Source organism: Haliotis cracherodii, unplaced genomic scaffold (genome assembly GCF_022045235.1).
Source record: "Haliotis cracherodii isolate W230 unplaced genomic scaffold, xgHalCrac1.p SCAF_10, whole genome shotgun sequence".
Classification (NCBI taxonomy): domain Eukaryota; kingdom Metazoa; phylum Mollusca; class Gastropoda; order Lepetellida; family Haliotidae; genus Haliotis; species Haliotis cracherodii.
Window position 1 is genome coordinate 47,850,869 of NW_027266265.1, and position 72,089 is coordinate 47,922,957.

The following is a 72,089-nucleotide window of genomic DNA, read 5'->3' on the forward strand; positions in this document are numbered from 1 at the left end:
TTTGCGTGTTCAAGTAGATCATGAGAACAGACCCAACAGCTGTGTTATAGCCCACATATTTTGAGTCTGTTTATTAACAACTCTCGCAAGCTGTCGATGTCATTGTATCAACCTTGAAAATGGATTGAAATGGACAAGATCGGAAATGAGCACAGAGAAATAGACACGTTAAAATTTTCTTAAAGACACATCATCGATTCTTCAGACTTGTTTCATTTGACGGGGAACTGAAAGTACAGTGAAACATATGCGCTATTGTCAGAATATCAGTGTCGGAAACAGGCATATTGACACCATAGCGAGTGTATAACACTGTATAACAACTGTTGTCAATTTCATGATATTGATCAAAGGTGATATTATGTCATGTTTGTATAACATATAATGCAGGTATGACTGCAGGTGGTGTTGGTAATACGGTACATATTTTATTACCATGGACTTTTAGTAACAGAATTTAGAAATACCTGAATCAATCAATTTTATACTATGATAGTTACGTTTGGAATTCCTGATGTAAATTTGCATTGTGTGGATAATATAAAAGACTCACAAAAGAGTTTTTATTGATCGACACACGCACTTAAATGTATTCAGTTGACCTTTAAACCGGAGTCGCGCGAGAATAAGAGTGTAAAGTACATATAATGTCTCGTGAAAATGAAACGCCCAAATCCTCACTAGGACGCTGTGAACATTTATATACGCGTTGCTTATCAGTGATCATTTCATATAATTTTCACCATTATTCTGCCTTTTACGCCAAATGGTATATGTTTCTGACAGACTGATTATTCTCTGGCGTTGTTGTCTTATACTGTACAGTGAAACCTCGTTAATACGCTAACCCTACATTCCGGACAATGATTGTTGATAACGTACAATTCGGTTTAAAGGGATTTCATTTTATTGACTGGTGAGTCAGTTAAAATATATCGTCACATCAGCAAATGTTTCAGCAATCGGGTGATGTAACAAAACCAAGTGACATTTGCAGCTGAAACTCCTGTTCACGTCAACGAAATTATTAAATATTCCATTAAAATCGACATCGTTGCATCATTAATTCGGATTTGTTGAAATTAAACGAACTTTATGTTATGTTATTGTTTACGATTGCCGAGGTTGGATCAGTAATTTCCACCCCTAAAAAATCCAACAAAACAGTTATACAATTTTCTTTGATTTTTTTTTAAAAGCGTTGGGTGTGTTGCTATTTTGCTTGAGTGTAGTGAGAACGCTAGAACAACAGACAGAACCAGAGTCGGGTTTCATGTTTCAAAGCTTCATGAACTTGTAAATAACAGCTTCACTTCCGGGTTGTGCGTGTTTCACAAATCAGACAGGTGCGTAGAAACACAAACATTGTGCACAAAAATGGATGTCTTTCTCTTTATCATTAATGACTGACGGGTGTCAATAGCGCCTGTTCACCTGTCACTAGCGTGTTGATTCTTCCACGAAAGTTGGACTTTGAAATCACGTGACATTAAACTGCGTGAGGCATTTCTGTAAACTTGTGACTTTTTCTTGACTGATTGCTACTGTTAGTTTTTAAAGACACGTGTCAAGAAGGTTGACTTGAAACGTAGAGAAACATACATCACACGTGCAGTGATGTGATCCCGTGTCAATCTCTGTCTCATTGTTTCTTTCTGTTCATTGTTTGATGGATTGAAATATACATGCCAACACGAAAGATGTCCAATGGGTTCATCCAAGAGGAAAGTGAAATTAACAAGTATAAACATACATCAAACCACGAAACCCTTCAAAAGAATCCTGATTTCTCTAAGGTTTTATGATTGATGCATATGTACACAAGTTCTTCAAACATTGTCAAAACGCTCGAGCCGAGGCGTTGAAATTAACACCCCCTAATCACAAATCAACACGCTAACGTGTTGTTGGCCTTTCAATAAAGAGTCTTTGAAATCCACAACGTCTTAATTGGACCTCACGATTTGATGGCAATGACAGGCGTGCGTATTTCTACAAATGCTAAGAAACGCGAAAAGAGAGGCCACTTATTCCTCCAGGGACTGCAAGAAATCTATATGAAGACAATGACGCCACTTGCAGGTGAAATAAACACTCGACTGTTCTCTGTATCTAATCACCGTCACCTTGACTGACAGGTGCGCGTTGAAATCAGCACTTGTCTATTGCACGTGGAAGGCGCGCCTGATTGAGACGGACACAATGACAATCACAACACAAGTAATAAACAATCTATAACCCAATTTGATCAATTTTCCGGATCACCTGTATCAGGTATAAATTCACTGGAATTTCTCCCATGGGGGACCAAAGACGACTTTGACCCTCAAAGTGCCTCGACATCGATGTAATAATGCTATTGTCAAATCAAGGGTTAATTTACAAGCATCTCGCCCCGGTGATTTCTTAAGAGGAAATAGAACATATGGCCAAGACGCTCACGAAGGGTTTCATTGCTGTGATTATGTAAATAGGATATAATTATACAGCGTCTTACATCCAAATACAGATATTACCCTGTTTCGCGACACGTTATGGCCATGTAAAAGCTGTCGACTTCATTAACTTACTGATTAAGTTGTGTTGTAAGCCTAGTTAACTCATGAATGGATTTGTTAACACGGCCAAGATCTTCTTGCACAATGACCTGGGAGCAGTTTTACCAACGTGGGAAATATCAAAATATTGAGGATGTTTTATCGATACGTGACATTCTTAACGTACGCCAAAAGAAGAAAAATAATTTTATGAGCAGAAATCCAGACTTTGAAAATGGAACTTTTCCCAAAAAACTCAGATTTGCATGTAAGATTGGTGATTGGGATGGAGTTTAGAAATGCAGTTAATGGTATTTTATGAATATGTGATATTCTCTATGTATCAGATATGAAGAAATACGTTTCTGAATAACATGAATATTAAAATTTGAGTCAATAGTCAGTTTAAAAATGAAACATTTGCTTCAAAATCCCTGTAAGATAAAATTCCGTTCATCCGGACACAACGCCTGTCAGATGATTTCTGTTTGAAATGTCGACATATTGTTCTGTACGACATGTTTCGTTTATCCGGGGATTTGTTTAAAGGGGCCATTTCAGTGGGGGTATTAGACTAACATGTAGTCTATGAAATCTTATATTACACAATACTCTTCTCGCCTCTAAAATTAAACAAATAATTTTCTTGATGCTAATTTCATAGGAGCTAACTAGAGATGGCGAGACTTGCTTTTGTATACATATCTAGATTGTGTTTTTTTCATTAAATATATATATTCCACAGTCATAGTGCAGGACTATGGGGATATCACCGCCCGAATTAAAGGGGTTTTACTCTAATAAGTTGAGATCTTGCCCAACTTCCGACGCTAGTGTCAGAGTAAGTTTCACGTATCTTGTTTGTGACTTTTATATTTAACCTGTCAGTTTTGTTTGTTTGTTGTGTAACGTCACGCTCCGGAATACAATCCAATGTAGGACAAGTCCATGTCATGACAAGGGGTGTTAAGTTTGGTATTTGGTATACCTGAGCAAACATCAAAACAGTGAAATTTGATCATATATCTTTCATTGTAAAATGTACGTACTACCCCCTGAACATATCGTCGTCCAACTTACGACGTCATAAAGTTGCGAGGGTACGTTCGAATCTCCAGAAATGACGTCATGATAGAACAATATTTTAGCGTGAAATATTTATTTTCGTTCTTCATTGTTCTTTATTTCTCTCACAGTCCCAACAACATATACTGAATAAAACATTCAACCCCATGCTATTGTAACCCCATTCTTAGCTCTGGCAGCCAATATTCATACCCTTTTCCGCTTTCGGAAATTAAGCACTTTGAGGGTCTTCGTCCGGAATCCTGTCCTAACGGTAAATGTGATGTTAGTGAATGAGATAGGGTCGTTGAGTGAGTGAGTGAGTTGGGTTTAACACCGCTTTAAACAGTATTCCAGATATATCGCGGCGTGTAAGCTGAATGTAGGTGGAAAGCCCGAAGTGGTACAGGTCTCAGACGTTTACCACTTCGGTGAAACTCACGAGCACGGGTATGGTGCTGTATGAGCAGCGGATCGGCTGCGTTGTGCTTACCGAGTTAAACCTAAATAAAGCTTTACTCATTATTTACCACGGAAACATAATCGGGGTGAACCGGGATTCGAACCCAAAGTCATAGGTGTCTGGCGTGCCCAAGGGATGCAACTCTACACAGCGAATTGAGGCGCCTAAGACGACTGGGCCACACGTGCCCCCAGTGCACAACGAAGCACGGACAGTGTATGTTTACTATCGGTCTTTAGCAGTGGAGTACATCAGCAGCAAAATGGTAAGGCCTTAGTAGAAACTAGAATATTAAAAATAACAACAAACAAAACAGCTTGTTAAAACAATTGGTACAACAGGAATAGAAACATAACGTCAACAGATAACTTCTACAATAATAGTAATTGATGAAAATGATGAAATGATGAAAACTATGGACGATCATTCTTTCCAAACAGACATACTGTATTATCATACCATCAACAAAAATACTGATATATCTTCAGCAATATATAGTTTTGGTGAAGCGTTATTTCAACAGTGTGGTAGCATGGTAACCATAGCAATAATAGTACTGTTATGACTTCCACAGTACTAGTGATATAATACTAGTGACATCTTATTCTTCTCTACTAACTATCACCGTAATAGTACTATCGTACCTACAACAGTGATACTACTTATTTGGGACTATGAAACAGGGGCTTGAATACACACCTAGGGCAGCCAGACAACTAAATGACATTTCGCTTTTGCTTACGGTGCGTCTTTTTAAAAAATACAAGAAAAACTTCCCGATGCAATATCTGGTTTCCTTTCAGTGTAAAATGGGCGTCATAATAAACACTTGATACCAGTATGGTTAGCAACGGTTTGAAGGCGTTTCTTTTCCTAGGTTTGTTTTGCCATTCCAGTTGATTAAATACAAACTCTGCCTTATCGTAGCACATACAAGACGTGGCGAGAAAAGGTGTTTGGGTAACAGAGAAGTATGTAAGAGAAACGCTACAACAAGACACAGTAGTAAAAACCGTTACTCGTCATTTTCAAATAGGCCGTGCATAGCTTTCACAGCTTACACTGAAACGTTATATCGTTATGAGAAGACAGTTGTTACTCGACCATAATTACCTCCCTTTGGTAGAAGGGTTCATTACGCAAACATGGAACCAATTTTCCACGTGAAGTGATGTGAATTTTTCAAGGCGATGACAGATCACGTTTTTTCTCGCACGTTCTTCACAAGTTTCACGACCGAGCCTCATTTCCACCTGGCCAATGACAAACAGGTGGTGGTGTAAGCGGCTATCACCGGGTCACGCGAAAAGTAGAACCCTCATACGAAAACGGATCATAAGGAGTTGTATATTTTTGTATGATTTCTCGGACACGGTCCCTTTGAAATCACCCCGTGTTGGTGGCACGATGGCCGTATCTGGGGCGACGGGAAGAAACACAGAGTGATCATGTGACCAATTAGAAAACGAGAAACGGAAGCATCTGATTAGATTTCGACACGTGTCCATCGTTTAAACCTCTTTTGATACTCTTGCCTTTCGTCGAAAGCTTTTTGAGATGTCCCACATTGAGAGGAAAATGGTGTACTATTATGAATGCTTCTACACGCTTCAGATACTTAGTGATGTGCCAGTTGATATCCCCAAAAGTTTGCACAACCTTGCATACGCGGGTCGGGATGGGTGTGTGTGTGTGGGTGGGTGGTCACAGCTCCCTCTTTGAAGCATGTCAAACATTTCTCCATACTACACTATCAGACATTCGCAAAAAAAAAGCATAGGTGATCACGTTAGTCGCCTCTTAGGATCTAACTACCGGTTTAGACTAACATCCTGTCTCTGAAATGAACATATCGTACAGAAAAAAACAGTTGTTAAATTGTCTTTAAAAAAATAATAAAAAGGAGCCCAGAGACTCTCTTCATTTTCAGACAAATCTAGACTTGCCAAACATTATAGACTAGACTTGCATGGACTGTATTTGATATATTTGTATCAGGGTCTGTAAGACAGACTACTCCCGGTCAAACGTCCCGAATAATTCGAACGCTTCCGTGCATGCGTTCAAGATCATGTTCTTTGATGGAAAGTAAATTTTAAAAACACTGTAATAATTCTATTTATATTACAGTACAGATGCTAAATTTTTGAAACAATAAACGTATTATGAAAATACGATGGGTGTGCTTATCCTTGTAACATACAGCAGACCATTGTGACAATGACATATTTTTATAGGCTATGAATCTACATTTCATCCAGACGGATAATTTCGGATTCACAACGATATAAATGCCATAAATATAATCTTGTAAGGCACATTTTATGTATGAACATAAAATATGAAAAATGATACAATGGTATGTATGTCATAGTGACCTTATTCAAGCCACGCTGGCGAATTACTAATGTCGTCGCTAAAACATCACCTCTCTTCAACACCTTGATGGCACGTGCTTAATGAATGGCCATGTCATTCATGATGTTAACGAGAGGGCTTGCATGGCGAAGATTCCTGAAGAATATTTTTTGTACGTTTTCGTAAAAGTGACACAGGGATATTTTGTCCCTGTACTCATGAATTAATACACTATTCACATTTAATAGGATGTTAACGATATTACATTATTCCTGATGGTACATAGAGATGTATACTAAAGATTTCATTTGGGATATTCTCAGTGTCCAGATGGGGATATATCTGACTGGATGTTGGCGTAGGAATAAGATGAGTTTTTGGCAGAGGCTGATGCGTGATAAGCTTCATTTCAAGCAGTAATAAACGAAAGTAAACATGGGAACGTTGCATGCGAAGTTTTAGATTTCCGCAATATGGAAATAGGTAGTGGGTTTTTAAGGAAGAGGGTGTTGAGACACTGAATGGGAAGAAGTTAATCCTTGTTTCAAGCAGGCTTCACTTCTCTCTCTAAACGACGACAAAATGAGTCCTAAGTTCACCCCATCTTCCCGAGGCAAGAGAGTTAACTGACTTCAAAAATCCAGTTTCCACCCTTGTCGAACGAGGCTAGAATTACTGGGCTCGGTCGTTGCGTCACCAGTGGCTATTACTAGTTATGTCCCTTCTAAGCCTCTCCTATGGACCAATCAGATTCCACCTCTCTTATCACTTGCGTTTGCTTCACACAAAATGGTGGCGCCCAGTCAGGACGATCTGATCGATAATCAAGATCTGTATTGTGATAAAACGGGTCTTACATCGCGAAATGCATTAAATCAAGTGAGCACCTTGATTAAAAAAATGAAAAGATTTGGAAAATATTTGCTGAAAAACGAGTTGATGGTGCACATGCTTTGCAAATCCTGCAATCGATCGAAATCTGTACGACAGTTTACGAACCGGATTTCGATTTCGGTGCGCGATTTTGATTGGACTATGCATAGACTCGTTAGTCCAGCCAAAATGTAACTCAATAATACCATCCTAGTTCGGCAAGCGTGGAAACTGGACTTTTATAGTCAGTTAACTCTCTTGCCTCGGGAAGATGAGTTCACCCAAAAATTGAGTCTGAACAATACTTCCCAAGGCCTTATAGGGATGCTGTGCTTGCTCGCACTATTACGATTGTTGGGAGACAACAACGTTTATTAACATTAACTGTTTATTATGAAACGAAGCTTCACATGCGTCAGTTCCATGCCCAAATTGCATCCTATTCGTCCACTACCATCTCCACACAACCAGTCAGATTTATTCCCCACCAAGGCACTCACAATATCCCTGTCAAATATTGAGTAGTATACAGGGAATAGGATCCGGATCTTACGACGGGTTAACTCTTTAACCACTGGGCTACCCCACCACTCTTTCTGGACAACTACTGTTGTAAACGTCCACTTGTAATTTCTCCGTGAAAGTGTTAATCTGTAAACTTGTTAATCCGGAAGATTCTACAAGATACAGTATTGATGGGTTGAATGGAGTTGCGCTGATCCTTAACTAATTTGTTATTATGTAGAACCATTCATAGTGTATTTAAGTCTCATCAATAATATGTACGTATAGCACTGGAAGTTAAGAGTTACGGTACAACATCGTTCCGAAAGGTACATTTACTTCATTAGCCGCCAACACACTACATTATCAGTGTTTTTAGACAAAACACATTAATATGGGCGATCGGTGATGGTGGTGGTGAAATGGGGTTTAACGTCGCGTCCAAGATTATTGCACTTGTCCGGACTGATGCCAATTTATAGTGCTAGCTCACTGAGATACCACGCTGCAGTTTAACATAAATACCCCACTTCGACACAGTATACCGACTCCGAGCCGACCAGTCCTTGTTGCCGAGCGCCAGTAAGGGTAACAACAAGTACCATCTTTTAACGTCTTTTGGTATGACGCGGCCGGAGATCGAACCCCGGACCTTCCGCCCCCCGGGCGGACGCTCTACAACTACACCACGGAGGCGGTCTGGGCGATCGGTGTAGTTAAAGGAGGAAAGCGAAAGGTGGTCCTATGATTTGTACCGACGACCAACGGATCAAGTCAGTGTGAAGGGAGGTATCGCGGCTTAAATCTTTTGGTCACCGTTTGCCGAAGAGTGAGTGTGGGAAACAGTGCTCCATACATTATCGTAGCTGACATCCAATCTATTGATGGGGTGGATCTGGGATTCGAACCCGAGTACCAGCGGTCCATGGGACACCCCACTTAGCCACCTCTTGCTTAGAATTCTCCATGTGTTGGGGCAGTGGGGTAGTAGCCTAGTGGTTAAAGCATTCGCCCACCACGACGAAGACCCGGGTTCGATTCCTCAGATGGGTACAATGTGTAAAGCCCATTTCTGGTGTCCCCCGCCGTGATATGGCTAAAAGCGGCGTAACAAATACTCACTTAATCTCAATGTGAAGTATTGGCAGGTTGAAGTAGTTATTGCAGCAGTTTTTCTTTATTAGTCGTAGGAGTAGTGTTTGAGATGGGATGTGGGGAAAGTAAAGAGTTGGACGGTATGACACTAATGTGGGACTTTCATTAGGTTTTATGGTTGGCCTGTTGGTCACATTTCCAAATTTGACGTATTGGTGACAGAAATGCTATGCCCGATGCAATTCTCTTTTTGACTTGCCTTTGCGTGTGTTTTTGCCTGTGCCACCGGTGGACAGTATAGGCTTCCGTTTCGCGAACACCTGGTGTCGCCACTGTTTCATGGTGATTTATATGCTTATGAATAGTCGGAATCGTACAATCGACTCTGGTTCTAGCAGATATTTCTAATGGTCATTGACATGGGGATAGTAGTTAGTAGCCAGTTGTAGGAACAACAGTCAACAGCCTGTAGTAGGAACAGTAGTTGCTCGTCTGTAGTAGGAACAGTAGTCAGTAGCCTGTTGTAGGAACAGTAGTCAGTAGCCTGTAGTAGGAACAGTAGTCAGTAGCCTGTTGTAGGAACAGTAGTCAGTAGTCTGTAGTAGGAACAATTGTCACTAGCCTGTTGTAGGAACAGTAGTCAGTAGCCTGTAGTAGGAATAATAGTCAGTAGCCTGTAGTAGGAACAATTGTCACTAGCCTGTAGTAGGAACATTAGTCACTAGCCTGTAGTAGGAACAGTAGTCACTAGCCTGGAGTAGGAACAGTAGTCACTAGCCTGTAGTAGGAATAATAGTCACTAGCCTGTAGTAGGAACAGTAGTCACTAGCCTGTAGTAGGAACAGTAGTCACTAGCCTGTATTAGGAACAGTAGTCACTAGCCTGTAGTATAAAGAGTAGTCACTAGCCTGTAGTAGGAACAATAACTTACTGTCACTAGCCTGTAATAGGAACAGTCGTCAGTAGCCTGTAGGAGGAACAATAGTCACTAGCCTGTAGTAGGAACAATAATCAGTAGCCTCTAATAGGAACAGTGGTCACTAGACTGTGGTAGGAACAGTAATCAGTAGCCTGTAGTAGGAACAGTAGTCACTAGCCTGTAATAGGAACAGTAGCCAGTAGCCTGTAGTAGGAATAGTAGTCAGTGGCCTGTGATAGGAACAGTAGTTAGTAGCCTGTTGTAGGAACAGTAGCCAGTAGTAGAAACAATAGTCAGTCGTAGGATCCGTAGTACTCCTATAGTCTATAGTAGACACAAGTGGTAGCTGCACTAGCATCAGTTGTTGTGACCGACCCGTCAACGGCGTCTGTGACTGGGGACAATAACTGTGAACCCAAAGCATAAGGCATTCACTCACAGATCAAAGAACCACGAATTGCTCTGTTCAAACATTATTTGTCCTGTTGAAAAAACCCTCTCACACAAATAAAACCCGTTTCCTAGTCTTGCTACCAGCTGTGTGCATTTGTGTGTGTACATACCTCCTCGTATATCATAAATGCCACAGTCCTGATGCCATGTTTAATTAGTTGTCTTGTAGAGAGCAGTAATTACCTATCTTTATTACCGCATCTATCATATTGTGCCGGAGGGGACCATCACAAATAAAAACATCCCCATTCGTCCCGTCGAGACGGCGTTTACAACCTCGTCCGTCGTGTTGGGGGCAGCGGCGATCTCGCCACCATCCACCGTGCTGTATTCTAGTCAATCTGTGGCACGCTTGTGTCTTAGGCCTAGTTTCACGAAGCAATGTTAGCGTTACGACTGGAGTTAGTCTTTGTTAAAAGTCATCAAAGTATTAATAGCTGGATTCGGTTAAAATGTTTTTGTGTCTAACACTGTTGTAAATCTATGTTAAAGTATAGACACACAACGTCCTTTACACTAAACCCTCTTAACGTTACAAATGTCACAAGACCGTGTTAACAAAACTATCTTAGCTTTACAAACTGTCGTAAGTCGTGTGATTATGATGCCATTTGGTTCCGCCGCTTAGATGCACGAAGTGTACTTGTGTCATAGTGTTTCAGCCTAACGTTTGGTGTTGATGTCAACTACTTTAGCGAAGCCTATGAGCCTAGGTATAACGCTGATAGACACACGATCGACTGACGGGAATGTTTGGGTCGAACCCATGATAGTACCAGCACTAATATCCGCTTCAGTAGACTTACATCTAGTCTCTCTAATGAATATATTTGGCAGAAAACACAGTTGCTAAATGTTAAAAAAGAAATCAATAGACGTTCTTCATTTTCAGCCTGAAACTGCAATTATCTAGACTTGCCAAATATTAAAGACTTGCACAGACATTATTTGATGTATTTGTTCCAGGGTGTGTGTGACAGGCTACCCCTTCAGCAGTTGTAACCGTTGTTGTTATAATAGGTTTTGTAGCACATTGTATGTTCGATCATGCAGAGTATTGTATCTCAGAATTCTAGGATTATAAGTACATTTCGTTGCCAAAGTTTCGTTTCGTCAGCATCTAAGTTTCAATATTCAGTAAATCAGCGGAGAATTTCTCTCGCTAATGCGTGTACTCTGATTGGACCACCATGGCGTTGAATGGGTCCATGGTAGTTATCACAACAAACTGGTGTTATAATAACTGTATATTAGAGGGTGAAGAGATGGTAACATTCTAATGGGAGTTCATCGGTAAATTCTAATCAGTGTGACTTATCATGGAGGTGTTTTGAGCCAGCTGAGCTTACAAAGGCCGTCAAGGCTCTGTCACTGCTAATAATATGACCGTTTTTTGCGCAGACATAACATTTTTGTTGTGTAGTCGATAAATTTCTCAATTACATTCTTGTGGTACAAAATAAAGTATACACATGAAAATTGGATTTGACGAAAAACAACTCTCAAACGTTATTAAAACGTTTCTAGACAGAAAAGGTCGCCGAAACACTGCAAACTTAAGGCAAAAACACAGCTATGTATGTACCCGTATTAAATACATCACCATCGAATAACCATTTCTTGTTGTTTCAATTATAGCTACCAGGGGGCACGGGTTGCCCAGTCGTCTAAGGCGCCGCGATTCGCTGTGCAGAGTTGCGTCCCTTGGTCGCACCAGAAACCTATGATTGTGGGTTCGAATCACGGTTCGCCCCGATTATGTTTCTAGGTTTGTCAGCACCATACCCGTGACTCGTGGGTTACCACCGAAGTGGTAAACGTCTGAGACCTGCATCACTTTGGGCTTTCCTCCGACATTAAGTTGACACGCCGGGATATAACTGGAATACTGTTAAAAGCGGCGTTAAACCCAACTCACTCACTCACTCACTCACTCTACCTACCATACACGGGTGTATACTTTCTTTTGCCCGGGAGCGTAGTGTATGAACACAAGTACACATACATACTGAATACCAGGAATGTGTAGAAGAAGCATCACCTTGTTTCAGATCATTCACAATATGTCGTGAAACTGACTTCTTCATCTATCTGTCTACAAAGTGTCTAGACACTAGTGTCTGTGTCTAGCCATTCATCAAAGCAACAATCTCTGGAAAATTGACGATGAATAAATTAATATTCCTAGAAATGGCCCCACTGCTCTTTTGTCTCCATACACAGCAATTCAAGCTACAAGTAATGTTATTCAATACCGTCTCTTCACAAACGTCAATATTAATTTCATTGATCTATAATTATGTCTGGGGAAAAGGGTACACGCCGTTTATTATTGATCCCGAATATGAAAAATCAGATGGAATGATTTATTACTACATCGAAATAAGGGACTCGGGTGATGTTGTGAGCCTTGTAAACTCCCGATAACACCAGCTCCCAACAGCGTCACATGTCAAATACATTCACCGGATCACCTGACGTCAATCACGGTATAAAGATCCGCGCAACCCGGATCGAATTCACCGAGTACAGTAATTCGCAAATCACCGGTTATTGCCTGTCGGTAGTGGGCCTTTTACAACCTTGCTCTATTTCGCTCTACATTTGTCTCGGGGTTTTAATGTGTTTTTATCGATTTAACAATCAAATTTCAGAGGTAATGAACATATGTAAAAGCGCTCTTACAAATTATCTTTGATTCTGTTTTGATTAAGGCGCGTTGTAGGTCCCATGCTTTTATCGAATAAAAAGGTAATAGGCCTCAATTTCCTCTGCTTTGGTGACAAGCGCTTCTCTAGTGCTATATGTGATTAACGGATGCTGCGCTGAGCTCATTAGTAAAGAGACCTCTTTGCCACAATCGCTTCACGGTCGATACACACAAGAGCGCTAAGTCAGAAGAGTTATTGTCCTTGAATAGAGTTCTTCTGTTGCTTCCTGTTTTCGTGGCAAACCGATAATCGTCGAGATTTTACGATACATTAATTCCACGTATAATAGTGAAACCTGTCCCCAAGAGCTCTTGTGAATCAAGTACCGGCGTTTGAAATACGGGAGAGCTGCGCACTACTTCGCATAAGAAACTTCCGCTCTGTGATTTGTCACGCAGTTCGCTCTTTGTTCACAGAGTGTCTCGGCGCATGTGCGCGCATGTATGGAGAGGGGTAATTCTTACGAAACAAATGTTTCGTTTTCTGTTTCAGTAGCTATTAATTCAATTAAAGTTCTACGAGAGTGATCGCTACGCGAACGGACGTGTTTGCCACAGCTGTAATGGAATATGATGCATTTTACATCATCAATAAACTCTAATGATATTCAGCCATGCTGATCCGGCACGAATACTTGCATGACATGACATGCAGGGAGATTTAGTGACCTCTAAGGTGCAGTACGATTAAATGTACGACTTCGTGGCTTTTGTTTTCTATTTAAAAAAGGCATAAGGGAGATAACTGCTGTTGTGATTCGCAAAGTGTGCAATTTCACCTTGGCGTGTTTCACACGCAAAACTCTTTCTCAGTCACTTATGACCATCTCACCCAGTTGGTAGTATCGCTAGCGTTCTTACTACTGCGGCTCCTGGGGCTGTGACTATTGCTGCTACTGCTACTGCTGCTACTGCCGTTGCTTCCATGACAACCACTTCTGACAAGGCTACTGCTACTGCTGCTGCAGCTAATGCTTCAACTGCTGTTGTTTCTACTTCTGATGTGTCTACTGCTACTGCCACTACTGATGTTGCCTATGTTACTGCTACTTCTGTTGCGTCTTCTGCTACTGTAGCTGCTACTACTACTGTTGCTGCTACTATTGCTACTACCACCGCTGCTTCTATTACTACCGCTTTTGCTTACTTCTATTACAGCAACTTTTGATGTGTCTTCTGCTGCTGCTATTTCTACTGTTGCTGCTACTATTGCTACTACTACCGCTGCTTCTATTACTACCGCTTCTGCTCGCTTCTATTACAGCTACTTCTAATGCGTCTTCTGCTACTTCCGCTGCTACTACTACTGCTGCTACTATTGCTACTACTACCGCTGCTTCTATTACTACATCTTCTCCTTCCTTCTATAACAGCTACTTCTAATGCGTCTTCTGCTACTGCCGCCGCTACTCCTACTGCTGCTGCTACTATTGCTTCTACTACCGCTGCTTCTATTACTACCGCTTCTGCTTGCTTCTATTACAGCTACTTCTGATGCGTCTTCTGCTACTTCCGCTGCTACTTCTACTGCTGCTACGATTGCTACTACTACCGCTGCTTCTATTACTACAGCTTCTGCTTGCTTCTATTACAGCTGACGCCGCGGTGTTTCTCACTCACTCTCGCACTCAGGTATGTAAATAAAAGCGACAAAACCCTTTCCAAGATCATAAGAAATCTCTGCTAAAGACAGAGTCGGTTGTACGTTTCCGAATACATATGCATGTGTTTATGAATCATTCGTTATTCTTTTAACATGAGTTTTAAACACGCATATGATTCACTCATCCCAGTGCAGTACACAGTCAGCTGGCGCGTCTGTTGATAGAATACATGTCATTGTAGGTTTATGAAATAAACAGATTTTCAGGAAATGTGAAATTTACATACATTTTGCAGGCGCCATGCTGTTATTTTAGCCGACAGAGGAGACTTATTGTCTCGATTTTGTTATATTATTTCTATTCAAAGAAAACATCGTGTCATATTTTACATCATCAATGACGCCATCCGCACACTCCCGTTGTACATTATCACCTCGTGTTTTTTGCCATGTTACGACGGCCTGTATTTATGAAGTCAGGGTCAGGCAAAGCAGTGGATGTTAGCATGAGCATCACTAACTGTTTATCCGCCCGATCCACTTTTCAGTTTCCTCTAATCACGGAAAGCACGAGGTAAGGAGGACCTGTTGAGCCACGAGATTCCCACGAAGTTAGCTCTGTAGAACGCGACCGGCTGTGATTTGTGTGTTTAACGATGCTCATTTTATCCAAATATAAGTGACAAAACCCTTTTTTATACTCATAAAATAATTATATAAAAAGATACGAAATTCCTGTTTAACGCAGAGTACATTGTACGATTCCGTCTATATTATGAGATCGTGTTGTATAGTGATGATGCCAGAGTTTGCGAAAACGTGAGCGTATACTGACCACCGGTAGCACTCGTCACAAACACATGCAAGGGAAAGTCAATTGTTCACCTAACAAAAAATCAACAACACGGGAACATATAAGTTAAAACAACAAATTGCATTGGACATCAATTTGGTCACTGATGCGTCAAATTTGGAAATGTCCTCCACATGTCCATCATAAAACATTTTGAAAGCTTAAGCGAGGCAACCCGTAAAGATCCGGATAGAATAGGTCTTCAGCAACCCATACTTGTTGTAAAAGGCAACAATGCTTGTCGTAAAAGGCGACTAACGGGATTGGGTGGTCAGGCTCGCTGACTTGGTTGAAGCATGTCATCGATCCCAATTGCGTGGATCAATGCTCATGATATCAATTGTCTGGTCCAGACTCGATTATTTACAGACCGCCGTCATATAGCTGGAATATTGCTGAGTGCGGCGTCAAACAACAAACGAACCAACCAACCAACTTTACTAAAGCCTTGATTGTTGTTATCCCGATCAACCAGTTATACATTGCAGTCCGCATATTAAACTTCTCAAATTATTACACTGACACAAATGTGAATACGTCCATATGTCTATCCGGGGTAGAATAGGTCTTCAGCAACCCATGCTTGTCGTAAAAGACGACTAACGGGATCGGCTGTTCAGGCTCGCTGACTTGATCGATGCATGTCATCGATCCCAATTGCGTGGATCGATGCTCATGATATTAATCACTGGATTGTCTGGTCCAGACTCAATTATTTATAGATAGCCGCCACATAGCTGGAATATTGCTGAGTGCGGCGTAAAACAACAAACAAACCAACCAAAGTCCATATGTATCATGTGACCGCGAAAAGGATGTGTTAACAAAGTTTCTTAAAAATAAGATAATATAAATTGTTAATGCAAGAGAACAACCACCCTTGACCCTCTGCTGAAACAGAGCCCACTTTGCGTAAAGGGCAAATAGCTGAGGAAATTATATAATTGTATCCCTAAAAATCAGTGGTGACACCAGGTGTTCGCGAAAATGGTAAGCGTGGACTGGCCTATCAGTAGCACCCGCCATTCACACAATTTACATAAAAACGTCAGTATTTATTGCCTGGCGTAACACAGAAACAAGAGGTAACAAACAAGTAATTTCCCTTTATTCCGTTTCAGCCGTCGTCCTTCACTACAGTTGAGTAGGATATATACACGTGTAACCTACAACCGTACATGAAATCTACACATGTACATTGCGGAAGACTAACGACGTGGATACCTCGGTGTTCATCATCAGAGGGGGAAGACGAATGACAGGGCACTTGAGGCCCGTGTACCTAATTCGTCTGATTAGTTTCCTCTCCCCAACTTACACAATGGGAAGACTTGTTATATTGTAGAGTACATACTTGGAGAGAGTGTTTATGTATATACACCTGAAAAACAATAGGTAATAAAATGTGTCAAAAAGGGATGATTTTAGAGGTTTTAATGAAGCGTTTTTCTTATATTAGATCATGAGCAAGTATGCCCCTGATTTTCATAGATGTACATATATATTACAAACATAAGGTCTTTGAAAGGCATTTAGAAGTGATATAAATAAGGAAGAGTATATGGATGTCAACTTCTTTATTATTGGGAACACAACGTTTCAGGGTATATGCTTACTCCTTCATCACGTGAATGAATGTCATGAAGCAGAGAGCATATATATGTACATGTAAAGACAACAAAATTGATAAGAATAAAATAATAATTTTGTTGTCCTTACATGTACATATATATGCTCTCTGCCTCATGACATTCATTGACCTGATGAAGGAGTAAGCATATGTTTATAGTAAGCTGTGCTTATTTATTTTCCTGATGTATATTTATTATATGAAATGTATTTACTAGTTACACTGGAGCCTATTTCCAGTGACCCCTTAACTTGGTTTCAATAAGCCATGGTGTAATTACCATGTTACCCCTGGAACAAGAGAAAAAAAATATCATCTGTTGTGTGACCTATAACGAAAACACTTTTTACATTTTTACGGTAAGTGATAAAATACTATACCTGAAAACGTAATGTCACTATTTCAGTAAAATAACACTTAATGGCATAAGTAATATCATTTTGCCTCATTGACACCATGTTTGTTTTCAGATTAAAGTAAAAGTACACAAGAAAAAAAGGCTTATCTTGTCAAAAAACAATTTTATCTCCTTTCATGAACTGATAAAATTGACACACAACCCCCACCCCCATCCCTGCCTGTGTCCATCATGAAACTTTGCCGGGTGAGTGAGGGTGAGAGGGGGGTAAGAATGAGATGAATTTATTTAGTGACATAATTGCAATCTTAGTGACGTCATTAGTTCACAGTTTAACGTCATTCAACAGAGTGAAAGGTTGAATTTTCAAGGTTTCAGCAGATTTAACACAGATATTATAACTCAAACATTAAATCATATATTTCCAGGCAAATGGTTGCACATTCTTGAGTTCCTCTTGTTTGGGATTATTAATATATTTTCTATGGCATTTAAACTAATATTTCTAAAACAGACAAACATGTATGAAAGAGATTTCAGTCAGAATGGGCACGAGGCGGCAGGTTAATTAACAAACTGACGCCCTGTTATTGCTGTCAGAGCGTCCGCGAATATAAAAATTACACCTAAAAAGGTATATATTATGTCTGTTCATGCTTTAGTTACGCCGGGAGGGAAGGTCGCCAAATAAGGCATGATTCTTTTTACTCACTATTTTAATGAGGTTGTACCTAGCTCCTGACAAGAACGTGTTTTTGACACTGATCCCAAGGTGTTACAACATAATGATGTGCATGAAGATATATTTTGACTAAAGTGTAGGTCAATGAGGGAGGAAAGCCTTAAGTCGGTCGTGACGTCGGCTAACATAGAGTCTATGAAATCTTACATTACATAATACACTTCTCCCCTCTAAAATTAAAACAAATAATTTCCTGATGCTGATTTGTGGAATAGAGCTAGCTAGAGCTGGCGAGATTTGCTTTTGTATATATATCAAGTGGATGAGTGAGTGAGTATGGTTTTACGCCGCTTTTAGCAATATTTCAGCAATATCACGGCGGGGACACCAGAAATAGGCTTCACACATTTCACCCATGTCGGGAATCGAACCCGGGTCTTCGGCGTGACGAGCAAACGCTTTAACCTCTAGGCTACCCGACCGCCCCATATATATCAAGACTGGTTGGGTTTTCATAAAATAAATATATTCCAGTCGTGGTGCAGGACTAGTAGAGGTTCCCACTTTGGTGTATCTCCGACACGGTGTGGTGCAGACAAACCAGAGATCATAATCGGTGCCACTTTTGTGGTTTGAACTCACGACAACGGATCCTGGCAACTAAGGGACACAACTCTTCACAACAAGTCATTATACCATAACATGTTAACCCGTTTCGTGACCACCAGGGGTCAGTACATTAACTTGATTCGTGGGGTTCTTTTACATGAAGTTTCCTTTTGGGTAAATTTTCAGAATATTTCTAACACGGATGCATCCCTCGGATGATCCCAGGAACGTATGATCATTGGTTCGAATCCCGGTTCGCCCCGATTATGTTTCTAGGTTTGTCAGCACCATACCCGTGCTCGTGGGTTTCGCCGAAGTGGTAAACGTCCGAACCCCGCATCACTTCGGGCTTTCCTACATCAAGCTGACACGCCGCGATATAACAGGAATTCTGTTAAAAGCGGCGTTAAACCCAACTCACTCACCCACCAAAATACTGATGCGTTATTTGACGTTTATGAATAATAAAGTGAAATGATGAATTCAAACAAATACTTCTTGGCGTCTGTTGCCGTTTGTGTTTAAAAGGGTCCTCAATAGTTTGCCATGGATATTTTATTACTCTCAGTAAAATCAGAACTTTTACCCCGATGTGTCACACAAGATATATGCGAGAAGATCTGAGAACACCCCCATAAATGATTCCATTCCTTCACTCAAACACTCAAACACCATGTGGGGGCATGGTTGGCCCAGTCGTCTAAGGCGCCGCAATTCGCTATGCAGAGTTGCGTCCCTTGGCACACCAGAAACCTATGATTGTGGGTTCGAATCCCGGTTTGACCTGATTATGTTTCTAGGTTTATCAGTACCATACTCGTGCTCGTGGGTTTCACCGAAGTGGTAAACGTCTGAGACCTGCACCACTTCGGGCTTTCCTCCCACATTAAGCTGACACGCCATGTTATAACTGGAACACTGTTAAAAGCGGCGTTAAACCCAACTCACTCAAACACCATTTATTAACTCACCAACTGATGAGAATTCGTCATGTGGCGAAGAGGGAAGTCACACCATAGCTCACATGTGTTGCATAATATATATTTCTCAACACAGTCTACATTAAAAACAGTACACAATTTTAATTCATCTGCATTTACGTTTTTTTTTATCCTGAGACATTTAAACAATAGATGCAGACATTTCTCATAAATATCCAGAACATCACAATAAACACGCAGATAGTTAGGAAATGCCAGTGTCAGGCTGTTTGTTAAACATGTAAACTGAGAAATGTCACACATATACATCAACGCAGTACCCATCAACACAAACCTTTTTACACCTGAGTGTAATTATCTCACTTGCTTTGCATGAACAAAACACGCACATGCTGTTAAATACACGAGTAATTAAACAGTCACGCCATGAAACTCCAGAGGGAACACCCTTGTTAACTTTTTATACAACAAAAGAATTTTGTTCACAAGTTATAAAACTGATGTTTGATCCTTTGTATGGATGGCTAAGTTTGGATAATTCGTTGATCTTTTTATGCTTTGAGACTGCTTAGAATGTCAGAGCGAATTGTAAATAGCGCCGTAAAACTATATTCGCTCACTCATTGAATGATAGTCCTTTGGTGCTGGGTATGTTATTAATATTGCTAATATATTTATAATCTGCCCACTCTCGGGTGGGGTGTGGGGAGGTGTCGGGTTGGTTTGTGTGTGTGCGTGCGTGCGTGCGTGTGTGTGTGTGTGTGTGGGGGGGGGGGGGGGGGGGGTTGGCGTGGAGAGAGGGAGTCGTAATTTTGTTTTTCCTTTCAGAGACAAAATTTGTATGTCTCGAATCAAGGGACGAAAGCACATTCTGTCTATTCTACCCTAATAACCCCGGCCATCCAGCAGGTCAGTATGTTTGGTTACAGTACATATCTATGTGTTATTTCCACTGTTTCCGTATCCTATCTATGGGTTACACCGTCCCGGTACGTGTGTCTACGACCTGTGTCACTTCGGTCTTTCTCCAGCATGAAGCTGACACGCTGGGAAATAACAGAAACATACTGTTCAAAGTGTCGTGAAGCTCATGAAGTGAATGACTTGACACCTGGCATGTTCATAACATGACTAGCGTACATATTCTACACAGTGTTTGATAGGGATATTCCTACAAACTGATACCCCTCGCACTGATGGCTCCTTCGTCTAAGGCACCGCTGTGCAGAGTTGCGCCCCTTGGACATTCCACAAACCTATGATTGTGGGTTCGATTCCAGGTTCGCCCCAAATAATGTTTCGAAGTTTGTCAACACTACACCCGTGTTCGTGTTCACCAAAGGGGTAAACCCGTGAAGATCCGGGGTTGAATAGGCAACCCATGCTTGTTGTAAGAAGCGACTTCCGGGATCAGGTGGTCAGGCTCGCTGACTTGGTAAATGCATGTCATCGATCCCAATTGCGTGGATCGATGCTCATGATGTCAATCACTGGATTGTCTTGTCCAGGCTACATCTTTTACAGACCGCTGACAATAGCTGGAATATTGCTGAGTGCGGCGTCAAACAACAAACAGAAGTTGTAAACATCTGACACTTGCATTTTTGCAGGCGTTCCTCCCACATTAAGCTGACGCGCCGTAATACAAGTGGAATATCGTTAAAACCATCTCACTCACTCACTCGTATGTTTAGAAGGATGAAGATGTATTGAAACGTTTGTGAACTCATTGATAAACCCCGCATGTCCCGAAGACACTATTGCTTGTCGTAAGAGGTGACTAATTTAAATCGGATGGACAGGCTCGACGACTTGGTCAACTACGTTGCATATTATCTTGACGACATGGATTGAATTTAGTTCTTTTCTGAGATACTAAAGAGTCAAGCAAAAAGTTTGAGTTTTTTTAGAATCCACTAGCATTAATGACGTTGTCTCACATGGGAAGTAGAGATAATGATGAATAGGATTGGGTCAGATGTGACCTAGATTGTCGGTACCCAAAAGAAATATTTGAAAAAAATAATCATAACAAAATAAAAATATAATAAACCCTTACCACAATAATAAGAATATATGCTTGTCCATTTAACTATTATGAATCATTATCGAATAGTGATGACATCAGGTGTTCGCGAAAAGGTGAACGTTTCTGGTGGCATCTGTCTCAAACACATGAAACATATGAAACAACCGTGAATCACCGGAGATGATTGTTGTCAGGGTAGCCCAGTGGTTGCGTCCCTTAGCTACCGTGTTCCACTACTCCGCTCCAATGATGACCTATGGTCTGCAAGTACCATACCAGTGATGGTAGGTAGTGCCATTGGAAACGACGTTGATACGCATTCCTTTGGGCTTTCCACTTTGAGCAGACACGCCATAATATACAGGAAATGCTGTTCAAACCGTTGTTCAACCCAACTCACTCACTCATCCACGGTCACTCTATAAGCCTGTCAGAAGAACGTGCACCGCTTTTTCAAGTTTTGTTGTCAGAACTGCATTCCACATGGTACAGCTGAGGCCAGAATACGAACCAAAATTAGATAATTCTTTATCGTTCAATCTTGTCAATATTTATAATCAGATAAATTCATCTTCCAAATAAACGGGTGTACTGTCCCTCATACCATATCAAGGAACAAGACCGAGATATCTTAATGTTTCGTAATGGAATATAATTAATAACAATGAAAACAACAAACAACAGTTACTATACATAAATTGTTTTATTCACAAGATCACGTTTACTTTTTTCTACTCACATATTTATGTGTTAACTCATTAAGAATTAAATATTTTTGGTTTATAAAACAATACACTATTTTTCTCATGTCGATAACATAAAGATAATAAAATATCGAGAATTATTTCAAAGGAAATAATTTCTAATATAAAATTTATAATTCTAAAATACATTAATTCATCTTGATATTATCTGTAAGGTGTTGTCAAAGAGACAGGTTCAAAGCATCGGACACATCGGAATCTGGAAAAGATTAAAACAAATTTAACTGTCAAAAATGCACATCATATCAAAAAGAGAGAGAGGGGGAGGGGGGTGAGCGAAACAGAAGAGAAGAGAGCAAGAAAAAGGGGGAGGGTAAGAGAGAGAAAGAGAGAAGAGCAAGAAAAAAGGGGCTGGGGAGAGTGAGACAGAGAAGAGAGCAAAAGAAAGGGAGAGGGAGGGGAAGGGAGAGAGACAGAAGAGAGCAAGAAAAAGTGGGAGGGAGATAGACAGAGAGAAGAGAGCAAGAAAAGTGGGAAGGGGAGAGAGACAGAGAAGAGAGCAAGAAAACGGGGGAGGGGAGAGAGAGAAGAGAGCAAGAGGGAGGGGGTGGAGAGAGGGAAGAGAGAGAGAAGAGAGCAAGAGAGGGATGAGAGAGAAGAGAGCGAGAAAAAGGGGAGACGAAGAGAGTGAGGATAGAGGGAAGAGAGATGAGAGCGAGAGAGGATGTGGAGAGGGAGAGAGGAGAGAGAAGAGCGAGAGATGATGGGGAGAGGGAGCAGACAGAGTATAAGAGAGAAGAGAGCAAGAAAGGAGGGGAGAGGGTGGAGAGAGAGTAGAGAGCGAGAGAGAAGGGAAGAGGGATGGGAGAAAAGAGAGCAAGAGGAGGGGGAGAGAGAGGGAGGGATGAGAGAAGAGAGAGAGAGAGATCTGCTACATATGACAAATGCAATATTTTTAGCATACAGAAATACTTGCAAAACGCGTTCCTGTCATACAGAAATCCTTGCGAAGTGATGCCGCAGGATATATCATGATATATTTGATGTATCTGTACCTGCATTTACATTGGATAAAAATGTGTAGTGTCCTAAACATTCTAGACGAATTGTTTTAGATTACAGAAAAAATATAATCACAACACAGCTGTAATAATATAGAACAAACAAGAAGGTACTAAAGTAACTGTGCAATCAGAAGACACGTGTTGGCAATGTTGCGACAATAGCTCAGCGGACATAGCCACCATATTGCGAAACTAAACAACTTGTCAGAAGATGTGCATTGCTGTTGATGTTACCGAACGACCGCGTTAGGACATTCGTGTCAGGTGTCAAAGTGGAATGGTCAATCAAGTCATCATGTTCTGTCAGGGCATCGCTTGACCCAGGTCAGTCTAACGCCGGAGTGAAAGTCAAGTGTGGGAACAAGAATTGCGGAAGTACATGTCCAGCCCCGATTTTATTAATGGACCGCACCTGCGAAGAGCTCTGAAGGGGAGATAACTCTTGTCTCTACTGAATACTGATTGTAACCAATGCGAAACAATTCATCCATTTAAGCTATCATCCTGTCACACTTGACTTATGTTGGAATTGAAAGATATTAACCATACTGCTAATATGTTTTTTTCCTACCCGTGTTACTAGGTGCTAAAACATACGCATATATAAGCGTAATTAGCTTTTTGAAAATTTCCCATTAATCTGTGGACTCTTTTTCGAGGCATTTACGATGTCACATTCGGAGTATCTCGTGAGTGTCACACATGTCACGTCTCCTGTCCCTTGCCTCGTGTTGATACGTATAATCAATCATGCCCCGATGTAACAAATACTCCATTGTTGTTGGCAGGAACAGCACGTGTCTTATTTTCAGCTTACATCTAGTCAAAGATTAGAACTGTATCTTCCTTTCATTTCAAATGTTACCCGTCAGTTACTGTTACCGCTGACAAATACGTTATGCTGTTTTTATTCAGATTTGTGTATATTAACATATTCTTGAAGTCATATTATGACCTCTTGACACGTGTCAGGCCATAGGTCAAGAGGTTGGCCATGATCGGAGGATCCTGTCGAATGACGGAACTGACATGTGGTTGTCTTGTACTGTAATACAGCTACCAGACTGCTACAGGTATATCCGTCACGTACACATTTATTCATAGATAGTGTCACGTACGATTGCATATCGGAAGCGTCGAGTACATGTTCTTGTACATCAAAATGTTTAAGTGTTATTCATGTATATATCCCGGGTTTTACTGTTAATCGAAGCCCTATCACGTGAATCTAACAGTAAATCTAACAGATACCATTATATGCATTGGTTGCACACAAGGGTGAGTGAGTAGACGCCTCTTTTAGCAATATCTCAGCAAAATCGCGGCGGGGGACACCAGAAATGGGCTTCACACAATTTACCCATGTGGGGAATCGAACTCTTCGGCGTGGCGAGCTAACACTTTAACCACTAGACTATCCCACTGCCCCTCGCATTTAAGAGAAAGGACAGTTAGAAAACACCAAGAACAAAATAAAACAAACTACTACTACAACTACTTTTGTTACTGTCACTACTAATATTTTATAACTCCCCAGAACAACCCATGCATGTCGTAAAAGGCGAATAACGGGATCGGGTGTTCATGCTTGATGCACGTAATCCTATCCCAAATTGTCCAGACTTGATTACATACAGACCGCCGACACATACATGCAACACCTCCTATCATTACAACGTTCACAACCCTATCAATACTACAAATGCCGTCTCTGTTACTGACTCTTGTTTTTTCTACTCCCTCTAATGCAGGGGCGGTGGGGTCCCCGAGTAGTTAGAGGGTCGGCTCGTCACGCCGAAGTCCCGGGTTCGATTCCCCACATGGGTACAATGTGTGAAGCCCATTTTCCGATGTCCCCGATGTGATGGACTATTGCTAAAAGCGGCGTACTCCAAAATGAGTACTAACATCTTATGTAAAATGAGTACGGACATTTTGTAAAATGAGTACTAGCATATGATGTAAAATAAGTACTAATATAACGTAATAGTGGACACACTCTTCAGTATAAAATCAAGTCTCTCAAATCGGGGTCTTTTTCAGAACGTATTCATGGATACCGAAACTAATATTTGCTTGGTGGACCAAACACAAATATTCAAACATACTGAAAGTGAAAGTTAATGATGTTTAATTGATCAACTTACACATGTTTCGTAAAGCATGTCTAATCAATGTGTAAATCGACCGGTGAAGACGACTATGCTTGTCGTAAGAGGCGACTAACGGGATCGGGTGGTCAGGCTCGCTGACTTGGTTGATGCATGTCATTGTATCCCAATTGTGTGGATAGATGCTCATGATATCAATCACTGGATTGTCTGGTCCAGACTCGATTATTTACACAGACCGCCGTCATATGGCTGGAATATTGCTGAGTGCGGCGTTAAACAACAAACAAAAAATGTATAAATCGCGTAGATGATAACATCGATGCATCTGAAAAAATTACTGCTGTACGTTAAACTTACACTGTTTATGTTTAATGTTTATACGATAATGGTGTGAGATTCTCAAATGTATACCAAATCCTTGTACATTGTCGTGTTATCCCATTTTGAATTAAAGTAGACAAGCATTTATCAAACCAAATTATTTGAATATTTCCATATCTACCTTCAATTTACATACAATGTCGATTAAGCCTAGCATTTCTATTATGCCTATTTACTGAAAACGCAACTAATTTGTCCTTGTTGTGTTTTTGTTTGTCTTTGGAGACGGCGTGAATTTGCATCCGGGATTTTGAATGCATATAACTGAAGACTGGTGTTTAATCTTCTTTTTTTAAGAACCCGGAACATAATGAAATACAAACGGTATACATGTATTTAGATAATAACGTTGTCCGGTACACGTAGCCCTGGTTGTTAGGTTGATGTCTCGTGTCACGAAGACATTTGCGCGCAGAAATAAAATACAGGAATTATTTACATAAACTGCGAGCAAAAGAAAGTATACATTTGAAAACTTATTCAACCAAAAAATACGAACGTTATCAAAATGGTACTTGGCTGACAACACTGCGGAACACTGCGAACTTTAGGTCCAACACAACTATGAAACCGGTATCAACTACATCACCATAATTGTTTGTTTCATTCTAGCCACTTTCAAACATGGGTGCATATATACACTCTTGCGCCAGGCTGTTTAGATAAATAGTTAAAACATATAACATATGTTGCCTTTAACAATATGACAACCACAGTACTGCTGAAATACGGATACTATTGTGTAAATTTCATGAATATATTACAAAAATTAAAATTGAAAACACGGTATATAGTCCCCGTAAACCTTTTTAAATACCATTACTATATTTTCTGTTCCCTTATTAAACACTACTGTAAAGTTTAAATTTATCGTTTATTAATATGTTTTACCCAATGTGCCGGAATTCCTTTGATTTGATATTTCATAACGGAGATGAAATCTGCACACACGTAGTGTGACACTTAAACAACCAACTGGCAAACCGCCACACCAACCCATAACGTTACACACAGTCACTTCACATCAACTGCATTAAAAGCATTTTAATATCAGCGACGTGTTTGTTTTCAGTGTTGCGCTGCAGGCAAAGAGTGTATACATACCCGTGTTATCTATAGACTCAAACTAACTCCAGAAATAAAAGTCCCAAATATTCACTCCAGAGTAGCATCCTTTCACGTCATGTGAGCTTCCAAATTAATAAACTAATACAGCTCTCTATTCTTATTTTACCCATTCTTACGCAGCGCTACAAAGAGCTTTGGGGCAATGTACCCAATTTCCCTCTCACCACCTGCTATAGGGGGGTCCCACGATCGGGGTGCCTAGTACGCCGTATGGAATCACAGAGCGTCGACCAATCCAAATTCTTAGCTTAATTGTTAAAAATGCGTGTAAAGTCCCCAGTCGACTTTGGAGATTTTGTTCTTACAACAAGGACATCAAACGCCCCGTACCATTTGTTGGGGCTCTCCGCCCTGACTCGCCAATGTGACTTTGTAACATATTGGGCTAATCCAGGAGAAGCATTGTGAGAGGGAATTGTAGAAAAGGAAGATTATTGAAAAACATGAACGAAAGGAGACTTATTGACTTTGATCTCTCGGCCTAGCTTTGTTACTGCTATGGTAGAATTGTCGCAACGATTAAATGAGTGCAGCTCTGTACAATATCCCCGATGCGATCATTTTGGATGGCCAGAGCGCCATGCTGCGACGGGATCAGATGTTTTGAAAACATCAGCCCCCAAGCATCTGTGTACGATACACGCCCAGTAACACTGGGTTTTATTGAACCTTTGTTGGGTCGCCCTGTTCAATCGTATAGTGTCAGAAAGAGACTTTCATGTTTTCAGAGAATATTGTACAAGAAAAGGGAATGCATTCCTAATTTCATATCCGGGTCATGCTCACATATAAGAGACGAATATGATTAGATCAAACTCTAGCCTCCGTCGGTTAATTAATGATGGCGGCCGTAGAACTTCCGGTCTTACGCAGTGATCCTGAACGAAATTCATAAAAGCAGTTCTTTTCGATTTGTTCATTTTTTAGTTTGCTGATTAGCCTTTGAAGATCATGTGTGCATAACAAGATAGCTTTTTCGCAGTTTTATGTAAAGATGATTAAATAAAATCAGACAAAAGAAATAATTATGTTTGTAGATCAGTAATGAGTATGGTGTGATTGGCTGTATTGGTGGTTTATCGTTCGTTTAATAAGACGATAATTTGAGATTTGTGTCATTTCTATAATAATCTTTAAAAAGGATAACACCCAGATATCACAATTAAAAAACTATGTGCAAATGACAAAATTCATAAAAAACAATAAATAAACAAATGGTATTTTTAGGTACAATCAGACGCTTATATTTAAGAATTTTAGATTTTGTCATTGTTATCTTATCACTGAACGTAACTGACCACTCTTATAAAAGAATATTGTATCTATCTTTAATATCATTCGTTTTGTTTAATGTTATATGAATCATATAGGGACCTTAATATAACAAAAGTATATTTTTAAATTTATTTTACGCCGTTCTGGCATGTGTCGCCATACCTAATGTCGACTATTACTCTTGTTCAGCTCCACGATGCGGGTTCAAGCCTGGCTGGCGACACATGTTTTCCAGCGTAATTTGAAATCCTTAAACTAGAATATCAAAAAAATAAAGAATAGGTCCCTCAGTTCCACGTGTACGTTAATTGAAATGTGGGTTCAGGATTACGTAGGCATGAACCCACCAACTGTCAATTAGTTTAAAAAAATCATGATTTAAACAACAGAGTGACGTCACAGACAGGACCTGAAAATGGGAAATGGTTTGGGTCACAAAATCGTATTTTTTAACTTTGAATTTCAATAGCCAATTGAATATATAAATTACTAAAGCATACACTACGACCTTGCATTTAGTAATGTAATGGATTCACATAAGATGAAAGTAAACTGTATCCATTGTTATGAACTTTAATTTTAGCAATAACATATTTTGAAATAAATATGCATGTACTAATACAACCCTGTCACAACTGTTATTTTCTTCGGAAAGTATACATAACTAATCTAAAACAAATATAATCTATTTTAAATCAATTATAAAAGATCTGCTTAAAGTGTGTATTTTATTTTTATGGAAAAGTATTTTGAATTGTTAGACGATATTTGGACGAACTATGTCAAGCATAAAATCATTTTGATTGATATTGATATTTTTTGGATATAACTTTTTAGCCTTACGTCGGGCAGCCAAGGTTACTTTGATAATAATTTTAAAATTACATTTTCACACTTTTCTTCTTGGCTAACGTATTGTTCATGAAACTGGCTGTAGGAAAAATCTATAACTATATTTCATGGTATATGCACTTTAAAATTTTCAATTAGAAGTGACAAATGAAATTGCCACTGCGTCATGTGATAGCCTTTTCAATCGCTTTAAGAAATCGCAAGATCCCAACAGTAGCTGAATGTTTCGTTGTGAAATATACACCATATGGATTTCTACCAAGCTGTTATCGACATGAACTTGTCATACATAATGATGAAACAAACAAGCTCAAGATGTTGCAAATTGTGTCCATTTCATGTGATGGAAATCTATTTTTCACTGAAGTGCAAGGACATTTGTTATACGTGAAGTTACATTCGTCACGTATTATAGGGAAGGGTTAACATTTGCATTACCCTAAGAAATTTCATCGTCGCCAAATTGAAAATTGATGACAACTCCACATCAAATTGCAATAAACGTTTTCGAATGAGAAATCGATGTATTTTGATTGGAAATGGGATAATAGACGCGAAGCATGTGTTTCGTAGGAAATTTATTCATATTTCACCTTCAACAATTAGGATTGACGGCGAAGCGCTCTTCTTGACAATAAAATCAGTCTTTGTGTTGCAAACAATGCGCTGTTTTCCATCTCAGTTGCAACGCTTAAACAAATGATTTAATGGGGTAACAACAGGGATATTCCAGACAACAGGTCTCTTTTCAACACACTACATCGTTCAGGCACTGGACTGAAAGACATCGATTTACCGTCTATAGAACTTGAGCGCCTTTAACGAAACTTTTGTATAGAAATGTATAAAGTAGTTTTTTTCTTTTCACATCAGCAAGCTGTTTATACAATCTTGTCGGTTTTACAAAAGTAACTCATAGCTGTGCCGTCTCAAGCTTGGGCATGGCATATTATATGTAATAAAGCTAATATGAAAATTGTAATTCAGTTTGTTAACACGCTGCATCGTCCGCCAATCAATATCTGCCCAATGTTTACGCCCCTATGTGAGATGGGGCATTCATTCACCTTTAATTCCGTGGAAAAGTTGGCATTAAAAAATTGTCATGCCTGTTTTAAACTATAAGTGAGTGAGTGAGTATGGTTTTACGCTGCTTTTAGGAATAGTCCAGCAATGGCACACCGGGGGGGGGGGGGGGGGGGGGGGGGGGGCGTCACAGACATTGGCTTAACACATTATAACCCATGTGGGGAATCGAACCCGGGCTATCCCACTGTCCCTTTAAACTATAAGGAGCGGGGGAAGCCTAGTGGTTAAAGTGTTCGCTCGTCACGCCGAAGACAAGGGTTTGTTTCCCCCACATGGGTACAATGTCTGAAGCCCATTTCTGGTGTCCCCCGCCGTGATATTGCTGGAATATTGCTAAAAGCGGCGTAAAACCACACTCACTCACTTAAAACCATAAACAATATGATACAGGTGTTCATTTTCCTAACTAGTGTTTCTAGTGTTGATTATAAAGAGTGCATCCACTCTTTATAATCAACACTAGAAACACTAGTTAAGAACAAGAACATTAGTTAGAAATATACAATTATGCTTATTAACTGTATGTGCTGATGTCCTGATGTGGAAACAAGTCTGGTATGTTCATGATATGATTATCAGTATTTTTTCTCAGGTCACGGAGGGATTGTTATATCAATCACTATGCATTCCAAAATGATTTAAAGTATCCGATTTAGTTTTATTTACGAATCTTTTACTTAAAATAAAAATTATAATAAAAATAAAAATGCCAGACACGGATCCCGTTAATCCAGACGGCACTGTTCCTAGTGAAATCGCCCTGGTTAACCTACTTCTGGATGAACGAATAATGGGCTCCTAGTTGTCCTTTCGGATATATAGAAACACCTTTCGTAGGAAATGGGTTATAGATTAGACATAATAGACGCGACGATTCAGATATTTACTCCTCTCACGAGTAATTGTAATATCACAACGGTGACACCAGGTTCCAAGAATGATCTGACATAAGTAGGACTGCTTTCCGTTACCACTTATCATCATAGTGTTCAAGTTTATTAATCTTATATACCTCTTGCTATTATAAATAATATATAATATTATAGATAAATATAGTCTCGCTTCTGCATGAGAAAGATATTGGAATCACAATAAGAAGTTTATTATTCTTGATAAATTTAACAGGAATATGTTTATGTACCCCCCCCCCCCCTCTCTCTCTCTCTCTCTCTCTCTCTCTTATTCTCTCTCTCTCTCTTTTCTCTCTCCCTCTCATACATATTTCACAATTTAGAAATAAACAGAATATTTTTGTCTTTATCTGTTTATTTGATAAATGAAAACCTTGGAAACAACTTCTATATTTACGTTTAAGGTACTCGTGTCGATTTCCGTGTTAATTTTGAATTTTCCCGTATTAGTAGATTGATGGGTGATAAAAGATTGGCGACATTGTCTGACCGCCTTGTTGTAGATTCAGACCCCCGAATGTAAGGAGCAAAGAGCTCACACTTTCCAACATTACTCGTGTACCTGTTAACGTGAGGGAAATCTCACATATACATGTAAAATATTTGAAAACTGTCAATACAGCGCAAAGCTCAACTCCGTTACTTTCGTAAGGTTTCTACATAGAATCGCACAGTGAGTGAGTTTGGCTTTACACCGCTTTGAAAAGTATTCCACTTACGTCACGGCGTGTCAGTTTAATGTGGGAGGAAAACCCGAAGTGATAAAGGTCTTAGATGTTTACCACATTGGTGAAACCCAGGAGCAGGGGTACGGTGATGACAAACCGAAAAACATGCCCAGATAAAACTGAAATACTGTTCAAATCGGCGTTAGATCGGCGCTCATTCTCCATGTATCACGTATATACGTGCACCTCTCAAGTATAAAGTGTAAACATATCAATACGTCTGAACAACAGTCGGTCGTATAAACAGATTAGTGAACCGAGGTGTTATCGACTGGCAACTGAATCAACAAAGGTCACGTGGGAATTGTCCAGAGGCTGCTGTTGGTTGGACCGCCAGTATGTCTGGGGTTCAATGATATTTTAGCATTTTGGTTCAGATCCCCAGAGTCTCTGGTTCATAAACCAGACTTCCGGAGTCAATTCCTATGGTAACCTGAAGGAAATCAGGTCTTAGACCTGGTAAAAGATTCCAAAAACAAAATGGTCCCAAGAGTGTGGTAAAGTAATGAGTTTCAATTAATCATTTTGTTGATCGTTAGAATAATGTGGCTTTGATCGAATTATCTGCTTAAGAAACAATATCTTGTTGTTTGTTATCAATATCAAAACGGACAATTCTTCTCTTACCAACATGGGTCTAGTCTGAGGCAGCAGATTTAGGCAGTGCTGAGTTGATAAAGAGACAATTCATACCCATATCGTATACACAGGGTACACGTACCTTGGTTTGGTACACTAACCTTGGTCGTCAAATAAAGAGTGATATATACCTGTATCAGCAACCAATAGAACACCATTGGGAAAAAGGCATTTTGCATTCGGGGTAATTTTGCGCGAAACGTGGAAGAAGAATGAGTATGTTTATGAAGAGAAACGCATGATTTGCTCGTGCAGGAGAAATCAACACATTTTAAGTAGCTCAACTGATATTGACATGGTGTTTATTGTTTTTTGCACCTATATTCTTTAGTGTGTGTGTGTGTGTGTGTGTGTGTGTGTGTGTGTGTGTGTGTGTGTGTGTGTGAGGGTGTTTGTTATTAGGTGAGTGTGAGTGTGTGATATTGGGGGAGAGAGGCTTCAGGTCGCGGTTGAGACTGCATGTGTATGTGAAGGATTCATTCAGTCTTTTAGGTTTATACATGTGTTCTCAGTAACCACAATGCAGTAAATCTATCTAAGTATCGAATTTACTGATATTTATTGGTTAATCCAATTTTCAAAGTTTGATCCATCCTTCATTTCTTGCAACAGTTACTTTGAATATACAGTGGTATACACCATTCGTTGATAAAGGAAAGAACATTCGACAAGTGATCTTAGAAACTAGAAAGCCAATTCTGTAACAAATGGCACTTTGGTCCCTGTAAGAAATCTGGGTGTCGAAACATTAGATAGTCTGTCATACAGACACCGAAACAAATATATCTAATCCAGACCCGGGAGAGTACATTAAAAAAAGAGTCCAATTCAAGTCGAGAATAATTTGGTCTGTCAAAATTACCTCAGATCTAGCACTGAAATTAAGGATTGTTCTGGACTCCATTTGGATTATATATATATGCAATCCAAATATATATATAATATGGATTACATATTTTTATTTTGTATATATATCTATATAACTACATACATATGCAATCCAAACGTATAAATAATATACCTTTATTACAGAGACTAAATGCAAGTCTAATACAGCTCATTGAAGTCTATGCTAGTTGGCAAGTCTTGAGTCTCTGGGCTCCTTTTAATTTCATTGTTTATCATAAGCTAATGGGGGTTTTTTCTGTAAAATATCTGCACGTCAGATTCTAGATGTTAGCCTACATATAAGACACTGGCTATGGTGTGAAAGAAACAGCAACGACCGTACTACCGTTCGAGCAAACTCATTCTTGACAGGACAAGGTCTGTTTCTGCATTTTCCACTGTATACGGAAATAGGGAATCAAACCTCTGGAAGGGTCACGTCGAAAATAATATTAACGAACAAATATATTTATCTATTTTATAAAGACAATTCGTATATTCCTCGTATGTAGATATATGATATAGTATTTTAGTATATGATATATCAATAATAGTATATTCGCCGTTGTAAATATGACCTTATTTTATCCAAATCGAAGTGCGTTCGTGTCCGGCTTGAATTGAGACCCTCATTACCACTATAATGTCAATGGTATTACTTCCATGGTGTATAAAATCAATGTGGCATTTACGTACATAGTAGACAGGCGTTACTAGAAATCTTCATAGATCGTGTACTAAATTGTATAAAGTGTCTGACACTTTATGTACTTCGTATACCAGCACTGACGTCATGCAACAGGCAGGGACAAAGACACGTGTTTGTCACGTGGAACGAACGCCACACAGATACTATTTTGTAAAAGGTAGACCCCTACGTAGTTACTTTTTATGACCTGGATTTTTTTTATTAATCTTCCGAGAATGTGGGCTTGGTATTGAGACATCCCAAGCGTGTTACATAACGTTGATAGACTATTTAAATGAGCCAATGATTCGAGCATTAGTGTCACCTTTCGTAAGATTTAAACTTAAACTTCACACGTCTTTCGGGAGTAAGATGTAATATTTGAAAAAAACATATCGTTGAACTATCGCAAAAAGCTATTTAAGTTCATAAATTGAATTTGAAATCGTAAAGTATATCCGTTTGGTCAGATAAACTTCTTGGCTCGATCCTTTGTCTTGTTCTGCACTTGAAATCGATCACTTCAAAATAGAGAGCAAAAGTGTTCAAAAGTTTAGGTACAATAAAATAAGGACAAGTAGATATTTGCCATTTTTAAGGGTTTTCCTGTATGCTATTATCATAAGGACTAGAGTACTAAATACATATACAGTAAACTACGGTTATAACGAACACGCTTATAACGAACTAACGGATATAACGAACCAGCTTTTTAGTCCCGACTATATGCTGTTATTATGCTGTACATATGCTTATAACGAATTACGGTTATAACGAACTAAAATTAGTAGTCCCTTTGAGTTCGTTATAACCGTAGTTTACTGTATGTTAGTTTCTACCCCTAGAGAGGCTATGTATTGGTGTTTGATTAGCATCAATCTATGCGTATATATATAATTAACAGTATATTCTGAAATATATATAATCTACGAACGCTGAAATGGGACGAAAAACATTTTGCTGCAGTACAATTAGTTCCCATGTTCCCTTTGGTTTGACGTCATACTGTCTTTGTTAATTATCGCTTCAAGTGTAAATTTTGACATAAATCCAAACTTCAAAAATGTGAAAATTGACCCACATTACTCACATATGCCACTCTTATGCGTGACACGTTACAGTTAGTAGAATATCAATCCTTGGGGTGATTGGCAGAAATTGATCATAGATGTAAATGTCACCTGAAAGTTGTTTTCATGCCAACGTGTCATTATTTGACTATAGCTGTTGACGGCTGTCATGAATCTGTTCTAGTTGTGTGAGGAAATATGTGACTACATAAAGAATGTGACATTTTGTTATCACATAAATATTCACAGAATGTTGTCCATGTAAATTTCACGTGAAATGAACATCTCAGGTTGTGGCTACATTGCATCTAACGCGTGTTTCTAGCGTCTAAGAAATGTGCTAAAACTGTGTCAGGAAATCAAAGTGTAATTTCTACAAATAAAGACACTCACTAGCTTACGGATTTCAACAATTTATTGAAACAGAATAAAACACAAATAAGGAGACTGTATATACATGTATTGGCACAGTGAAGTCACGTCTGTTTCACTCACCCTCCCGCACTATGCTAAAGTCCCGTGGGGTAGAGAAAACCGAGTCTGCGGGGGTCGGGCGAGCTGTTGGGTAAGGGTTGAATCTCCCAAAGGACGGCCGCGCCGATGTCTTGCCCAAACCTTGACTAGTGATGGAGAAGGGGTAAGATGAGGGGTTGGAGTACCCCACGGGGGTAGGGTATGATGTAAAGAGGGGACTTAGCGATGAGGGACCCGTATGCAAGTCATGTCCATTTGAAAGATTCAATGTCCTTGAACTATTCACAGAGTCACTTTTCTCACACGTTTTTAGTGACGTAGGCACAGCTTTTGATGACGTAGTGTGCAAAAAGTCTGTCACGGACCAAATTTTTGGTTTCTGCTGTGAATCGTGCTCGCAGTCTGATTGGTTGAGACCGTCACTTGTATAAGAGTCTGAGTCACGTGATTGAGGGGGAGATAACCGACTTCGTGAATCCTCTCCCACACTCGGAACAGGTGAAACACAATCATCATCGGGAAAGAGACCAGAACACTTGGATTTGTGGTTCGAGTCTGAGACTGGTTTTTCACGACTCAGGTCATGAGATAAATCCGCTTCAACATCTATTTCCTCCTCTTTGGTTTCACCATCTGGAATGACAAAAATCACATCTTTAAAATACGGTATTGTGAGTCACACGTTCTTGAACAAATACTCAAACAATACATTAACGTTAAACGATATTTGGACATTTCGAAACAGGATCAAATAATGTCCTCTCAGACATAGGGGCAGTGGGGCAGCCTTGCGTCAAAGTGTTCGTTGGTCACACGGAAGGCCTTGGTTCGATTGTCAATATATGTACAATATGTAAAACCCCTTCTTGGTAGACCCAAGAGCGGTCGGGTAGCCTAGTGATTAAAGCGTTCGCTCGTCATTTCGAAGACCCGGGTTCGATTCCCCACATGGATACAGTGTGTGAAGCCCATTTCTAGTGTCGACCGCCGTGATATTTCTGGAATATTGCTGAAAGCGGTGTAAAATCAAACTCACCAACTTACACGTTCATTCACTCGGTAACCTGACAGTATACATGTATGGACAATATTTAAATGTTCAGTCTGTATATTTATACACAATCATGATGACGTCACGTTGTTGTTGCAGTCGATTCTGAGCAAGTAATACAATGGTCATTCTGAACGTGTATTTTAAAAATAGGTCATTATGCAAAATTATGGCGAATATATTAACCATGACATGGTTTAGGTCGGAGACATCACTCGAACCTGTTGATTCCGAAAGATTCTCGTGATTGCTCCATTACTGAAACCATCGACCATAACAAACGTTCTACCCTTCTGTAAATATATGAAATCAAGACGTTTCTTTCCGATCCTAAAAAGCAACATGCCGTATCAGTTAATAAGCTCCCGTCAAACCTTTCAACGTTTTCACATCATTAATACAGGAGCTTTATCTGTAGTCGCTTTTTTAGATTAATACGCGTCAACCGACCTTACGCTGTTAACTATCTTAGCGTTAGCTGGATGGAACTTTAACAGTGTTATCAGCCTCGCGCCCAGTATCAGTACCCCAAACGAAGAGGTCAAGACTCAATGGAGGCCCAGATGCTAATGTGTTTTATCGTGGAAAGTTTTAGCAATCTTTCATAGACCAGTTGTGGGGTATTTATCACAAAAAATACGGTTGCCCCAATTTCGTATTGTTGTGTGGGTGAGAAGATGGGGGGAAGTTTGAGACAAGAAAAGCTATTGGCATGGTAACAGTAAGGAATAGACTAACTTCTTTATCAGTTTTTACAGAAAAAAAGGTGTTAAATTAAAGTTATAAAATATAATAAAAAAAGAGCCCAGAAACTTTCTTCATTTTCAGATACTGCAAGAATCTAGACTTGCCAAACATTATAGACTTGCATGGGCTGTATTGGATATATTCGTTTCAGGGTCTGTATGACAGACTAAGTGGGGAACAGATTTGTTTTATTTTCCCTGCCATTGCTACCATCACCTTGTCTCCATCGCATGTCATTTTCACCTACTACTATATCTGTGAGATTTGTATCACACGTGCTTTTAAATACTGAAATATGCATAACGTCAATCATATTTCTGTTTAAGGAGGAAAGGTAAATGTTATCAAAAATGCCAACATTCAGAGATAACTGCAAAAGCATGTACAAAGCATTTTCATTCTCATATGCTTCCCCAATTCCATCCGAGTCCCAATCCGAACGAACCATCTGTAAGACGATATCATACCTCGGGGATAATTAGCATCCATATTTAACCCTATCCTACATTAAAGCTGGCATGTAAACATTACAGATATGCTCAGTCGGAAACACGAGGGTGGGCATTAGGAGGCATTTGAAAAATTTGATATTTCACACTCGACTGTTATTTGAGATTGAAATTATCTTGTATCTCTACAAACATAACTCACTTTGGCTGTCGGATTTTATCTTTCGGGCACTTTCCGGTTACTTACAACAAATACAAATTGATAATAGGGCGTATTTATAAGCATAGGCATTTGGTTCCTGGTGAATGCGATTGAACAAATGCATACTGTTGCTTTTCAGACAAAAGCCTTATTTTCTTTATAAATGAATGTACCTTAGTACCTGATGCGTTTCACATTTTTGTGGGTTTGAAAAAAATAATTTCGCCTATTTAGATAAAATGCTCTTATAAGATTTGTATTAAATCTCTACAAATCAATTCACGACAGAGTGCGAAAAAACATTGCTTGTTCAACAAAATCGGTGTAGTTCGATTTTTATATTTGCTATAACTTATGTTGCGAATTATTAACATTTCCCAGATTTCAACCTAACATAGAAACCATGTACCAAATCCCCCAATAGAAACTTTCTAGCAAACCCCGTCAATACCAGGCAACAAATCCACAGCAGGGTTCCCTCAGCGAGCGACAGCCGTGACGATGTCAATTTCACTGCAAGATGTCAATCATTACGACGTCAGCAGCGCGTGACGAGCGCGCGCATTTTACACGCGCCGCTTGCGGGAGACGTTTGTTTAGGTTGGGTTAATTGTATTCCAAAACTTTCAGTCTCCCGTTCATTCAAGTCCTTGATTACTGTAATGATAATCTTTGTGCGCATAGCAGATAAAAGGGGCCTTTATCAAAGGCCTATGATAGGGATTCGGGCCCCTTAATGAACCTTGGTCTATTACACGAGGTGCAGTGTTCAAGGGTTAATTTCAGATTTCCAAGAAAGTCATCCCGCGAGTGTTGAGCCGACCTAAAATGGCCCTTCTTTCATTTTATAACAATGCGGGAGAACGGTGTCATTCTAATGAAAGTGGCACAATTGTTTATACAGGATAAAAGAATTAGAATAAAATTTTGTGATTCGTATGATTTCAATTCGTTGACCCACATTATTTAGATCCCTCTACTTTTGGCTATAAGGCTTGAATCCGCCCCTTCACCCTCTTCATGCGTAACCCCACCCTGACTTCTGTTCCCCCTCACTCCCCCACCCTCCCAGTATTCAATCGTCTACTTCTGTATTAAGTTCGGCCGCTTTCCAACTGCCGCGGGTACTCTGGGCTGTGGTCTTATTTGCTTTGTCTAAGTGGTTTTATGCAAATGATTTAATGCGCGTTAATATGGGGCATGTTTTGAAATTCAGTTTTTTTATTAGGTTATCGTGCCACAGCGAGATTGGAACGATTCTGTTCGACCAATTTAAGTACTTTATGAAAAGAAAGATATCTACACTTGGTTGTTCTTGCACATATCAAATGAATACTCAGCTTTGAAATTTCACGTGGAACACGAAAAGCCTGTTAAGATCAATGCAAATTTATTTTTAAAGAAATTTGCATAATTTGACACTAGATATAATAGTACTAAGTTTCTAAAAGTTGGATCCTGGTTACCAGTTAATGGGAAATATGATTCGGAAAATTCGCGGACAATCTATACTTAATATTCTGAATAATTCATCGATCTATAGAGCCTATATTTGCTGTAATGGAAAAATTGTATTTGCGTATTGGTCAGCGATTGATAAAGACTATTGCTAATAGAAGATTGTAGACACTGATTGACACCTGATATTGACATTCTCTGTTATGCATTAATATAGAATACCAGCTGTGATACTCTAAGACAACGTGGAAAGGAGTTAAGATCTACCTAGGATCTATTGCCCGAGATAGGGTGGGGACCACATCAAGGGTGGGGGTGAGGTGAAGAAAGGGGTACTGGGAGGAAATCCATGATAATAATCCGGTGGGATATATGCGAACTTTGTCTTTCTAGTGAGAGTCTGCCGTTATTCATTGGGGAGAAGTCAAGGAAGAGAAAGGGAGAGCATTTGGAAATAAAGGTTTACGGAATGGTAAAGGAGAAGAAAGGGAGAAGGGAATATAAGATACCAAGAAGAGGAAGAAAATAAAGGATGATATGGAGAGAGAAGGAGAATTGAAGGTTCAGAGGAGAAAGAACATAAAGAGCGATATGGGGAAAGACGGGGACAGAATATTCAGAAAAGGAGAAAGAACATAAAGAACGCTCTGAGTGAGAAGGGGATAGATGATTTAGAGAAGGGGAAAGAACATAAAGAACGATATGGGGAGAGAAGGGGAAAGCGGATTTAGAGAAGGAGAAAGAACATAAAGAACGGTATGGGGAGAGAAGGGGATAGTGGATTCGGAGGAGAAAGAAAATAGATAATGACATTGGGACAGAGTGGGAACGAGAAAGATCAAATTAAAGAAGAAAACCATATGGAAAAGAGAAAAGAAGAATCAGAGTCGAGAGAGAACAAAGAAAGCAGAGAGGATATGCGAGAAGGACAAAAGACACGAAAGAAGAAAGGGAAAGATAAGAGAAAGTAGCATGACAAACAGATGTGGGATTATAATCGTGTGTCTCCAGCCTCACGGTCCTCACCTTTATCGCAAAGTTTTCCCTCATCAGCTTTCTCATCGTCGTCATCTCGCTCGTCGCCGGAGTTATCGTCGTCGTCCCCGCGGTTCCGGGGAGACCACGTCATTTTATTTTCCTTCTTTAGCCTCCTTCTGGCGTTGGCAAACCACGTGGACACTTGGGTCAAGGTCATCTTTGTGATGATGGCCAACATGATCTTCTCTCCCTTTGTGGGGTAGGGGTTCTTGATATGTTCCTGCAACCAGGCCTTGAGAGTGTTGGTGCTCTCTCTTGTAGCGTTCTTCCGCCTGGCGTTGAGATCGAGACCGCCATATCTACAAATAATAATATTCATAAGTATTACATAAGTATGGACTTGAACCCCATACATCAAGTTAATGAGATATGAGTATTTTTTGAAAACATCAAAATGTTCAAAGGGAATCACTACACCAATGTAAGAATTCTTAATGATTCGTTTAAGATTTATTACATTCGTCCAATGCATTGTCAATTCATCATTAAAGGTTCGAGGGAGATAATTCTTATCATGTTCACATAGCATTTAGTTGCTATGCACTGGTTACGCTTTGTCTTCATAACTCCTAAATTTTATCATTACGATAGACAGCCAAGAAAAAACGGCTGAAGAACGAGACTCGAGTAAAAGTCATTAAATTGGGAGGGTAAGGACGTTTAGAGGGGCAGAGGGCGTTTATATATACATTAGCTTGTGAAGATCCAATAATACAAACAGCATCACGACTGGTCGTATATTGCGAAGATGCAGGATGGAGAAATTAACGATGACATCCATGTCATAATATCGCGGAAGACACCACAACGCAAAGCTCATCAGCGCGTAATGTCGTTATCACAGAAATGACCCGGGTGTTGCGTTGAGGCGATTTACTCCCAATTTGAGTTAGAAATTACCCCTCGCCGCTAATGTAACTCTCCCAGTGATACGGGAGACAATTAAGCATAATTGAGCGGTAATGTGTCTCGTTCTAGTCGCGTCTCGCTCGGCTGTAACAGTTAAATACGACATGTGGGATACATTTCACTCTCGCAGGAAGTCCACCTATATTTTGACAGTGTAGATTTCGTTGTTTATTTCACCAGTGAAATAAGAGCCGCTTGGTAGTAAGACATTCATTACGGGGAGCTTCCTGGTGGAGTATCTAGACAATCGGCCGCTGGGGAGAGGAGGAGACAGGTGGGGCGTGGGGAGGGGAGAGAGATGGGTAGGGCGGCTGTAAAACTTTCCGCGGGATATGATTAGGGATGGTGTTTGAGGGGATGCATCAGTCCGATGCTTTGGAACTGAGGATCCAGTTCAGTGGTGATGATAATCGTGATGATGACGTTGATGTTTTTTAGGTGTTTTTTTATGTTAATAATTATATTTGCATACTCTGTTTAAACGTTAAGAGAATGATGTACATAACTACTACTACTACTACTACTACTACTACTACTAAACCCTCTTTGTTGTATTTTTATTTTAATCTGTATATAATGATTTGAATTCGTTTCATTCTTTCGCTCTCAACCGGGGCACTTATGGAAACAATTTTCATCTCTGTATAGGCCAGACGATTTAGGAGGATACGAGGGTAGGCAAGTTAGGGGAAGGGGGGTCACTGACCCATAAACACTAAACACAAACATATGATGGCAGTCCGCATCCGTTCCTCTTATAATGACACCCACCCATATGTTCCTCCCGATAAATGGCATATCTCGCTATGAAATAGACATCAGTTTATTTGAAATGTATCACAGTTGTAATGCCTTGCTATGCATGAGAGGAGAAAAGTCAAGTAGCAGCTTATAGTCTGTATGTAAGGCATCACACCACGATGAAAGGGCACAAAGGGCTATTATCACCCTGTGATTTACAAAGGCAAGGTTTGAAAGGCATCAGCTCCTCATAATTGCAGTAATGCTGTAATCTTTACGAGACTGTATCCTGGTGGACATAAAAACATCAAGAAATGCACGAGAAATCTACATATGTCTGTTGCAATCATGGTATACTGACATCGCGATAACATCGCTACTTTTTATGCCCTAACAATGAAATGGTCGGGTGAATTTACAATCGTTGCATCTCGGGGCAGGGGTGTTTATCCCTGATGTACATGTCTATTGCTGTCAACGATCATATCAGTGTCATCAGATCGTGAACTGTCGTTTTTCAGAAGATGACTATCGTAGGCTTATACGGGATATCTATAACATCATCAACAAACTAATGTCTGTCAGCTTCGAAGCAGACATCGGTGGGGACAATGCCGTTACTTACATATACCATAGGCGCATAGTTCAACATGTGTGATACAACGACCCACACGCATACTCTAGATAAGGATATGATGGCTGCGGGTTATCTTTACGTCTGGCTACAGGATTAGAACTATATGAATATAAATGAAATCAAAAGGTCTGGGTGGTATGTTGATGGATGTTTCGGTATGTACAAACCAGAACTGTATGCGAAATGTTAACATCACTGCAAATTTCAGACTTGAGGTAACTCCATTGTTTTCTGTATGTCAGAGCTCCTTACAAACGCATATGCATATATAAGGCACAGGTTACTGTGAGTCAAATACTTGTAGCTAAACAGCAAGAGAAACAGTTTAAGTCCACTAGTCCTTATAAAGATAACATATTGCAAAACCCTTATAAGTGGCAAATTTCTACTAGTCTTTTTGATACCATAACTATTGGACAGTTTGGCTATGGAACTAGTGCCGATTTCTGTCGCTGCCTAAATTAATTAAGCTTAATTAATTCCAACAAACAAATAATTGGTAAACACCGATACGGGTATAGCGACTAAAAAATATCGATCGACAATTGTTCTGAAATTTGTATCAGCCGATATATACATGCTGGAACGTATCCACATAGCATATGAATAGGACCACGAGCATATTCATGGGCACAAACAATGAATGAAGAAAAAGCCTATAGAATTTAACCATTTCACCTTGTGGGTGTTAATAATTAATTTATGACATACATGTTGATATTTAGCCAGCTGTGGTATATTTGCATTATATCTGCGTTGTATCAGGTATTAACATATGATCCTTTTATGCATCTGTTATCAACACAATCAGTGTGAAGCTCAGTTCACGTGTTTCTCGTGGCCTAGGGTCTGAAACATGAAATGTACAAGCTTCTATGGAACACGCGTTTGAAATCTACACGTCCTATCATACTTACAAGCATTGGCTGTGTTTTCATCGATTATGTACATTATGTTAACTTTATACAGTTATCTCTCAGCTTGACTTGAGTTGTATTATCCGAATTCACGTGAGTCAGAAATATGTATTCAATATGCGTTGATGTAGGTTTCTGTGTACGATATGACTTTGTTAATATCGACACGCTGTGACATATGTTTATCAAGTTAAACAGGTTTACAGATGAGGAACCCGTGGGATGGTAGGGAGGGGGGTGTTTGAGATGCGGGTTGGTGAGACTGGACTTCAACAAAAAGGCTCACGACGCATTAACAAATTAATTTTCTGTTCTTCAGTATTTTCTCCATTATTAAGATACAGTAAGATTATTTCAATTTATGTTTACTTTCTATAAAACATGGTACATCGAAAGAGAAGATCATAAAGTTCTCTTGATATACGTTCTATATCTATTGACTGACTATTGAAAGTAAAATATTTATTTTAGATTTTCTTCCTTTAATATGTTATTATTTTTAACAATACGGTAATTCAGTAGCTCGTAGGTAAGCCTGTTTCTGTAAGTCCCTTCCGAAATGAATAAAACCATACACCAGAAGAACAAATAATATAAATTTCAGAATAAACATCCTCATAACATTAGTTGACATTTGGAGCCCACTGTGACAAGATCAGATTACAGTTATAGATTACATGTAATTGACAAGAGCACCCGCTTTAACAATGGTCTCTCTCCTCAGCTGTGTGATATAAACAAGTTCAAACTGAACTACATAACAAAATCTGAGGTTGGCGACAGGTTAATAGTAAGAAGGGACACAAAACCGTGAAATGGACATAAACCACAGAGTTACGCCGATAGGAGGCAATCATCCAAGATAGATATTCACCCCATGTCACGCTTGTATGACTTTGCACGCTTGATTAAATTTTATTTTCAGTTTTGTAGTCATAAATGTCTTGGAACAAACTCCCGTCGTAAATACATAAACGCCCCCGGCGTAGGGACACTGAAACACTGTAGGCTTAAATTTTCTACAATCGTCTTCATTAACTCTCAAGATTTATGTTTTATTCAAAAGTGTTGATAATTCTATCAGCACTGTATAACATACGATAAAACAATAATTAATTCGGATAATGATGAAAACGGAATTAAATACTTGGTGGGTGATCTGGGACAAACGTTTATACACAATTTCCATAATATATTCTCTGTGTACTTTTGAAATGGAATAAAAGCTGTTTGAAAAAGAGTTAGTGCACAAGATGATGACGTGGGGATGAAACAAAAATGATTAAAAACACAAAAATATTGTCTTACCCGGCTCCGTAGGGGTAGAACCCCACTGACGGTTCGTATGTGAAGGCGGGTTGGGTGAGGGAGCGCCACGCCTCAGCCCCGTCCCTCATGTTGGCTCCTGGAGCACCCTGGGGGTAACAAGGATGATGATCATCGTTAGGTTGAACAGGTGGTTGAAAGTTATAATACTAATCATAATAATAATAATGATAATGATAATAATATATGGAAGCAGTGGCAGCATCAGATTTTAAAAAATAATATCTTAACTATAATATACATTAAATATCATTTATGTTATTGTAGATAACCTATAAATATGTATCTACATGCACATATTAATGAAGACAGACATGCGACAAGACATACATAACTCGCCAATCATAATGACGTTAAGTCCATGTCAGATTGTCGATGCTACAAAATCAACTTATGTCAGCTATAGAGGAAAATAATAGTAAGTCGTTTCAATGCTTGTTTCACATTTGTATCGATTTTGCATTTCAGTATGATAATTACCCTTATTAATAATAAGATAAAATCAGCTTTGCCATATGTTATATAAATTAATTCAAAATTACACCTATTAACCAAAGAAATTGTTTATTTAATGAAAGATAATCTTTTATCAAAATTCAAATAAATATTTTTTGTCGAATATTAATATTGTATGGTTTTAACTTAATTAAACAGGGACTCTCTTTATGTTTTAAAATTAATGCTATGAACGTTTAATATTTATTCAAAAGGCCTCAAAAGATAGAAACTTTTTCACATGCCACACTGAAATTATGCACACGTTCATTGATAAATGAAATTTCAAACATCACGCTTTGTCATATACCATACAGATATGTAGAGCACACGCGTGTTCAAGTGCACATTGCTTCCACACAAGCAACCAATCATTTCATTGTCCAACTGAGAGAACACACTGGTCAAATGTCAACATCTTTGATAGGAAGTGGTAAAACGTTTGTCGAAAAAGAACCTGCACGGCAGGCGTGAGCTTTGAATTCCAAAAATCATTCCTGGCTGGGATAATTGTGAGGGTGTAAATAAATTTAATTTGCTTTAAATACGCTTAGAAAGGTCTTGACAGGGGAGTGTGAAATTTGTGAAATGTATGCAAAAAATTCAACTTTTTCAAACAACAATTTGCTCGGTGGACTCGTACGTGTCAAACTAACCAACAAGTATGTGCCGTTCTGGGAAGGGTTGAAAAATGACGGATTCTCGCGATAGTGGGGAAAACCGATCTGCCCGTGTGCCTTTTCGCGCGTTATTGAGATGTCGTCTGCTACTTTTCCTTGTCAGCCATATTGGACGTCCCGTGAGGTAGGTTGTCAAGCCTGTGCCTGTAGGCCCGGCGTGCGGTGGGGCTCTTTGAGGGGAAGTCTAGCTAATGGTGGGAGCTACTTGGCATGGGAACTGGATGTTCCTGATAAAAGATAGGCATGCCAGCGACCTCTTAGTAAGCTTCAATATCTATTTACATTTCACACTGAGAACTGAATGTTTTGATGGCGACTCACAAATCTACTGACTTCATCATACAAATTTTGACCTCCCTGACACGATAACTACCGCGCGATATGCTCATAAGTGACAGTAAAGTTGTCACGCCAGCCTCATAGCATGTTGAAGATCCTAAACTAATGGCCAAGAGACAACAAGCGGCGCGAACATCGCAGTAAGGTTCACCTAGGGTGGTTGGTCAAGTGAAGTTTCAGAGTCAACTCGCGTCAGGAGCCTGGAGCGATCGCAATGGGCAAGGCTCCATTCGATGGGATATTCCACATCGTAAAAACGTATATGGCGATGCATGGTCATAAACATTTGGCTTAACGCACCTCAATGAAAGCGCTGGGGTGGAAAATAAGATTGAACTTACAAGTGGACTATAGAAGGCAGACCCCTCCGATCCAAGTCCTACATAACCCTGGGTACCGGTTCCGCTGTAGGGGGTAGCGCCCAGTAGGTTGGACGCCAGTCCCGGGAGTCGCTGGTAGGAATTGAGAAGAGCTGACCCGTACTGACAAGAACAGATAGTCTGGCCCGTGTGGGGGTCAGTCATAACTGGCCGACCGTTCTCACAGCAAGCCCGGGGGGTCGGGGCAGAACTTGGGGGACTCATCTGAAGAGAAATGAATGCGGTTAGAATAGAAAAAAAGTTTTACAAATGTTAATTTCCTTGACACGAGCACACTGATCCACAAGATAGGTTCAATGAACACATGGTAAATATATGATAAACTTTTAACACTCTGAGACTCGCTTGTTCAATGGAAGGGCAAATGCGGCGTTCTGGGTTATTTCGGGAAGAGACGGGTATTCTCTTTTAATGTTGTGATTCTGTCAAACATAACCTACTGCAATAATGTGCCGGTAGATACGTATGTATCACCATAAACTGAACTCTTTAACGTTATACAGACATGTCGGAAGAGATTATAACGGCTTCATGCTGAATGCGTCTGCATAATTTGGCTACTGTTATGCTATCTGAATACCGTCACTGTAAATACGATCATGCTAAATCCTGGTACAGCATTTGAATACACAAAACAGATTGAGCCAATAGTGCACTTTAACACTGACATTCCCTTCTACTTGGTCTGCTGTTATCAGAAGTGCATGCTTACAATCGCTGATTTAAATCATGTGGTTTTCTTGTAACTTCGAGGCTAGTGTATGGTTTGAATTAGACTGGGATAGAATAAGCTTTCGTGTATTTGTACGTTCTAAAACTGGTGAAAAGGATGCCTAAATTCTCACTTAACAAACACAAATAACATACATATTGACATAGATATTTATATCCAAAGGTTTTTATTGATATGATAAAAATGTATTTTAGATTAGATATTTTATAAGGGAACATAAACCCATAAATCAAATGTTAATATTATCATGCATTTATGATTTTATGAAACTGCATCACAGCCGGAAAGGTTTTAACATGTAATGCACATATCGTCTGTGACAAATGTTTCAATGAATGATGTCTTTAATATTTATTCAGACATTGCTAAATAAAGGCATGAAACATATTTGAATAATTTAGAAATTAATAAATGTTAAAACAGTTCAAACTTTTAATTTCCCTATTGAAAGGAAATGAGGGTATAATTCAGACGGGTGGACCCGTTAGTGGCAAAACGGACAGAACACTCATAAGTGACAAAAGTTTGGAACTTGCATTTCAAGCGCTCATTTAATTGAGATGATGACACATATAGTGGTTTATCACAAAGTTGTTGATATCACTAAGGTTCTGAAATCTACAAGAACAGACTAAAACAAAGGCATGTAAAACAAAGCAGAGCGTACGTGACAAACTAAAATCGTCACGAACAACATGACGTCACTATGTTGACACAAGCGCGACATCTCGACGGTGTCAGAGAGAAGACTGGCAGACAAGGATGATATAGACAAAGGTGAACTATACGAGAAACTATGTCAATGTCTTACCTGCGTTGTAGGTAGATTTGTGGTCGTGGCAGGAAAAGGTAAATGGGCATAAGCCATCATTGGCGAATTGTTGGCTCCAAATTTCCGTCAACTTGATACGTGTGTAGAGAGCGTATTCTATATATCCACTGAGAGATGGAGCGTTGAGCTACGTCGGCTCGCCTGTACTACTGTTCAATCAAAGGCCTGGGTCACTCGAGACACCTTGTGTCGACAACGAGACACATGAACCGTTTTGCTCGCCTATCATGCCACACTTTTCATATTTCTTATCCCCTTCCTCATTAATATTGAATCATTGCTCAGCTCTCCACCGTGTATTTACCGTAGGATCGCCACTTCGCCCATATAATTGGAACTCGTCACTGTGCTTTTCTCTCATTGGTGCAAGCGATAGCTAAGCTAAGGAGACTTTTATCGATCGGTTACGGCTGCGGGAGCGTGGCTCCGCCCACACGCCTTGAGTGACAGCATCACGAGGCTCCGCCCACTCCGCATGACAAAGTGCCATAAGAAGTGAAAGAAGCCAGATGCTTGGAGATTTGGTTTGCTGTGATTAAAGATAAGTGAAAATGATTAACAACTTATCATCGTCAATTACACCAATAGGCCCAGGCTAGAAACACAGGGATTTCTAATTTTACTCAATGTTTTTCGGAAAGTGTACAAACCAAACACCATGTATATGTAGGGTGACAAGGCAAGTTGGTCTCGCACCACGCGCCAAAACGGAAATTCACGTTGCAACATATTAAAATAATCTCAAAAGTTAAATTAACCACAGTCCGGCAATCTTTGCGTGTAATTATGTTGTCAGTGTTATATATTTACTGCAGAGAATGTTATTTAGGTTTTAACTCTCATGACCAGTATATCCGGTTAAATATCGACTTTCTTTGTCCAACACCCCTGTTAAATGAATCATGATAGCTGCTGTTTCAAAAAACATATCACCGTTTTGTAAATTGTATTTTCACTTTAAGGGTAATTAAATTCCCCATCATTGACTTAGCGTGCGTTGTTAATCAACGATAACGTCTTTGCAAACGCAGAACATTTCAACGAATGTCAATTCTGTACGTTGGGTGTATTAAACAACGATGACGTCTTTGGAAAAGCGTAACATTTCAAAGAATGCCAATTCTAAATGCTGGGTTTATAAAACATCCCAATTTAACACCTAAATATGATGTTAAACCGCCGCGGCCGTCATGATTTACGTCATAAAGAAGAGTCTAAAGTAATTTCACACATACAATCTATTAAAATTTTGAACTTAAAAAAATATAGTGCATCTACTCAGCGTAAAAGCATTCTACAATTGTAATAATGCATTTTTAGCTCTATGACAATTCATTATTATCATCAAGAAACGATTCAACACAGATTGTTTAACAGTCGTGCTTGTTCATTTTAATAATGTGTTTAAAAATATAATTCCAAACTGAAATCTTTATATTAATTTTTGTATTATTGTAAGCCTGGCTGTGTCAGTTTACCGCTATGAAATATTGTCAGGTAATTTCAATTTCCCCGTTGCGCATCTTAATCCAGGTCAATAAACTATTCTATGCATGAACTTAACGAACAATGCCTCCTTATTCTTTATTGAATAAACATTTAGTAAAGTGGCTCACTTCATTAAATAAACACACAATAAGAGATGTATATTCACAACCTTGCGCCCAGTTTGATTTTACCGCTATAATTTCTATGGCCTTCGGCATTCATCAATAATTCGAGAAACAAAGTCCGTTGTTTCTGGTTGATAAGCGCATGTATGGGTCGACGAAGCCTCACCCTCAGGCCAGCGCGTGCTGATTTCTGCCCGGGGGAGGAGATTCTTCCTTGTGTTATTGGCAACACTGCGGGTGTAAACACGTCAAAGGTTGTCAATTTCACTCAATCACACGTGATGATAGATGCGCTGTACACGAATTCCTCATATCTAGCTTGTTCTAATGCAAGGTGAACATTGTCAATTTCACTGCCTCTGGCGATTTTGGAAAACTGATTTTTCTTCTCATTACTCGACCAGTTGACAGTTGACTGGCTACATGTGTACATTACGACCTCTGTTGGCAATCTCGTGGATTTGTAAGATGAGAATTATAACTTGATATTGATTAGCAAACAATTCTGACAACTGATAAAACTCGTAACCCGCATGTAGTTTTGAAGTGCATCTTAAATCATCCAATGAAGCATATTTTTTGTTGCTTGTCATTTAAAAATCTACTGCGGGGTAATTATTAGAATTATTGTAATCAAACCTGACCTGAACAATATGTAGGATTTCAACGTCTCGTTAAATTTGCCAGAGATTGAGGCGTATTTGCATTTTACCCGTATATGATTAAAAATATTTGCTTAATATTGTCAATTATTGGAAATGGTAATTTTGTATTAACTTTGCTACATCAGTGAACCATTGCCTACAAATACCATATCAGATATCGCAATAATGATCAGTCTCGCCGAGGGGTAGGAACCCGACTGTTCTCGCTGCAAAATGGAGCTGACGAGAGCTAATGGTCAAGGGGGCGCAACTCTGTCAGGCGCTGGCGCTGCACCGGAGGAACATTCTGGCATTTATATACCACCCAAAGAAATGTGTGGCACGCTTATTGTACCACCTAGAAGTAAAATATAAGGTTAAATGTTATATACGCGTGACGCGTACATTCCTCCATAAAGAAAATATATCTTTATTATTATTAAACAGAGACAACATTTGGAAAAAAACATAATTTTTATTAACTTTTATCATGATACATGTGCATTTTGACGATTGTTATGAGTATTAATATACAGCAAATTCATATGCCTGCTGTGAATTTAAGAAAAAAATAATATTGTCTGGAATCTTTCTATCAAATTTCACTCGTGAAACAACGTGAGACAAGGGCAACTAGCTTTGTCTGTGTACTCAACGTTAAAAACATGATGGAGACGAAATCAAAAGTAAATGTCTGTATCAAACATCCCCCTAGGCCCAACATATCTTATCTCGTAGTAATACGATTTTAGAACATTATCAGAAAAGAGGCGAAGCGTAAAATATATAACCTGTGGAAGAAATTGTAAATAAAAATCGAAGATAAATAGAAGCTGGTTTTTGGTGCATAGTAATTCGTGTATGTTTATGAAAGCTGTTGAGAACGACAAAAGCACTGATGTTGTATTGTTTATGCGTGTGTTCTTTTCAATCACATGCGATTTTGTATTCAAAATGTTTCCTTGACAAGCCCCTGCTTGTCTGACAACCACCCCCTTGTCTGCACGCGCGATAATGCAAGCGCCATTCTCAGTCCCCCATCTGTTGCAGTGATGGTAATATCCCAGGCACACAGATGTAGTTTGTCTTATAGACCCGAGAGCACATGTCTTATCAAACACTCATCTTATTCTCATCCCTTTCTAAGCTCCAGCATCCCTTTTCACCCCCTTCACAGCTCTAACATTGTAATCTCTCATCTTCTGCATCCCATTGTTATCCTTTCTCTGCTCTAGCATCCCATTGTCATCCTTTCTCAGTTCCTGCATCGCATTGTCATCCTTTCTCAGTTCTATCACCCCCTTGTCATTCTTTCTCAGCTCTAGCATCCCCTTGTCATCATTTCTCAGCTGTAGCCTCCCATTGTCATCCTTTTTCAACTCTAGCCTCCCATTGTCATCCGTTCTCAGTTCTAGCCTCCCATTGTCATCATTTCTCAGCTCTAGCCTCCCATTGTCATCCTTTCTCAGTTCTATCACCCCCTTGTCATTCTTTCTCAGCTCTAGCATCCCCTTGTCATCATTTCTCAGCTCTAGCCTCCCATTGTCATCCTTTCTCAGCTCTAGCATCCCATTGTCATCCTTTCTCAGTTCTAGCATCCATTGTCATCCTTTCTCACCTCAAGAATCCCATTTTCATACTTTCTCAGCTCAAGCATCCCATTTTCATACTTTCTAAGTTCTAGAATCCCACTGTAATTCTTTATCAGTTCTAGCATCCAATTGTAATCCTTTCTCAGCTCTAGTATTCCATTGTCATACTTTCTCAGTTCTAGCATCCAATTGTAATCCTTTCTCAGCTCAAGCATCCCATTTTCATACTTTCTCAGTTCTAGCATCCCATTGTCACCCTTTCTCAGTTCTAGCATCCCATTGTCACCCTTTCTCAGTTCTAGCATCCACTGTCATCCTTTCTCAGTTCTAGCATCCCATTGTCATCCTTTCTCAGCTCAAGCATTCCATTTTCATACTTTCTAAGTTCTAGAATCCCACTGTCTTTCTTTCTCAGTTTTAGCATTCCATTGTTATCCTTTCTCAGTTCTAGCATCCCATTGTCATCCTTTCTCAGTTCTAGCAACCAATATTCATACTTTCTCAGTTCTAGCATCCCACTGTCATTCTTTCTCAGTTCTAGCATCCATTGTCATCCTTTCTCAGTTCTAGCATCCAATTGTAATCCTTTCTCAGCTCAAGCATCCCATTTTCATACTTTCACAGTTCTAGAATCCCATTGTCACCCTTTCTCAGTTCTAGCATCCATTGTCATCCTTTCTCAGTTCTAGCATCCTATTGTCATTCTTTCTCAGCTCTAGTATTCCATTGTCATACTTTCTCAGCTCTAGTATTCCATTGTCATACTTTCTCAGCTCTAGCATCCCATTTTCATCCTTTCTCAGTTCTAGCATCCCATTGTCACCCTTTCTCAGTCCTAGTATTCCAATGTCAGCCTTTCTCAGTTCTAGCATCCCGTTGTCATCCTTTCTCAGTTCCAGCATCCCATTATCATTCTTTCTCAGCTCTAGTATTCCATTGTCATACTTTCTCAGCTCTAGTATTCCATTGTCATACTTTCTCAGCTCTAGCATCCCATTGTCATTCTTTCTCAGCTCTAGTATTCCATTTTCATACTTTCTCAGCTCTAGTATTCCATTGTCATTCTTTCCCAGCTCTAGTATTCCATTGTCATACTTTCTCAGCTCTAGCATCCCATTGTCATTCTTTCTCAGCTCTAGTATTCCATTGTCATACTTTCTCAGCTCTAGCATCCCATTTTCATCCTTTCTCAGTTCTAGCATCCCATTGTCACCCTTTCTCAGTCCTAGCATTCCATTGTCACCCTTTCTCAGTTCTAGCATCCCGTTGTCATCCTTTCTCAGTTCCAGCATCCCATTGTCATTCTTTCTCAGCTCTAGTATTCCATTGTCATACTTTCTCAGCTCTAGTATTCCATTGTCATACTTTCTCAGCTCTAGCATCCCATTGTCATTCTTTCTCAGCTCTAGTATTCCATTGTCATTCTTTCTCAGCTCTAGTATTCAATTGTCATTCTTTCTCAGCTCTAGTATTCCATTGTCATACTTTCTCAGCTCTAGTATTCCATTGTTATACTTTCTCAGCTCTAGTATTCCATTGTCATACTTTCTCAGCTCTAGTATTCCATTGTCATACTTTCTCAGCTCTAGTATTCCATTGTTATACTTTCTCAGCTCTAGTATTCCATTGTTATACTTTCTCAGCTCTAGTATTCCATTGTCATACTTTCTCAGCTCTAGTATTCCATTGTCATTCATTCTCAGCTCTAGTATTCCATTGTCATACTTTCTCAGCTCTAGTATTCCATTGTCATTCTTTCTCAGCTCTAGTATTCCATTGTCATACTTTCTCAGCTCTAGTATTCCATTGTCATACTTTCTCAGCTCTAGCATCCCATTGTTATACTTTCTCAGCTCTAGTATTCCATTGTTATACTTTCTCAGCTCTAGTATTCCATTGTCATACTTTCTCAGCTCTAGTATTTCATTGTCATACTTTCTCAGCTCTAGTATTCCATTGTAACCTTTTTAACCTGAATCATCTCATTTTCATTCCAACCTCAGGTCTAAAACACTCATTCCCCCCGCCAGTATACCATCCTCACCCCTTCCTATTTGTAACATTACACATAACGTTATTGCGTGAACTACAAGTACATGTTTGTCTAGGAGAGAGGAAGTCACATTCCCAGTTGTGTTACAGCCCAGAAGAAGGTGAAACCCTTTAGTCCGGAACCTCTTTAGTCTGGAAACCCCACTATCCTGACGGTTACTGTTAGGCACATATAAATACGAATGAGACAATCTGCCAAAGTTCCAGCGCTACCATTGATCTGAGTCTTACATAAATACAACACTTATTATATCATATCCGTCACTCATTATTCCGGTTTGTCGGGCGATTAGACGGGGACCGTCCTGTCCAGATTAGCAGGGTTCACTGTATATATATTTTTGAATGGAATCGAATTGATGAAATGATAGATACATCTCTCAAGACAAATATGTCGTTGTATTTAGATAGACGTAGATTGGTCCGTGATTTATCTATTATATAGCTTATTTCAGATATGTTTTATTCAATGATATAAAAGACTCACATATCTCGTTACACATTTTAGTATAACACACTTATGTGGGATATATGCTGTTGTCTTTGACAACTAATATCAAATCTACCGAAACCTATGAAATATACATTTGCATTGATCGTCACGGCGTCTTCGGTAGTATATTTCCATTCACGATTTTTGAACATGCTGTACAAGTTTACGTCGCGTAGCGGAAGGCGAATTTAGCATGGGCAGGTTTTTTATTCTTACCGACAGTGAAACTGAGATGTCCTTTTTAATATTGCTACTTTAAGCTAAACAAGCTAAATTAGTTCTCGTGTAAAAACCGTTTTCATCACTGATATTGTTTTTCTTTTACTTAAAATTGATTTACATGGTACTAAATACAAAAGATACTTTAAATCTCGGGCAAGCCATTATCCATATTAGCTTACAGGCTAGGCGATAGGTGTGAAATAATGGATATCATATATATGTGTGTGTGTGTGTGTATATGTGTGTGTGTGGGGGTGGGGGGTGGGTGGGTGTGGGTGTTAGTGTGTGTGTGTGTGTGTGTTAGTGTGTGTGTGTGTGTGTGTGTGTGTGTGTGTGTGTGGTGTGGTGTGTGTGTGTGTGTGTGTGTGTGTGTGTGTGTGTATTTCATAGGTTTCGGTTAATTTGATATCAGTTGTCAAAGACTACAGCATACATCCGAAATATAGACTGCACATCCTGCCCTTCTCTTGTGAGGAAAAGTGAAGCAAATACAACATTTCGATCACGTGATGATATGTGAAATTCGCCATGATTTTAAAAGTTGTTAACCATTGAGCATCATTTAATCATGTTTTATGACAACAACTATTTGTGGCAATAGGTTGAAACAAGCATGTTTGTGTGTATCACTGTATCCCGCCATCTGTCGCGGGCAAGCGTTCCCCTGTTTCTAAATCATGTCACACAGGCAACGCCTTTGATTTTCTGCGTAATATTTATTTCACACAATTTCGATTGACATTTGTGCTTTAAGATGGAATGTTACGTTTTATTGTAAATCTAAAAAAATGTCGGAGGCACGGGTGGCCCAGTCGTCTAAAGCGCTGTGCAGAGTTGCGTTTCTGGCACGCCAGAAACCTATGATTGTGGGTTCGAATCCCGGTTCGCCCCTATCATGTTTCTAGGTTTGTCAGCACCATTTTCGTGCTCGTGGGTTTCGCCGAAGTTGTAAACGTCTGAAACCTGCATCACTTCGGGCTTTCCTCCCATATTAAGCTGACACGTCGTGATATAACTGGAATACTGTTAAAAGCGACGTTAAACCCAACTTACTCACTACAAATATGTAAGTAGAATATTGACTGAGAGTCTGCCGTCACAAGGATTGTAATGAGTCAAGATAATCAAGGTAATTAGGCGTAAGTGCCAGAGTGCATTGGACAGCATATCACGTAATATCGCTTAGACACCCCCCCCCCCCCCCCCCCCCCGAACAAAATAATAATAATATAAAACAAACAAACACCCAAAAAACACGTGTGTGTTTGAAAAATAATGTGACGCGTTGTGAGAATTGGATTAAAATACACAATTCTTAACCAGTTTGATCACGCATGTGAGTGTTCCAATCATATGTAAATTCTAAAGATGTTTCAATGTTAATGTGTGAGGGACTAAACGTTTATTAACGCCACAGTCAGCTGTTTTACAACTGTCTATCGTGCTTGTAATTAACAAGTTGTGGATAACATGAGCAACGATGCATGACGTTGGGTTACTGGAAGCACTTCCAGGTCGGACATTGTAATCATCCTAATCACATTTCAGTAGGCTCGATGATTTGGATTTGTTTGTTTGTTGTTTAATGTCCCATTCAGTAATAGTCCAGTTAATTGACGGCGGTATGTAAATAAGCGTATCAAGACAAGACAATCCAGTGATTGACATCATGAACATCGATTTTCGCAATTGGGATACGATGAAATACATCAATCAAGTCAGCGAACCTGACCAACGACCACTTTAGTCGCCTTTTACAACAACCATGCTTTGTTGTATACTATGTGGATAATTGAAAGTTATTCGGTGAACTCTTGTCCGTTTTTATTCACGTTAGTTGATTTAATAAGGATTTCTGTATGTACTGAATCAGTCATAGAGCAGTGTCTTAGGTTGGTTTGATTGGAGAATTGATTTCACCAGAACGGTGTATCATTCGGAAATAAAGATCACCTCTTCTTAAACTTGCGTTTAAATGTACTGTCGGTGGTTTGGTAGCCATGTGGGTAACGTGTTCGCCCGTCACGCTAAAGACCCGGGTTCGATGCCGCATATTTGTACTACTTAGTGTCTCCTACCATGACATGGTGCGAATATTACTACACGCGGCGTAAAACCATATTTGTTCATTTATATGAACAGGACGTGTAATGGGATGTCAACGACAGGTCAACAGAGCTCCTCAGCCGTGGAGTGTTATATATTTTGGTCAATTCAATGATTGCAACAAAACAAAATTAGTAGTGCTCTCTTTAGTGTCAGACAAATCACTTAGCCCGCTATTTAACCCCGTTTAATTCTCAAGTTGTTATTATTAATCTCCATCCTTTAATTTAAATCCCTTTCAATGACAACATCTTCTTGGACGCTACCTCAAATGATTGACCCAATCAGGGGTCGTGTCAGATGTGGTCGGGGCCATTTTCCTTCACCACTGGTCAGATAACGGGACTTCGTCGTGTTGAAATCACGAGCACGTGTCATCTCGCGAGATCAGCACTCGACACGCGACACAGGTCGGGGGTCAAACTGGCTCAAAACGACACTCGGAAAGGCTTCGTCGTCCCCTTTGAACTATCGTTCGACACATATGACCCGTTAAATGGCGAGATTTCACGCCTTTACGAGATTATTCATTTCGATCGAGGAAATGACCGTCGCTAGTGTTCTCCAGATCGAAATTTGACCATAAAACGTGTTGGTAAATCAACGTGCACAAATCAATTACACGTTTTGACAATTATCACCGGCAATTTGGACGCGCGGCTAAAAATGCTGCGGTCAGTTACAGCCTCGTTTTGAAATTGATCACGTGTGTTATCGGACATGCATAACGGGGGATGTCGAATTTCACTCAAATTTGGTCTTTAACGAATCAATCTCTGTCACATGTGCCATATCTGTCCAAAGTGACCTTTTGTTTATGTGTTTCTGATTTCAATATCATCTCCTATGGCTAATAGACAGCGATTTTAGGCCACGCGACATTGTATAAAGAATTGATAAATTATAAAACTCAAGCACGAAGCCATTATCCGCAATGACGTCTAGTAATATCCTTTAAGCCAACATTTTGTCAACGGAATGGAACTCGAATTGAAGCGATTAGATTAAAGACTGATGTGTTTTCAGATTCGAGTAGAGTAATAAAGAAGTTGTTTTGAAGCCCAAATAAACACAGTACCCCCGTTGTCATAAACCGAGAAGCACATAATTCTAACAATACACCATAATGTAACGAGCTCTATGGTCACGTAAATTATTTTCCACATTTCTCCTATTTGCCATGGTTCTCATAATAGTTCAGTGGAAAAATCGTATGTTCCATATTTTGTCTGATCACTATTGTAGAAGTTTTAGAATCCGTCTTATTCGACTTTAATGTTCAATAACAAGAATACTGTCAAGTGTGTCTGAAGATTTATTTAAGATACTAGATTTTATTGCGCAAACGTTCTATGTAACTATATAAACAGATATATAGTAAGTCAGGAAAAGAATACAAAGTACCAATACAAAATATCAAGTTATGACCTAGGATTGTCTATAATAAGGACTTCAGATTTATTTGAAGTTGTATACATGACAGCGCGACCCGTGAAGATTCCGGGGTAGAATAGGTCTTCAGCAACCCATGCTTGCCGTAAAAGGCGACTATGCTTGTCGTAAAAGGTGACTAACGGGATCGAGTGGTCAGGCTCGCTGACTTGGTTGATGCATGTCATCGATCCAAATTGCGTGGATCGATGCTCATGATATTAATCACTGGATTGTCTGGTCCAGACTCGATTATTTACAGACCGCCGTCATATAGCTGGAATATTGCTGAGTGCGGCGTTAAACAACAAACCAACCAACGAACATGACAGCGGATTATTTCTATGCTGCCTTGTTCATTATTTGAAAAAAATAGACTAAATATTTCTGTGATGTTAAGGCTTTCCAAATAATTATTTTTTAAGGAAAGAGAATTAAACAGGGCGTGCCTTACATCTGAATATTTATAACAAGACATCGGATAGTGTTCTTCATCTTCAAGGACGGAGCAGTGATCACAGAGATGTTCTTCCAAAGGTGTAGGTAGTCTTGTTCTTCCACCCAGTTCAATTTGTCATCACTTTATGCCGATGGGACAATTATTTTCATGAACTGACGCAAATGAACTGCGACTAAAACATAACTTATTAAACAACTATTATAAGCAATGACATATCAATACATATAAAACCAAATCTTCGGCGGAGCTAAGAAAGATTATGGAACTATTTTAAAATCTTGGAACATGTAAATAGTTATACATAGTAATTGGTTGAATTTAATAATACAACAATAACTTTACTTCCACGAAGAGTGGAAAAGTGTGGAAAAAAACATTATATAAAACCGTCAATGCCAGGGAATAACCAGTCTCGATTATCCGCCGAAACAGATTCCATTGTACGTAAAAGGCAAAATAGCGGTAAAAATTATATGAATTGATAACTGAAAATAAGTGATGACCCTACAAACGCCATGTTTTATGTCTTAGACAAAGTTTATACCAAAGGTTACCTTTATAATTACTTGATAAACATACTGTGTTTTCAATGTAGAGCTAGGTTGCCTGCAGATTTAACCGCGCTAAATTGAATTAGAACCGAACGCGCAGCGTGAGCATGTTTATCTCCATCTACCATGACTCAATAAAACGCGAACTCTTTGGTGTTAGCAAATAGATTGAGTGAAGTGGCATGGGTTGAGTCCGATGTTATAATTGGGTTCTCGATCTGAATTACGGAATCACCGACAACAGCCTTAAAACAAAATGTTGCGCTCTATATGCTCAAACAGTTTGTTTACATAACACTTCACTCGAACTGATTGCAGGCGTTGAAAGCATATGCCCAGCATATTAGATACCCGTAAAGAAAACTAAGCAAGCCTTGTTCTACACCGTACGTCACCGTTATGACGTCATTTCTCTCATTGTGACGCAAAAGATATGACGTCACAGTCGTATATAGAATATTCCAAGCTCTCTGTTGTTCCCAAAACTTAAAATACATTCTCTTTGTTGATTTCTATTGTGTTTTCTGCACGGAATGTATTGCCACACATCCTTTGAATATTGTAGTAACGGCAACTTTGCATTTTGTAACCTGTAATTGTAGATATAATTATTTAAATGTGCCTAACAGGAATAACTAAAGACGGAGTTTTCTATGAATACTAGCGGACGTCAAATTGGCTGTTTCAATCAGAGGGGTTTTATTGTGATTTGACAACCTCTCATTGGCCAATCAGAATCGAATAATTTCCAAATTCATGTAGAATGTGTATTATATCTCTTTAACTGTATTGCCGTTCCTGTACTAACAAATGGAGCAAAACGTGCTGTAAAAAAAAAACAAATTGTTTAGAAAAAAGGCACATACGATTTTTAAACATGTAGATTCTCTAAAACAAACTGCACACCATTTTCTTATTTACGGTGAATTTGGCCGAGTCCCCATTTCTGTCCCCTGTTGTACTTACCACCAGAATGGTTGGTTGTTTAACACCGCACTCAGCAATATTCCAGCTATTTGACTGCGGTCTGTAATTAATCGAGTCTGGACCAGACAATCCAGTGATTAATATCGTGAGCCTCGATCCACTCATTTGGGATCGATGACATGCATCCATCAAGTCAGCGAGCCTGACCACCCGATCCCGTTAGTCGCCTTTTACGGCAAGTATGGGTTGCGGAAGACCTATTCTACCCCGGATCTTCACGGGTCCAGCGATAGTAATGAGTCAGTTCTTGCACGGTCCACGCAACTCTTACGGCGAGAGTAATAGTCAGTTCTTGCACGAACGCAACTCTTACTGCGATAGTAATAGTCAGTTCTTGCACGGTCAACGCAACTCTTACAGCGATAGTAATAGTCAGTTCTTGCACGGTCAACGCAACTGTTACAGAGATAGTAATAGTCAGTTCTTGCACGGTCAACGCAACTGTTACAGCGATAGTAGTGAATCAGGTCTTGCACGGTCAACGCAACTCTTACAGCGATAGTAATAGTCAGTTGTTGAACGGTCATCCCAACTGTTACAGCGATAGTGAAAGTCAGTTCTTGCACGGTCAACGCAACTGTTACAGCGATAGTGAAAGTCAGTTGTTGCACGGTCACCCCAACTGTTACAGCGATATGATCGAGTGGGCGAAAAAAATATCTCCAAGATGACCAAAGTCGATACATACATGATTTTTAATATTTTAATATTTATTGTCAAATGATACTTTTAATACAACTAACACAATAACGCATGATAACGCATCCACGCATCCAATGGCACTGTCCAAATAGCAAAATAATCAAGCGTGCTTCGCTGTTGCCATCAGTATTCAGTATTCATGTTATCTTGTCAGACATCTTTGTTCATGATTCCGATGGTAGTTTATTCATGTAAATATGTAATTTTAGTGTTAGCATTTTCATTGTGATGTTAATCGCCAGAATTGAATTTCCGTGCTATAGTATATGACAACAATTATGACCTACATACAGAACTCAAACACGTGATTGATATACAATGATTCATAGTGTAAACATTGTAAGGAATATAATTCACATGTATTTGTGAAATTAATCAGATATTTAATTTCGTTAAATTTGAATCTCAAATGTACTTTAGACATCCAACTCGAATGTAAGAGTAATACTTTAAAAGCTTTCATTTAATGACAATTGACATTCGATATTTTCCATTTTTTTCAGTTTCACCTGGCTAACCCCTTTGTGTAGTTTTACGTTAATAAAAACGAGTATAAATAATTGGAAAGTAAAAACCGACTTTGTTGAAAGATAGGGTTAACATCTGGTTGATGATGTTGGGGATAAAGAGAATCAGATTTATACATTTACCTCCAATCGTATCTCATTTGTTTACAATTGCTTATTTCAAATCCATTGCCTTCACAAAAATAAAGTGCCTCGCCTATTTAAAGTCCGCGTTTTTGACATATCAACTTGCTCGTGATGTTTGTACAGTCCGGTTTAAAAACAACCAGTATCATTTAACCAACTCACGAGCGCTTTCGACGGACCGTATAACTCCGAGACGAAATCATTGGTGCTGATTACTGACAATTAGTAGCTGGAAAAGTAGTAAGCAATATTATGCTAAGAGAGAAACAAGCATTTGCCAGTCCCTTGATAAATGAAAGCGCGCCCGGGCCGAGCAGGTGCAGGGGAGATGTCAATTTCACTAGTACCGATGCTAATTAATGTTTTATCATTTCCTGACTTGGCTTTCGCGAGCCTGACTAATGTTTTCTCGTCGCTACGTCTCATTTGAGGGGGAACCTGATCACCATTGACTTCCTTCTGCAATTTGATTGTACTTTATTTTCTGGCAATTTGCTCTAGAGATTTATCTCAACCAAGCTCTCGTACTACGAGCTACATCAAGAACGCATAGAGTCTGTGATGGGGGAAGAGTTTAATTAATATCGCACGCATGACTGAAAGTTTACTCTCAACAAAACGTATATTGCAGTACATTTCCTGTGGTGATTACACTAAGCCTGCTAATAGAGTTTTCGTCAAAGTTTAACACAAAATAGCCCGTGTAAATTCGCTCGGCTGTTATAAGTGGAGGGGGGTTCAGATGGTATTTCTAGTTTTTACTACATAACGGTAAATTGCCAAATTACCTAAGCTCTCCGCAGCGTTGAAACCATCACCATAAACCGTTCCACCTCCCCACGAAGAAAAACCCACCGATGCCACGGCGATTTACAAAAGTTGTCAATTTCACCGAAAAGGATGTCTATTTCACGTGATATAGACATCCAGGCTGGGGTTAGATACTTTCAGCTTGTTCAACATCTATATCTTGCAAAGCGTTTGTATGTACACACCATTCCGATGTCTGATTCCAAGACTTTACTCAGCATTCCGACGGGAACATGATCCGAAAAACTTCATCGGTCACTCACAGGTCTTCATATTTCTGGGTGGTCAAGCGGTCACTTAAATTGAGAATGTGGTGTTGTGGTTCTCAAATAAATTGACTGACGGGGTTGAATGTTAACACGTGTAAAACTTTAGGCTACATCAACGTTCCCAGAATCGGATTTCAGCTGTGGTCAGGAAATACATTTAATGCATATTGCTCTAATTTGAAGATTAACTCATGATTCCTATCTTAAAAGCCTAAACCACTTGTTTAACATTGATGTCTCAGAGTTGAAATTACTTGCAAATGCACGAATTCTTAATGTATGTTCGTAAATACATAACTGCATGCTCATTTTCTATACGTGTCAAACATTAAGACACATACATTAGTGTTTATGTATTTGAAACATAATGTTATATAAGTGTTTATGTAACAAAATGAACATATGCTACTAAAATTAAGATTGGGAGAAACACCTGGATGCCAATAACATCCACATTATAGCTAATAACATCCAAATTATAGCTAATTACATCCAAATTATAGCCGATAACATCCAAATTATAGCTAATAACACCCACATTATAGCCAATAACACCGCTAAAAACATCCAAATTATAGCTAATAACATCCAAATTATAGCCAATAGCATCCGAATTATAGCTAATAACATCCAAATTATAGCTAATAACATCCAAATTATAGCCGATAACATTCAAATTATAGCTAATAACACCGCCAATAACATCCAAATTATAGCTAATAACATTCAAATTATAGCTAATAACACCGCTAAAAACATCCAAATTATAGCTAATAACATCCAAATTATAGCCAATAGCATCCGAATTATAGCTAATAACATCCAAATTATAGCCAATGACATTCAAATTATAGCCAATAACATCGCCAATAATATCCAAATCATAGCTAATAACATCCAAATTATAGCTAATAACATTCATAAATTATAGCCAATAACATCCAAATTATAGCTAATAACATCCAAATTATAGGTAATAACATTCCTAATTAAAGCCAATAACATCCAAATTATAGCCAATAGCATCCAAAATATAGCCAATAACATCCAAATTATAGCTAATAACATCCAAATTATAGCTAATAACATCCAAATTATAGCCAATAACATCCCAGTCATAGCTAATATCAGTTGGTATATGATCGAAATAAAACGACAAAACCCTTTCCATAATTTCAAGAAATATCTGATAAAAGCAGTGTCCATTGTTCGATTCTATCTTCGTATATGGAATTGTTCAAATGGTATCAAATGGTATAATGGATGCGAAATAATATAAATGAATCACTAAAAATCAGTGACAAACGATACAAGACCTTTTATTGTACAAAACACCATCAGGAAGCAGTATAAAAACCTTCACATATTGTACCAGTGTGTGGAATCGAACCCAGGCCTTCGGCGTGACCAGCGAATGCTTCAACCACTTGGCCGCCCCACCGCCCCTGAGTTTCTTTCAGTAGAGGGGACAGTGCGGAAGAAAGTGACTTTTTTTCACTTATATCTTCTACTTTATTTTTGTTACAGAGGAGACACTATTTGTTCATCGGGAGTGATGCTGGATCTTCCCCTTTCAATTTGTAGATAACAGCATTTAGAGGCGTCATCTTGTTGAGCATTATCTGTGGTCAGTGCATTTTAATGATGAAATGTAAGGTTTGAGTTTAAATTAATTCTTAATGACCCCCAAATGTCTTTCTTGGTTTATTTTTTATATTTTTGCTGTCAGTCAGTCTAATCACTGACAGGGCGTTTTTGAAAGCTGCTTTCTGAATGAACACACAGTGCCATTTAGAAAGTGGTCAAATGTAACAAATGTTATATTTAGGATAACACTTTCGAAGTAAATTACAGATTCTCGTACTCTTTTGGGTTGAGTCCCGTTCGTGATCCGGGCTTTCTGAATATAAACTGTCAACGCCAGAGAATAGCCAGCCTCGAATATCCGCCGAAACAGATTTAATTGGTAAAAGGCCACTAAAATAGTGGTGTAAAGTATATAAATGGATCACTGTGATGAGAAATATGTAATCAGTGATTGCACCAGGAGTTCGAGACAAAGGGCATTTCGATACACCCGCCACTCACACAATTTGCATGATAAAAAAAAAGTGAAAAAAGACATGGTGAATTGAGGGAGTATTATGCTGTCTTCACTTGAGTCGGGGAAGAGATGATGTAGTATATGGAGGACAGATGCTAGCCAGGACATCCCAGTTTTACCCGAAGTGGCCAGTTCCATATGCTCCTGGAAGGCTGCACTCAGCAGCCAATACTCCAAGAGGCTGGTAGTCCTTCAGCACATAGTCCTGCACCATGACCATGGAATATATTTATTTTATGAAAAAATAATAATCTAGAAATGCATACAAAAGCAAGTATAGCCAGCTCAAGCTAGCTCTATTCCACATTCTGAAATCAGCATAGAGAAAAAAAAAATTTTAGAGTCAAGAAGGATATTGTGTAATATAAGATTTCAGAGACTAAATGTTAGTCTATTCAGCACAGAGACAGAGATTAATACGGATAAAGGATTAAACTCAACTTCACATAGGCATCCAATGTTGCTGGGTCTTTTGGAAACCCCCAGGCTTGCCTTTGCAATCTTTATTGCTTTATTGTTGTTTCATTGCAAAGTAGTCGTAACAATTTGAAATAGTTCTCTTGATGTTTAGCAACACCCACACTTCGGTTCCATATGAGGCAATGGTTACAATTAAGGCAAAAGGTATTGGCGAAACGGAACATCTGCTGGAAGCCGGAATGTAGCTTCCATGAGCCTTTAATGCTGTACACATTTTAAGCTCTCATGGCTTTCCATCGCTATGTGACTTCTCCAAGATAGGTGTATAAATCCATTAGTTCAATATTCTGACCATTTTGGAATTCAACTTCTTGTCTTTCTGAACTGCCGATTATGATGTTAGTTTTAATGACACCAGGTGTTAACGAAAAGGTTGAACATGTCCTGCTCTACCGGTAACCGCCACTTACATGATAGACGTAAAACGAATTGAGTCGCGAATTGATTTGGTAAAGTGATCTAAAGTGGCCAGCACAAAGATAACAACTGCAATCACGTTAGCAAAATGTTGCCACCCTGTTATCATCTCATGTCAAACTAGAACAAGTGTTTCCCATCTATTACGTACATTCCTAGCGCGTATATCTTGTGCATTACGTGGCCAATGTTTACAGACGTCGTCTACTAGGGTCATTACGTGACCACTGACCCATGTAAATTGAACCACTGTATCGGACATATGCTAAGACTCAACAGAATGCTGACGTTATCATGAAGATTAACCATCACTGCCTTCTTCCCCGCGCGTCAAACACGCTGCCCATCTAATACATGTGATGTACATAACATATCAATTTCACCTTAGCTGTTTCAGCAGCGGGGATGATTGGTAATTCAATCCAAAGCTGGTAGTCATAACTGACCTGTGGTCAAGAGATTTGGGTGGTCATCGCGGCGTCTGACCAGGAAGCTGTTGAAACAGTATCAGCCCCACTGGGAGCTAGCTGGGAGGGACGGGGGACGAAGCACTTTCCCACACCTATAATGTTATACTACTCGACATGCAAGGGTTGTGCCAGACCGATGCGGATTTCACTTATGCAACATTCTTGTATATAACATCCGACTTGCTCCATATAACTCCTGTCAAATATTTTGACAAGGGTAAGGTGTTTCAGATGTTTCTCAAAACACTGGAATGTGGTCCATTAGACGGAATTTGTTTGTTTTTGTCACACTTTGATTTGATTGATTGACACATTGCCTGCAATTGACAACAGTGATGTGATATGCTTGATACATTTCAGGGCAGGTGCGTACAGGCTAATTGGCGAGGCGCGCGTAATGAAGATGGGGGTAGTGTACATAAACACTCTTTATCAGTGTTAATTTCATGCAGATTTCATCCGTGAAATCAAAGACTCTGTGTTAGTAAATAAGTACTTTATGGCTGTTAGGAATACTTATATGTTTATTACGTGTTGCAAGAAGAGGGAAGCTGTTTACAGAAATTTACAACGCATGTGATTTTATGGAGCTTTTAGCATTTCAAACAAAAAAGGGACTTTCTCAAAGGTGCTGCGATCGTGTATATTTGTGAATATCTGAGTTAAAACAAAATTGAATTAGCGAAAGTGCAAACACCAACAGTGGCTCAGAAGAATAGATAATATTTAACATGTTGAAACGTCTTTGTGATGTTAGTTTGTTTGCGGCAGGTGTTTTGAAATGCCTGTAATTTTAGAAGTCTTTTTTTTTAAATATGAGGATTGTAAAAGCTGTTGGTGATGTTTATGCTGGGGAAATATTTAGGAAGCATCGTCGCATGGCCCGAACTGTTTCAACTGCTTGGCGTAATTCACCAAATTAGTATTACTTTTTTCTACAAAGTTCTCTTTAAAGGCTGCGCGTAATGGGATATGTATTTTCGTTTATTTGTGAGAAACGAATCGCGGCGGTGTAAATGTAGTCCTTAGATCTGGGGTTAACAGTAGTTAACAACTTTAACTCATATAACACGCATTTAACACAGCTAACCTATAAATGTTGGTATTTCTCACTGCACTGTTTTAACTAGGGAATTGTAAATATGTAACATGGCCCAAATATTCATGATGCGTTATTGTTGGTATAAGTAAAACTGAAACGTCAGTTGAAGACACGAAAGCAAGGAAACATATGTAAGGCTAATTGAAGAAGTTCGATAGATCTGCATTCGGGATTGCTCGTTTAAGGATAATCACAGTGGCTACTTTAAAACGACACGATAAGCCAGGGTACCCTGGCAGTCTGTTCGAAGCTAAGACCTTAGGACACCGGTTTGTCTGGTCCAAGATGACATTTCACTCACTCACTTACTCACTCACTCACTCACTCACTCACTCACTCACTCGAAAGCCCGAAGTGATGCGGGTCTCAAACGTTTACCACTTTCCTGCTGACAAACCCATGTTAATAATCAGGAAGAATCTGCTACTCTAACCCCGAATCAGCGGATCCTGGATAACGAAGGTACGTGACGCTGTACATTGTTTTTCAATGTGATATGTGTAACTATAGCCTATATTGTCGCTGCACGGTGGTGTGAAGTAGTCTGTCTCACAGACCCTAGAGAACAAGTTAAGAAAAGAATCCAACTCAAGTCTAGAATAATTTGGCCAGTCACCACTGCCTCAAATAAAACATTGCGCTGGGCACCATTTTGATTTGATTTTTTATTTTGTAAATATATATTTTGAAATAAGAAAAGTTTATTTCTGGGACTAAATGTTAGTCTTGGTTTGAAGTCGACAACACATCTCTGTTGAGTTGTACTGATCCAACGCCTTGCCGCATTACGTATATTAACAGACAGAAGCCCATTATATAGAAATAGATCTCCGTTTAACTGTTGAGCGTGAAAGGTTGAGTGACGCAGTCATTGTTTAAATCCCCTTTGCAAGATCGGCAAATCTACACTAATCGATAACATGAAATATTCATTTTTAATTCCAACTAATATTCCTCCGACCCTTAACATCACAGTAGTAATTATCGACTTGTATGCACCCTCGAACGGAAACTGGAAGTCATCATCTAAGACATACGCGAATGTACTAAAACCATCACGGTGAAATAAAAAAACGAATAAAAAGCAATTTAGTTAACATGAAGAGTCCCTTGTAATAGGCACCGATAATATCATAACACCAAAGCTACACATCCTGCTTATCGCTGAAGCAAATCCAGTTCATCTGTTTAGTTGTTTGCACTTGTTACGATCCGTCTTTGGACAGACATATCAATTAGGTCTATCTGCGGTTGTTACTTCTTGTCAAATTACCGGTCCCGTTTTAGTTGAGCTCGGGTTCCCCGGAACGATTCCTACTTTTTGATGTAACACTGTTTGCAATTTACCGTTACGAGTTCTTTAAAGGCCTGTCGAAACGACTGATGCAACCGTTTTGCCTGCATACATTTGTCATGCGATTAAAGGGTTTTTATTTCCGTTTTGCAGAGGTATATAGTTTTCTATGACCAACGTCGCACTCAGTGCCATTCGCTTTCGGATAAGATTTTCGAAAATGGAAGCGGAATTCGCGCGCTTGGATGCAAATATTGTCAAAAGATAGCGTTTCTGGGTTTTTTAAACAAATGACGAATTGCAAAGCATGTGTCTATATTCAATCATTTAGACACCGTAGAACCGGTCTAAATAATTAAATGTCTGCGAGAAAAGTATGTTTTTAACCTTTGAACAATTACGCCTTTTTTATAGTTTTGTCGTGAAAGTTTTTATTCTCAGAAACATGTTAGGGTACAAGATACATTAGTAGCGATTACATGGCGTACTCTTCTCGGAACATTAATTAACGGAAACAAACCTGTGTAAGTCGGATCAAGAAGGGATGTTGGCCGGAACCTTTTAACTATGAGTGTGGATTAAACTATCCACTGAAACTGCTCGCAAGGCGTTCGACGTTCCCGTGATGTTCTATTGGTGTCTGTAATGCCGATTTCTTATTTCATGACTGTCTATTGATATCATATATGGACGTGGTTCCTGAGATATTAGTCATATTTTATCAGCAGAACTATACTGTCGGGCATAAGGGGCGGTCGGGTAGCCTAGTGGTTAAAGCATTAGCTCGCCACGCCGAAGACCCGGGTTCAATTCCCGACATGGGTACAATGTGTGAAGCCCATTTCTGGTGTCCTCCGCCGTGATATTGCTGGAATATTGCTGGAATATTGCTAAAAGCCGCCTAATGACATACTCAATAACTCACTTAAATGAAGGAAAAATAATTCCTTATTTTCCCATACCAATACAACTCTGAATTTGAATGTGATCTTACAGTTTCTTGTTGAAATGTCCTTGTTTTAGTCCCCTGCACATCATATGCTCAAGTGGGCAGTACAGTAGCCTAGTGGTTAAAGCGTTTGCTCATCCTGCCGAAGGTCTGGGTTCGATTCCCCACATGGGTACTATGTGTGAAGCCCATTTCTGGTGTTCCACGCCGTGATATTGCTGGAATATTGCTAAAAGCCGCCTAAAACCATACTCACTCACTCACTCACTCACTCACTCACAAAAGGAAGCATACACTCGCGTTTCATGGTGACTATTTTGTTACAAAAATGGATATTCGATTGTGATGTGTTTGATACGGGTATCATAGTTGTGTTTTGGACCTTACCTTTGCAGTGTTTCCGCGATTATTTTTTAGCCGTTAAAACATAATGTTTGTATTTTTTGGTCAAACATCATTATCAAGTGTATACTTTCTTTTGCCCGGCAGTTTATTTCATACTTGTTTGTTTGTTTTTTGGCCCCATAGCTGCCTTAAATAATCGCGTGGAAGCCATATTTGTTTGTTATTCCTTATATACAGTAAAGTCCCGTTAGCCCGAAACCTGTTATTCAGGTAATCTGAGCAGTTATTGATGGAACGTCTGCATCTAAATGTCGTTTAAATATGTAAATAACAGTTTCCAAACCAGTTATGCGTTAATACTAAAATGGGGGCGGTGGGGTTGCCCAGTGGTTAAAGCGTTCGCCCGTCACACCGAAGTCAGGGGTACAATGTGTGAAACCCATATCTGGTGTCCTGGTAGACTTACATTTAGTCTATGAAATCTTATATTACACAATACCCTTCTCGACTCGGGTAATTTTCCTTTTGTGGAATAGAGCTAGTTAGAGCTGGCTAGACCTGCTTTTGTATACGTTTCTAGATTGTTATTTTTTCATGAAATAAATATATTCCACAGTCATGGTTCAGGACTACCTGTCTGATATTACTGGAATATCACTAAAAGCGGCGTAAAACCATACTCACTCACTCACTGAATACTGAAATGAGTTCATCAAACAGGTTTGACAGGAAGGGTCCGGATTAAGTGTTTTACGGTATCACATTTGGTTCATAGGACCTGTCATTATACAACTGGGGTACCAGGTTTCTTCAAAACACATCTTTTGACACCACCCTCATGATAGGCATTGTGTATTAGCAACATCATCTATTATCGTTGTTTAGCAATAGGGCTGCTTGCAGTATACCCAATATTGCACTGAATCCAACTTAGCAGTGTCTAGCGTAAGTTACATGGTTGATGAACAATTGAAACATAGTTTCAGTATCAAAATATAAAGTCAAAGACCTCATTGAACATTGTATTTTATAAACATCGGACATTAAACAGTAACATCGACAGACATAAGTTAGGCGCTGATGAACTCCTTGAAGGAGCGAACGTACATTGCATATTAGAAAGAATATTTTTTAGATAGTTTGTTTTTTATTTAATGTGCTCGCATTAAGACACAATGAACCTTTCTGTGGCACACATGCATATTTAAAGGAAGACTTCACTTGACCTTGTTTCTTTGCTATTGTTTACAGTCGATTCGGTATTTGTCAACAACTTACCTCAAAACAAACCGTGAAACAAGCAGCACCAATCATGCGACGCTATTTTAACAAATAATAATATATTTGTATAAACTAAAATCATGAACCAAAATATGTGATAAGCTGTTTTGTGTAATCGCCGATATTGTATTGTGAGAGTGAGCGAAAACTATGAACAATATTGAGGAGCAAGGTTAAGAAAAGTTTTGGTTTTCTACTCAAGTTTAAAAAACCTTGTTTAGTAGGCTCGTAGGAATAGTATTATCGTTCAGAATTTAAAACATATGTCATCACGCTGTCAAAACTTTCGATAATATGCGCCAAGGGAGCACTTCGGCAAACCCTGTTAAAATATTTCAATTCGCCAATGGCTGCAATATCAAGGAATTTCGTTACTTCTTTAAACTGGCGTGGCTGTGTAAGCACCAAGAGTAACACATTTTCAAAGATGTTGATTATGGA

General features: G+C 39.3%; 3 protein-coding genes across 3 annotated transcripts; all 3 read right to left on the reverse strand.

The window, feature by feature from the left end:
* Positions 1–22,481: 22,481 nt before the first annotated feature.
* LOC139451701 (homeobox protein caupolican-like) lies at positions 22,482–48,926 on the reverse strand. The gene is made up of 6 exons (XM_071233023.1): positions 48,601–48,926; positions 47,018–47,260; positions 45,145–45,251; positions 40,621–40,931; positions 35,709–36,320; positions 22,482–22,645 (listed from the first exon to the last, which is right to left on the reverse strand). The coding sequence occupies exons 1-6, from the start codon at positions 48,658–48,660 to the stop codon at positions 22,608–22,610; spliced, it is 1,371 nt and encodes a 456-aa protein (XP_071089124.1). The 5' UTR covers positions 48,661–48,926; the 3' UTR covers positions 22,482–22,607.
* Positions 48,927–52,020: 3,094 nt separating this feature from the next.
* On the reverse strand, positions 52,021–52,476 carry LOC139453862 (involucrin-like). Its single transcript, XM_071235314.1, has one exon. It carries the CDS (start codon positions 52,474–52,476, stop codon positions 52,021–52,023), a length of 456 nt encoding a protein of 151 aa, XP_071091415.1.
* Positions 52,477–53,126: 650 nt separating this feature from the next.
* On the reverse strand, positions 53,127–53,852 carry LOC139453863 (involucrin-like). Its single transcript, XM_071235315.1, has one exon. The coding sequence runs from the start codon at positions 53,850–53,852 to the stop codon at positions 53,127–53,129; it is 726 nt and encodes a 241-aa protein (XP_071091416.1).
* Between the last annotated feature and the right edge of the window lie 18,237 nt (positions 53,853–72,089).

Excerpts from the sequence above, each read along its gene's own strand:
- LOC139453862 (XM_071235314.1), bottom strand. The coding sequence starts at position 52,476 with ATGCTAGAACTGAGAAAGGATGACAATGGGATGCTAGAGCTGAGAAAG.
- LOC139453863 (XM_071235315.1), bottom strand. The coding sequence starts at position 53,852 with ATGCTAGAGCTGAGAAAGTATGACAATGGAATACTAGAGCTGAGAAAG.
- LOC139451701 (XM_071233023.1), bottom strand. The coding sequence starts at position 48,660 with ATGATGGCTTATGCCCATTTACCTTTTCCTGCCACGACCACAAATCTA. Across the intron at positions 47,261-48,600 it reads CAAATCTACCTACAACGCAG|ATGAGTCCCCCAAGTTCTGC; the intron begins GTAAGACATTGA and ends ATTTCTCTTCAG. Across the intron at positions 40,932-45,144 it reads TTCTACCCCTACGGAGCCGG|ATATGGCGGTCTCGATCTCA; the intron begins GTAAGACAATAT and ends TATTATTTGTAG.